The sequence below is a fragment of the Chiloscyllium plagiosum genome, unplaced genomic scaffold, assembly GCF_037043375.1.
Source record: "Chiloscyllium plagiosum isolate Xiang-an unplaced genomic scaffold, Cpla_swu_hap1 HiC_scaffold_22, whole genome shotgun sequence".
Lineage (NCBI taxonomy): Eukaryota > Metazoa > Chordata > Chondrichthyes > Orectolobiformes > Hemiscylliidae > Chiloscyllium > Chiloscyllium plagiosum.
The window spans coordinates 78,807,151-78,879,239 of record NW_028270160.1 but is presented as its reverse complement, the minus strand read 5'-3'; the positions used below and the strand labels follow the sequence as shown (position 1 = coordinate 78,879,239).

General features: G+C 45.4%; 1 long non-coding RNA gene and 1 pseudogene across 3 annotated transcripts; one reads left to right on the top strand and one right to left on the bottom strand.

The window, feature by feature from the left end:
* Positions 1-26,187: 26,187 nt before the first annotated feature.
* LOC148146068 (beta-1,3-galactosyl-O-glycosyl-glycoprotein beta-1,6-N-acetylglucosaminyltransferase 3-like) lies at positions 26,188-38,848 on the bottom strand (annotated as a pseudogene). The gene is made up of 2 exons (XR_015761033.1): positions 37,861-38,848; positions 26,188-28,508 (listed from the first exon to the last, which is right to left on the bottom strand). The product of XR_015761033.1 is annotated as a beta-1,3-galactosyl-O-glycosyl-glycoprotein beta-1,6-N-acetylglucosaminyltransferase 3-like (transcript).
* Positions 38,849-39,010: 162 nt separating this feature from the next.
* On the top strand, positions 39,011-56,350 carry LOC148146067 (uncharacterized). Of its 2 annotated transcripts, none has more exons than XR_015761031.1 (3): positions 39,011-39,444; positions 45,370-45,549; positions 53,183-56,350. It is a non-coding gene; the product is annotated as an uncharacterized LOC148146067 (long non-coding RNA). The 2 variants fall into 2 exon arrangements; XR_015761032.1 differs by having other exon boundaries at positions 39,011-39,482.
* The last annotated feature ends 15,739 nt before the right edge of the window (positions 56,351-72,089 follow it).

Below are 72,089 nucleotides of genomic sequence, written 5' to 3'. Positions count from 1 at the left end.
CAGAAACGTGAGCATAACTTCAGTACAACATGCACTAACTTCATGTCCAGAAGTTTGACTATCTGCGAACAATATTATGTCATTATTGGAGCATTAACACTTGCTTCAGTTCAAGTGGACAAGTAGAGGTCATTTTAACCTAGTTGCTGTGCTTAATTGGTTAAAGTAGTTTAATACTGAAGGGCTGTGCACTGATACTTTAATTTTGATTTCCAATTTCTTAAGCTTCGTTTTTAGCTAACCTGTGCTATTGCATTAGACAGTTTTGGGAATGTGGCCTGTGCCACCTCCACTGGAGGCCTAACCAACACCTTGGTTGGCCGGATTGGTGATAGCCCCTGCAGAGGTAAGCAATTCCTCTTGTTGCTTGCATGGTATTCCTAACTTATCTGCTTTAACACGCTCTATCCATGCAGTCACAGAGCAAGAGAAACCAACTTCCATTCACTGAGGGTGGAGCAAAAGGGAAGTTGGAGGGCTTGAGGGAGACTGGGGGGAGATGTGGAGGTCAAGGAACTATAGGAAGCAGGGGAAATGGAAGGATTGGTGAATGGGGGGAGAATAGGGAACGGGGCTGAATTCTGCCTGGGGAAAAGGTAAATGGAGATGGAGAAGAGGGACACTTGGAGGGAAGTCCCATGTGGAACCAAACCACCTTTGATCAACTATCATTCCTCCATCAAATACATCCACTGGCCATTCATCCTGCTGTCAGTGGAGCCTGTTTCTTTTTCTATAAATAGCTTCTATCAAATCTTCCCTTCACCTACTCTGCTGTAAGAAGAATATTCCTAGCTTCTCTTGGTTCCAACTATTCTTGCTATCATCCTTTATCCTCAATACCATTTCAGAGAATCCCCTTTTTGTGCGTTGCCATTCGTCCTATATTATGTTACCCAGTGTTGAGCAGAGTTCTCTGACTGGGACTTAACTAATGATTTTTCAAAATCGGGAGAAAATCTTTTGCTTTATTGTAATCTTTGCATCTATTTGCTCCTTCATAATGTCAGAAGTGAGAATATTTACTGATGACCGTCCAATGTTAAGCACCATGTGCAGCTCCTGTCCTTGCTGTACCCTGCAGCCACTTGTCAAGCTGTTGCTTCCAATTCTGGAATCTCCATCATTGAAAAAGACAAAGTTGACAGGTGCATTCACATTCGTGTCCTACCTTAATTTGGAACTAGATTGGTATTCCTGCATTGTCACTGAATCAAAGTCATGGAAGTCCCTGCCTAACATCAGTATAGATGCATCTTCACCAGATAGACCAGTTATTCAAGTTGGCAACTCACCAGCACTGTCTCAATGGAAGTGAATGACAAGCCTTGCTGGTGTTGGCCCTGTTGCTAAACTGTAAGTTAAAAACAAGATTGCTGGAAAATAACGTATCCATAACCTCTCAACACAAATGGAGCTCCATTTCAGGTGCATTGTTTGTAGATATGTTCCATGTTCAAAGTTATTGCACAGCTCTGGAGCAGGTGGGATTTGATCCCAGGCCTCCTTGACAAGAGACACGGATTTTACCATAAGAGACCTTCAAATTATGGATTTATGAGGTGCAATTTTGGATTGATTGTCTAATCTATATTATAACTCGGTCTGTAGATGCACTTTTTAGTTCCTGTAGAGGGAAGTAAATGTTTTGCCTTGGGAGCAGAGCATGATAATTGGAGCTGTTCTGGGAACGTCCTTAAAACAGGTAAACATCTTACAACTCCGACAACTTTTCATAAGCCACAACAGGTTTCAAAACTAAATTGGTTGGTCAGCTTGTCTGAAACATCCTACAAAAGCAATAAAAATCATACTAAATATGAAACCTTTCTGTCTTCTCCCCATGCTCAGTAATTGGACTGCATTTTGCAACTGAGGATGATGTAAAAATGCTGAAATTGTGTTGCTGGAAAAGCGCAGCATTCAAGGAGCAGGAGAATTGACGTTTCGGGCATGAGCCCTTCTTCATTCCACTGACTGCCTGATTTTACAATATCATCTCAAAGGTCTCTTCTGTTTTGAGCAATTGACTATGCAGTGATTGGGAAAAAAAAAATGATGTTTTGCAGTGCCCTTCCTGAATGACTTCTGGATTCTCACCAGAAGTGAAATTCATTTTGAGTATATTCTGTCTTCATTTAGATCTCCATCTAACCTGCATCTTTATGTCCAAGGCCTTTCCAAATGCTTGTTTCTTTTCAAAAAACTTTGAGCAAAGAGAGTTTTAACTACTTCAAGTTAAAGTAACAGTGGTGCAATATAGTTCGTATTTTGAAATACTTCCATTGGAAGCTTTGACGAAAGAAAGAGTAACAGTGGGCGGCACGGTGGCACAGTGGTTAGCACTGCAGCCTCACAGCGCCAGAGACCCGGGTTCAATTCCCGCCTCAGGCGACTGACTGTGTGGAGTTTGCACATTCTCCCCGTGACTGCGTGGGTTTCCTCCGGGTGCTCCGGTTTCCTCCCACAATCCAAAAATGTGCAGGTTAGGTGAATTGGCCACGCTAAATTGCCCGTAGTGTTAGGTAAGGGGTAAATGTAGGAGAATGGGTCTGGGTGGGTTACGTTTCGGTGGGTCGGTGTGGACTTGTTGGGCCGAAGGGCCTATTTCCACACTGTAGGTAATCTAATTCAAAACAGGGATTTTAAAGCTTGGCTTTTTTTTTTAAAGTGAAGACAATTCTTTGAGAAATCTAATCTTATCTCAAAATAAAGTGACAAAGCTGATTAATGAGGGAAGGGCTGAAGATGTCATACTCATGGACTTCAGTAAGGCATTTGATAAGGTTCGAGCTGAAAATATGTTGCTGGAAAAGCGCAGCAGGTCAGGCAGCATCCAAGGAGCAGGAGAATCGACGTTTCGGGCATGAGCCCTTCTTCAGGAATCTTCGGGCTCATGCCCGAAACGTCGATTCTCCCACTCTTTGGATGCTGCCTGACCGGCTGCGCTTTTCCAGCAACACATTTTCAGCTCTGATCTCCAGCATCTGCAGTCCTCACTTTTTCCCATTTGATAAGGTTCCCCATGGTAGGCCAATGGAGAAAGTGAAGTTGCTGGGGCTCCAGGGTGTATTAGCTAGATGGATGGAGATCTGGCTGGGCAACAGGACACAGAGAGTAGCAATGAAGGAAGTTCCTCAAAATGGAGAACTGTGACCAGTGGTGTTCCACAGGGATCCGTGTTGAGACCACTGTTGTTTGTTATATACATCAATGATCTGGAGTGATGTACAGGTGGTCTGATTTGCAGATGACACTGAGATTGGTGGGTTAGCAGATGATGAAGGGGACTGTCAGAGAATGCAGCAGAATATAAATAGATTGGAGAGTTGGGCAGAGAAATGGCAGATGTAGTTCAATCCGGGCAAATGTGAGATGATGCATTTTGGAAGATCCAATTCGAGAGCGAACTACACGGTAAATGGAAATGCCCTTGGGAAAATTGACGTACAGAGTGTTCAGGCCCTGAAGGTGGCAATGCAGGTCGATCGAGTGATCAAGGCGGCGTACGGCATGCTTTCCTTCATCGGACGGTGTTGAAGAAAATCTCAGATGCAGACCTTGAATTGAACAAGCTTATTACATCTCATAATATGTCATGGGTAGCAGCCAGTCCATAAAACAAATGGATCGCGACTGCATCGAAAAGCTCCAGTTCAGCGGGAATTTATAAATGGCCCAACGACAATTTGCTTAACTAGACTCACTACCACAATTAGCCACTAGATGGCCGACTTACACTTGCATGCAGCAGAGTTGAGACCTTGCCAAAAGTGGGTATTAATGGTGCATTGTGCTCAGGACTTGGGTCAATACTCTGTCGCTAATCAGCATTTGAAAACAGTCTCCAGATAAGGCAGTTCATGAGTCATGCGAGAAAGCATACTATCTCATAGGTGAGGCAAGTCTATTTCTAGAGCAAATTATACAATGATGGAAGAGAAAGTTAAAAATCAGACAACACCAGGTTATAGTCGAACAGGTTTATTTGGAAGCACTAGTTTTGGAGTGCTGCTCCTTCATCAGGTGGTTGTGGAGTATAAGATTATAAGACACAGGTCTTTTTCAATATATCATTTCAGTTACATCGCACTGTAAACTTTTGCTATAAATTCTGTGTCTTACGATCTTATATTCCACGATCATCGAAAGCGCTGCGAAGGCTAGTGCTTCTAAATAAACCTGTTGGACTATTACCTGATGTTGTGTGATTTTTAACTTTGAACCGAATGCAATAGTCTAAGTATGCTTAACCAACATAATATAAAGCTGCAACATGACATCCTGACTCTTGGACTCAATGTCCTGACCAATACTGAAAGTACAACACACACCTTCTTAACACCCTATCTACATGCGTGGCCACTTTCAGGGAGCTACAAACTTGAACCCTAATATCCCGCTATACATCGATATGTTCAGGGTTCTGCCCTTAACTATATACTTTGCCTTAACATTTGATCTCCTAAAGAGTAGCACCTCACACTTAGACAGATTAAACGCCATGTACCATTTCTCCGCCCATATCTGCAACTGATCTATATGCCGCTGCGTCCTCTCACAACCTTCTACAATATCCACAACTCTACTGATCTTTGCATCATCTACAAACTTACTAACCCACCCATCTACAACTCCATCCAAGTCATTTATATCTGTTAAAAAGCAGAGGTCCCAGTATGATTCCCTGTGGAACACCACTAGTCACCATTCTCCAGCCAGAAAAACACCCTTCCACAACTACTCTCTGCCTTCTATGGGCAAACCAATTCTGAATCCATGCGGCCAAGTTACTGTGGATCCCATGCATTATACTCTTCTGGATGAGCCTACCATGAGGGACCTTGTCAAAAGTCTTACTAAAATCCATGGAGACAATATCCACCCGCTCTACCCTCATCGATCACCTCCTCAAAAAATTCAACCAAGTTAGTACGACACAACCTGCCCTACACAAAGCCATGCTCACTGGCCCTAATTAGGCAGTGCTTTTCCGAATGTGCTTAAATCCGATCCTGGAGAATTCTGTCAATAGCTTCCCAATGACTGACAAAAGACTCACCAGTTTATAATTTCCTGGATTATCCCTACTTGCAGTCTTGAACAGAGGAACAACATTAGCTACTTGCCAGTCCTCCGGTACCTCTCCAGTGGCTAGTGAAGATACAAATGTCTTGGTCAAAGTCCCAGTAATCTCTCTTGCCTCACTCAAAAACCTGGCGTTGATAGCATCAAGCCCTTGCGACTTATCAACCTTAATGCTCTTCAAAAAACCCAATACCACTACTTTCTTAATCTCAAAATGCCCTTGCATATTAGCTTGCTCCACACAAATCTCACTATCCTCTAAATCCTTCTTCTGGGTCAATACTGACACAAAGTACTCATTTAGGATTTTGCAAGCCTCCAAGCACAAGTTCCTCCTTTATTCTCAAATGGTTCTACCTTCTCCCTCATTATCCTCTTGTTTTTATTTTTAATGTATGCCTGGAATACCTTGGAATTCTCTTTAAACCTATTTGTCAATTTCGTGGTCCCTTCTTGCTCTACTAATTCCCTGCTTGAATTCTTTCCTGCTTTCTTTATATTCTTTACAGTCCTTGTCCAATTTTAGCTTCCTAAACCTTCCATTTGTTTTTTTTCTTTTTGAGTTAATTCACAACCTCCTTCTTTATCCAAGGTTCCCTTACCTTGCTATCCTTATCCTTTCTCCTTACTGGAACATGCCGGTCCCAATATTGACCCGTTGGGAACTCCACTCCAAATCTTCCTCCAGCCAGAAAAATATACACTGACCATTGACTCTCTCTTTTCTATCACTCAGTTAATGTTGTATCCATGTTGCCCGTGCCTCTTGTACCATGACTTATAATCTTCCGCACAATTTGTTGTATGCTATCTTCTGGAAATTCATGTTAATCACATCAGTAACATTGCCCTCATTGACCCTTTCTGTTAAGTCATCAGAAAACTTCAGCAAGATAGTTTTACACAATTTCACCTTGACATTTTTTAACCAACCCACCTTTTTTGATGTGTGAGAAACAGAGCTCACAATATAATAAATTTCAGTCTGAGTCAAATTCTGAAGCAGCAAATTTTATTGAAACATTCTTGCAAGAAGGGGTGACTAGCAGATAGCCACCCCCATCCAAAAATTACTCCACAATTTATACAGTTTAATTCTCAGTACTTCCCCATTTACCTCATTGGCCTTCAAACCTATCAATATTCCTTATTGTGTTCTGCCCCTGCCCAGCTGTGCTCTGCCCTTGTTTACTCCCCTACTCCAAGCCGGGTGACCCTCCCCCACTATTTGCCTCAGTGCTGACATGAGGGAAGTTTGCTGAGCTCAGAATATCTTGATGTTCTTTTTCAACTTATCTATTTGTCTGTAACCTCTTCCAGTGTTTGCAGGCATGTTCCATTCTTGTATGCACATTTTAGCTTACTCAGCTCTTTGCTGAAACCATTATACACTGGTGTAGGTTAGTTCATTCACCTTGCATAAGCAATTAAGCTTGCAGAAGTAACACTACTTTACCAATATCCCACACACGTGATTATCAGTTTTATCACAATAGTTGTTTCCAGAAACTCTCCCAACACCAGTGTTAAACTGACAAGGCTGTCAATTCCAGGATTAACTTACAAGTCTTCACAGAACAAGGTCATAATGTTGATAACCCTCCAGTCTCCTGACACCTCCTCTCAGTCCAGAGGAGACTGTAATGTTGTGGCCAGTGCCCCTCTCACTTCAATCAGAATCCTTGGATGTATCTCATCCTGATCTGGTGTCCTGTTAACCCCGAGAGCCAACATCATTTGGACAGGTAATTGGATAGAAAAACTTTCCTCCTCAGTGTATCCGCACATTAACAGTTTACTGAGTAGTATCATAGATGTTTTCTCACCTTCACTGGAAACATTTGAAAATAAACTCTCCAAATTCCCAACCGCGAGCTCGCGCAGAGTCTTTTAAACGGCCGCGCCTCGAGACCCCGCGTGAGCCCTCAGGGCGGGCCTTTACTCTCATCCAGCTCTGATTGATCAGAACATCTGTCAATCCCGTGCTTATAGCCAATAGAAGTGCGGTCCCGCGTTGGGAACGTCATCTGGAAGTGAATGTGGATGAAAAGAGAAATCGCTGGAGAAACTCGGCAGGTTTGGCAGCTTCTGTGGAGTTAAAACAATGGTAACGTTTCAGATTCAGTGACCCTTCATCAGTCCTGAAAGTAGCTCGGGAAAAAGTGCAGTTAGTGGCTCTCACTCCTGCAATAGGTGGAGATGGAGCCCAGAAAGAGAGAGAAGAGACGCAGATAAAGGGGATGGATAATTGTGAGGCAGGGAGAAATAAAAGCTGATACAGGGGAAAATGTAGGAGCAGATTACTGCAGATACTGGAATCTATTGAAAACAAGTCACATTCCTGATGAAGGGCTTATTTCCGAAATGTGGACAGCACATCATTTCTGCATTTTTGGGGTTTCTCTTGAGGGAAGGAGAGGATTGATAAATCAATGGCTGAAAAGATGGTGCAATGTGCAGGGATTCAGTTTCTTGGATCGTTGGGATCTCTTCTGGGACATAAAAGATCTGTTCAAAAAGGATGGGTTTCACCTGAACTGGAAAGGGACCAATATCCGACTGGGGAGATTTGCTAGTTCTACTTTCGGATCCTGCCAACATTTTTAGAGTGGTGAGGTGTGAGCTTCTAAGTAACAGTGCATAGACAGAAATATGAGGATGGTTCTGAATCAGAAAAGAGCAAGTTAATTCGAAAAGACAGACATGAGCGGTCAGAGAATGATTTAACTTTCAGGTAAGGCTGATAAGCTCAGCGCATGTATGGGAATGTGGGTTTGGGATGTCAAAGCTACTACAGGAGCTTGGTTGAGGAATTGACAAGAGAGGCAGCTCAACATTCCAGGCTTTAGGTGTTATAGGAGGGATAGTAAGAGAGGAGAGGGAATGGCATATTTAATTAAGGAATACATTACTACTGCAATTAGAATAGATATTTCTGAGGGACTGTCATAGTGTTAAAGTTTTGGTTGGTGAAGAATTTGTTAAATGTGTTCAAGAAAATTTTCTTTATCAATATATAAATGTTCCTGTAGAGAATGAGCAAAACTTGAATATCTTTTGCAAAATAAGGCAGAGCAAGTGACTGGAACTAGTGATTGTAATGCTGTTAGTTTTAAAATAGCTATGGAAAAGGATAAATCTTCCAAAAAAGTTAAAGCTCTTAATTGGAATAAGGCAAATTTTAAGGGAATGATGCAATAACTTTCAAAAGTTGATTAGAGCAGACTGTTTACAGGTAAAAGTATGACTGACAAGTGGGAGTCTTTAAAAGTGTGATAATGAGAATTCAGAAGCATATGGTCCTGTTGCTGGAAGGGTATAAAGAGGGTAGAAACATGCTTAAAAAGGAAATCAGAAAGGCAAAAATGGAAAATTAGATAGCTTTGGCAAGTAAGATTTAAGATAACCCAAAAAAGATTCTATAAACACTTCAAGAGCAGGAGAGCAATGAGAGAGAGAGAGAGCGCGAGAGTAGGACCCTTTAAAGATCAACAATGTTGTCTTTGTGTTGAACCTCAGGAGGTGGGAGAGATGGTAACTGAATATTTCACATCAATTTTTACTGTTGAAAAGAAATGGGGGCTTGAGAACTCCGGGAAATAAATATTGATATTTTAAAAACAGTTCACATTACATAAGAGGAAGAACTGGAGGATGATGGCATAGGCATTGATTACCGTGTTTAGCCGGCTCATCTTCAGCCATATCTTTCCATTTTTTCTTATTCTTAAATTATTCAAAATAGTGCTGTGTCATTGTGACAAATGAAATGTTTTCACTTTTTTATTGTATTTTTTATGTAAAATGCACATGCCAATAAAATAATAATCAAAATCAAATCACACCAAAATTGGTGGTGTAGTGGACAGTACAGATGGTTATGTCAGAGTACAATGGAATAGTCATCATATGGGCCAATGTGCCAAGGAGTGGCAAATGGAGTTTAATTCAGATAAGTATGTGGTTTTGCATTTTGGTATGGCAAATCAGGAAAGGACCAATACACTTAATGGGAAGTGTTGTCAAATAAAGAGACCTTGGGGTGCAGGTTCATTGTTCCTTGAAAGTGAAGTCGCAGGTAGACAGGGTAGTGAAGTAGACTTTTGGTGTGCTTGCCTTTATTGTTCAGCGTGTTGAGTATGAGAGTTAGAAAGTAATGTTGCGGCTATACAGGACATTGGTTAGACCTTCTGGAATGCTGTGCGCAATTCTGGTCTCCCTGTAGTAGGAAAGATGTTGTTAAACTCAAAGTTTCAGGAAAGATTTACAAGGATGTTGCCAGGGTTGGAAGGTTTGAACTGTAGGGGGAAGTTGAATAGGATGAGGCTATTTTTCCTGGAGTATTGGAGGCTGAGGGGTGACCTTTATAGAGGTTATTAAAATCATGAGGGGCATGGATAGGCTGAATCACCAAGGTCTTTTTCCCAGGGGAGAGGAGTGCAAAACTAGAGGGTATAGGTTTAGGAGATGGAGTTGGATAATCAGAAGGACTTAGAGAAGGAATCGAGAAGTTTGGACAGTGCAGTGACACAGGATTGTTCCCAATTGTTAAACTTACTGTTGTTTCTGGCATTCTTACCTGCATTTCATTTCACTTAATTTTATGAAATCGGTCATTTCTTTCACGATCACAGCAGCTGGTAACATTTATATCACAACAGAACAGCTAACACTTTCATAGAGATTTTACAAAACGTGATTCACACCTGTCCAAGAAAGCAAATAAATTTTGAATACAGGTAAACAGGTGAGAATGTAAATTCGAGAATTTAGAGGACAACATGCTCCATTATAAAGATTAAATCACATACTTTTTTAAAATTTGTGTCTTTTGATTGCAAATGCATTTTCAGCAATACTTTACTTGGTCTGTTTCCATTCAGTTCATCCTGGCCTGATGCTGATGTCACCCACTTTTATCATGACAGATTAAATGAAGTTAATTTTGACCCATCAAGCATGCAGGTACAGCAGGCAGTGAAGAAAGCTAATAGCTTGCTGGCCTTCATAACAAGAGGAATTGAGTATAGAAGCAAAGAGGTTCTTCTGCAGCTGTGCAGGGCCCTGGTGAGACCGCACATGGAATATTGTGTACAGTTTTGGTCTCCAAATTTGAGGAAGGACATTCTGCCTATTGAGGGAGTGCAGCTTGGATTCACGAGGTCAATTCCCGGAATGGCGGGACTATCTTACTTGAAAGATTGGAGCGACTGGGCTTGTAAACCCTTGAGTTTAGAAGGCTGAGAGGGGATCTGATTGAGCCGTATAAGATTATTAAAGGATTGAACACTCTGGAGGCAGGAAGCATGTTTCCGCTGATGGGTGAGTCCCGAACCAGAGGACACAGTTTAAAAATAATGGGTAGCCCATTTAGAAAAGAGTTGAGGAGAACCGTCTTCATCCAGAGAGTGGTGAGTGTGTGGAATGCTCTGCCCCAGAAGGCTGTGGAGGCCAAGTCTCTGGATACTTTCAAGAAAGAGTTGGATAGAGCTCTTAAGGATAGTGGAATCAAGGGTTTTGGGGATAAGCAGGAACAGGATACTGATTGAGGATAATCAGCCATGATCATAATGAATGGTGGTGCTGGATCGACGGGCAGAATGGCCTACTCCTGCACCTATTGTCTATATTATGTCAGATGACAATAACTTATTAAAAGACATGAATTTTAAGGGGTATCTTAAACAGGAGAAGGACCTGTTTACTCGGAATTATGATACTGGGCCGAAGGAAAGTGCAGCCTCTCAACCTGCACTAGCCGTTACCTCATGGCTGTGGTGACAGCAGATCTATTTATTATAATCACATAGGTTATTCTGTGGCAGATTCAATGTATTAATTTCCCCTGTCTTTCCTGGATCTCACCACTATGTGTAGTGTTCACAATGCTCTGATTCATTCAGCCAAAAACTGTTCTGTCTGGTTGACAGTTACCTCCTCCTTTGATCGATGTAATTGTCATCTGTTTCTAGAACGTGGATACACAGTAATGCGCCAAGAAAAATGCAGCTGTCGTCCTCTGAATAACATGCATTCTGGTCTATTTTTAAAAACATCCCCTTCTACTATAGATACGAACTGACAGAGGTAATTGCCAATTGTTTCTGTTATCCAAAGCAGAATTATTTTTCTGTGCCCGTTGGGTGGGATTTGACTGTTTTGATTGGGTTTTAATGCCCTTGGTTCCATACACTTTAATTCTGTCGCTCAGTACTGACAGTGAGACATATTTTTGTGACAAGTCGGGCCCATCAGAGACTGAAGGGCCATAGCAAAGGAGAGAATCCCGGTGACCCAGAGGTGGAAAGCAGAAGAAAGTCTGTGATTTTACTTTTGTTGTTATCCGACATTTTCATCATTCTGTGGTTGGTGCAAGAATGATAGAATTCTTTTATTATAACATTCGGGGAACATACCTGAGACATTACAACAGTTCGGAATTTATATTTGCAATGGTTGGCGTTTCACTGGTGAATTTAAATTGCTGCATAAACACTCAGTTCAAGTTCAGACTGCAAGTCAAAGAAATGAAGTATCCTGTCATATTAATTATCCAATTAATAAATAAACAAAATATCGGAGAGTAGTCTAGAGAACCCAGTATATACATCGCATGAATGAAAAAAAACTCACGAAGGCTATTGCGAATAACTAGAACCCAAGCATTGAACCTTATACCCAGTGTCATTACCTTCCACTCCAAACAATATACGTTCTGTTTGCTATGAATTCTCAATTCAAGTCAGTGTATTATCCTGATCCCATTTGCTTTGATGTTGCAAACTAACTTTTCATGTGGGACTTTGTCAAAAGATTTCTGAAAATCTAAATACCCACGTCCACTAGATCTCCCTTATCTATTCTCTGAGATAATACCAACTTAACAAAATTATTTGAGGAAGTGACAAAGTTGATTGATGAGAGAAGGGCTGTAGATGTCATATACGTGGACTTCAATAAGGCGTTTGATAAGGTTCCCCAAGGCAGGCTGATGGAGAAAGTGAAGTTGCATGGGATCCAGGGTGTACTAGCTAGGTGGATAGAGAATTGGCTGGACAACAGGAGACTGTGAGTAATAGTGGAACGGAGTTTCTCAAAATGAAGAACTATGACCAGTGGTGGAGTAGCAGTTGGTGAAGGGGACTGTCAGAGAATGCAGCAGATTATGGATAGATTGGAGAGTTGGGCAGAGAAATGGCAGATGGAGTTCAGTTTAGGCAAATGCGAGGTGATGCATTTTGGAAGACCCAGTTCTCAAGCAAACTATACAGTAAATTAGAATCCCTACAGTGTAGAAACAGGCCATTTGGCCCAGCAAGTCCACACCAACCCAGTCCCCTACACCAATTAGTCTAGACTTCCCCTATCTAATGCACCTTGCTTACATATCTCCAAACACGATGTGTAATTTAGCAAGGTCAATTCACCTAACCTGCACATCTTTGGACTTAAGCCCTGAGGAAATTTACATACGGAGAGATCTGCATGTTCAGGCCCATATTTCCCTGAAGGTGGCAATGCAGGTCAATAGAGTGGTCAAGAAGGCATACAGCATGCTTTCCTACATCAAATGGGGTATTGAGTACAAGATTTGTCAGGTCATGTTATAGTTGTATAGGACTTTGGTTTGGCCACATTTGGAATACAGCATACAGTTTTGGTTGCTACATTACCAGAAGGATGTGGATGCTTTGGAGAGGGTGCAGAGGAGATTCACCAGGATGTTGCCTGGTATGGAGGGTGCTAGCTATTAAGAGAGGTTGAGTAGAATAAGATTATTTTCATTAAAAAGATGGAGTTTGAGGGGGGGGATCCTGACTGAAGTCGACAAAACCATGAGAGGTATAGACAGGGTGGATAGCAAGAAGCTTTTTTTTACCAGGGTGGGGGACTTAATTACTAGGGGTCACAAGTTCAAGGTGAGATGGGAAAGGGTTAAGGGAAATATGCGTGGAAAGTTCTTTACGCAGGGAGGAGGTAGAGATGGAAATGATAGCGTTGCTTAAGATGTATCTAGACAGCTACAGAATGGCCAGGGGACAGAGGGATACAGATAATTGGAAAATAGGTGACGGGTTTTAATTGAGGATCTGGATCAGCAGAAGCTTAGAGGGCTGAAAGGCCTGTTCCTGTGCTGTAATTTTCTTTGTTCTTTTTTGTTAGCGTGGTTTTGTCAGAGGGGCAAAATGCATCACAAGTGTGGTGAAATTTTTCAAGGAAGTGACCAGGTCTTTGGAGGAGAGTAGGGCAATTGATGTAGTTTGTATGGATCTTAGCAAAGCCTTTGACAAGATTATATTCAATTCCCTACAGTATAGAAACAGGCCATGCAGGCCAACAAGTCCACACTCACCCTCCAAAGGTTAACCCCCCAGACCCATTCCCCTACCTTTACCCCTGCCTAATGCACCTATCTCTATGGGCAATTTAGCATGGCCAATTCACCTAACCTGCACACCTTTGGACTGTGGGAGGAAAACAAGCACCCAGAGGAAACCCACACAGACACAGGGAGAATGTGTAAACTCCACACAGACAGTCACCCAAGTCTGGAATCGAACCCAGGGCCCTGGTGCTGTGAGGCAGCAGTGCTAAGCACTGAGTCACTGAACTGTCCCAAAGCCACACATAGGAGATTAACAACTAAAGTAAAAACACATGGAATTCAGAATAAATTAGCAAATTGACTCAGTCAGAGGAAGCAGTGGGATCAATTTTGGATCTTTTATTGTTTGTGATATTCATAAATGATAATAAAGAGTGTGTGTGTGTGTATGTCTGCATATGGGAGGAGAAAGTGAGGGCTGCAGATGCTGGAGATCAGAGCTGAAAATGTGTTGCTGGAAAAGCGCAGCAGGTCAGGCAGCATCCAAGGAACAGGAGAATCGACGTTTCGGGCATAAGCCCTTCTTCAGGATTCCTGAAGAAGGGCTTATGCCCGAAACGTCGATTCTCCTGCTCCTTGGATGCTGCCTGACCTGCTGCTCTTTTCCAGCAACACATTTTCAGTTATGTCTGCATATGTGTGTGTTCATGTATGTGGGTGAATGTGTGTGTTGTTGGGGGTGGGGGTGGGGGTGGTTGGGGATATTAAGTAAGTTTGTGATGACACAAATATTGACTGGGTGGTTGGCAGTGAGGAAAATATTCTAAGGCTACAAACAAAAATAGGTAGATTGGTCAAACAGGCAGATCAACGGCAGATAAAATTTAATCCTGATAAACCTGACGTGATACATTTTGCCAGAAGTTGCAAGACAAGGCAGTACTCAGTGAATGGGAGGACACCAGGCTGCATAAAGCAACTAAAAGATCTTAAGGTGCTTGTTAACAGATCTCTGAAGGTGGCAGGACTGGCTAATAGGGTAGTTAAGAAGGCGTAGAGGATATAGTCAAGATGTAGGTTATAAGAGCAGGGAAGTGCTGTTGGACTTTGTTTAGGCCATAGTTGGATTATTGTGTTTAGTTCTGGTCACCGCAGCATGGGAAGGATGTGTTTGCATTGGAGGGAGTGCAAAGGAGGTTCAGCAGAATGTTGCTTAGGCTGTAGCAATTTAGCTGTGAAGAGGGAGGCTGGATAAGCTCGGGTTGCTTCACTAAGAACAGAGATTGGAGTATCTATGAAGACCATAGACAAGGTGAATAGAAAGCAGTTGTTCCCCTTCTTCAAAGGGCCTATAACAGGGTGGTATAATTTTAAGCTGAAAGGCAGGAGGTTCAGAGGGGACATGAGGAAAATTCTTCCCACCTAGAGGTTGGTAAGGGACCTGAAATTGAAATCGGAAACCTCAGAAAAGTACTTGGAAGAGCACTTGAAATGACATAACATTCAAGGCTATGGGCCAAGTGGTAGAAAATGGGACTGATGTAGATTTAGTGTCATTTTGGTGGGACAAAAATGATGGTCCAAAAGGCCTCTCCTGTTCGATGTGATTCTGTTATTTGAGAATTCTGAGGATAAGGATCTGAATTTGTTCCTGTTTTTCTTTGTATTTGTTTTAGGAAAGTATTACCTAGTGTGAGTTCGAGCAGTTGTTGTAGTCAGCATCAGCTTTTGATTCTGTACCAGAGTGCGTATTCACAGATAGAATTTCCTAAATGGGTTGCAAAACTGAATTTAAAAATGTGTTGCTGGAAAAGCGCAGCAGGTCAGGCAGCATCAAAGGAGAAGGAGATTCGACGTTTCGGGCATAAGCCCTTCTTCTGGAATGAGGAGGGTGTACCAAGCAGGCTAAGATAAAAGGTAGGGAGGAGGGCCTTGGGGGAGGGGCATTGGGAATGCGATAGGTGGAAGGAGGCTAAAGTGAGGGTGATAGGTTGGAAAGGGGGTGGGGGCGGAGAGATCGGGAAGATGATTGCAGGTCAAGAAGGCGGTGCTGAGTCTGAGGGTTGGGACTGAGAAAAGGTGGGGGGAGGGGAAATGAGGAAGCTGGAGAAATCTGCATTCATCCCTTGTGGTTGGAGGGTTTCTCCAGCTTCCTCATTTCCCCTCCCCCTTTTCTCAGTCCCACCCCCTCTCCGGCCTATCACCCTCACCTTAACCTCCTTCCACCTATCGCATTCCCAACACCCCTCCCCCAAGTCCCTCCTCCCTGCCTTTTATCTTAGCCTGCCTGGCACACCCTCCTCATTTCTGAAGAAGGACTTATGCCCGAAACGTCGATTTTCCTTCTCCTTTGATGCTGCCTGACCTGCTGCGCTTTTCCAGCAACACATTTTTAAGCTCTGATCTCCAGCATCTGCAGTCCTCACTTCCTCCTAGTGCAAAACTGAATTAACAAGAAAAGCAGTGGGATAACCGTACTGAGTAAAACAGCTTTCAGGGTGGTTCTACAACATGACGTATTGATTGGCTGACTAGCCTCAGCAAAGTGAAGGTCATCGCTGAAAAGAATATTGAAAGATATTTCAATATTGATGGGACTGATAGTGGGTGAAATCTGCAAGTCTTATTGTTTGAATACAAGTTGGAATTAGCATGTGAGACCTAATAGGATCAGATTAATCCAGTCTTTGGATATCACATCATTAAAATAAACCTGCTGTCATTCAATGATTTTAAAAATAATGAGATACCACACAAGATAAAATAGTCTCTGAAACTGTCTCTTCTTCAATTTTGAGATAATTCTCCAATTCTGAGACATTGCCAGCAGCAGGAAGGGAGAGGTTATTTCACAAACAACAACATGTACTTTCGAAGGCTAGTTATCTTGAAAGTATGCTACATCATCCTTCACATTGTTAGTGTGCCTGGTAAATCTTGTAACAACTTAAGTTATATAAATCTCTACATTTCCACTGTACACCTGATATGCCAGATCACAGTATGCTCACTAACTGAGTTTAAAGTGAATAGTTTCAGATAGGAGGCTCCTCAGTAATATGCAGTATTGTGGGTTTCTCTATGCTGTACAGAATGTGTATACACTGAGGCCACATTGATGGAATTTGGCTGAGCACTGACCCTATCTGGTCAAGAAAGTGTTCAGCAAGATGGTCTTTCCCTGTAGTAGTTTAAAGCCTGCTATTTCTCAGATGGGTTTTGTAATGACCCACTTCTCAATGACACCTGGTGTTTCCCATTACTTGATGGAAAGAGATGTTGTTAGTGGATCTTGCTCAGGCAGCTTGCTCCAAATGGGAGCCCAGCTACAATATTAGCAAAAGGTGAGTTGAGCAGGTCATTATGGAGTGATAACTGATGGTGAGCATGGATGGCATTGACTATCTGCGTGTTTTCATCAATCAGTGGATGTGTGGGGACACAGTATTTGTGAGGACAGCTCACTGGGAGCGGTGTTAAGCACAGGGTTCCATTTATGATGTGTATTGTTGAATTATTTGTTTGTCAAAAAGACGTGTGAGTTATGCTATTTGTAGAAAGAGGCATAGTGCTGTGGTGCACAGTTTAACAGGACAAACACTGAGATCTGGAGTGTTGTGGTAGCAGCTGTCCCACAGAGGATCAAACAACTTTGTCAAACAGGATGTTTCCCATCTTGCCCTTTGTTGCTGTTATCCTTTGATGTTCCCCAAACGATAATGGTCTATGTGAAGATACTCCCATGTACATTTCCTTGGGATTGTTATTTCATTTTAGGCTATTAATTTGCATAAGTATTTATTATTGTTATTATTATTTTGTTGGTACTGATATTTTAGAGATAAATGCCCGGATATATTTTTCGACCAATTCACTGTGAGGCCATAGTGTTACACCTTGATGCAGTACTCCATCAACTTTGTGAAATCTCTGTTATTGGACCTGGTCCAGAGGCCTCACCACTGTGGAAATTGGTTGGTCCAAAAGGATTTTTCACAGGTGAAAGCCAAGTTGGTTTATGGTGACTGACGTGTGATTTCGGATATTTGATATTTTTGTGCTGCTCCAAGGCTCCAATTAGGATCAAGAACATTTGGCCCGACAGAGTGAAAGTCGGTGCTGCTAGTGTGTATTCCTGATGAAGAGCTTATGCTCAAAATGTTGATTCTCCTGCTCCTCGGATGCTGCCTGACCTGCTGTGCTTTTCCAGCACCACACTCTTTAATTTTAATCTCCAGCATCTGCAGTGCTTTCTCTCTGTTGTGCCCTCCAGTTGAACTGAAATTAAACATTGAGAGACTCGTGAGTTGGAAACTGTAAATGGATCACCAGTTAATTCATAGTCCATCAGTAGCACACTGCTAAAAGAATATGAATCATCTGTCAACCGTGATTTACAAGATGCTCTTTGCATCATGGTGTGGGACATCATTGCACCGATTGTCACATGGGATGTCTGTCCAAGCAGTGATGGTGATTCACACCACAGAGGCAGATTACTATAGATATATAAATTCCAACCATTATAATTGCTGTAGTACAAGTCAGTTCAAGATCTTGCTGGGCAATTTTAGCCAATCTGCTTCTTAGAATTTTTATTGCATCTTCCTTGTATTCTGGGTGATTGGAAAGGAGGTGAGTGGGAATGACTGCTCGCCTGTGTTCACTTTATGGGTAGTTGTTCATGACGAGACCCTTTGCTGGTTGGGGATGGCTATTCAGGGAACTGACCTCACATAGGGCAGTTTAGTATGTTCAGCTCCTGTTTGGATGACAGTTCTGAGGTAGGGCCACTTAAATTGAAACATCACCTCTGATTTCTCTCCACCAATGCTGCCAGACCTGCTGAGCTTTTCTAGCAACTTTTGTTTTTGTTTTTGATTTACAATATCCTCAGTTCTTTCAGTTTTTATTTGTCATTTTTCATGTTGTTTGAATCACTGTGTGAAAGTGAGGTGATTTATTGAAGATCACATTTAGGTGCTGAATAACCCCAGATTGCTTTGTGGTTATTGATGGTTGGAAAGTATATCAGGGTGGGAGTAAGGTAGTATTGAAAGGACTTGTTATTGCCAGCTAACAATTGAAAGTTTATAAATGTTTGCAGTAACAACAACACTGAGCTGAACATTCCCCCAGTACATTGTATATGTCAGGGCAGCTGCTGGCACAGCATGTTTTACATCAAGGGAGTAATGCAGTGGATCAGACTTTTTGATGGAATAACAACCTGTTACTTCAATTCCAAAAAAGTTCACTCGAAGAAAATGCTGTTGATGCTTGTGCAATGGCTTGGGGTGTTCAGCAGAGGGTATCATTTTAAACACAAGAGAAAGAGGGAATTAACCCCCAAAACAAAAGACACTCCATTGGACAGAGACACAGACACAGAGATTACTCACAAATATACAACACACTGATACATTCCCAAGCTGAAGCAAACCTCATGGGAGAGAGGGAATATGAGACACCATCAAGAGAGCTGGGACTAACTGGAATATGAGTATCACCACTTCAGTCTGTCCATGTCTTAACTTCTGTTTGTCCCTGTATGACTTTTCCTCTCTCTCTGTGTCCTTTTGTCTGCCTCCCTCTGTCTATCTCCCTCTCACTGTTCTTCTCTTTCTCTCTGTCTCCATCTTTCTATTTCTCTCTATCTTCCCTATCTCTCCCTCTGCCCTTCTCTCTCTCTCCCTCTCTGAGATTCTCTAGCTCTCTCTGTCTCTGTTCTTCGCTTGCTCTCCTCCCGCTCGATCTCTCTGTTCTCTCTCTGTTCCTGTTTCTTCATCCCCACTCTTCCTCTCTTCTCTCTGTCACTTATTCCCTCTGTCTCTTTTTCTCTCATTCTCTCTTTCACCCTGTCTTTTTCTCTTAGATCTGAAAGTGCCTACACAATATTGCATCCCCCTATTCTGTTCCCATTTTACTCCCCTCCCAAATGTTTGCCCTTCCACAATTATTTTGCCCTCCCAAATATATTCCTCATCAAATGTGTACCCTCACAAATATTTTGCTGTTCCCCCATATCATGCTGAGCCCCACTCCCTGGTGTAGAGATTAATGAGTTTGTCTGGACTAACTGGCCTGTAGCTGACTGCTTTCGTGCACAGCAAGATCGCAGTCCTAGAATTATGGAAGCTTCACATCACACAGATAATCCTTTCAGCCTATCATGCCTCCCTACCACCACAACCACCAACAACCCCCCATCCTCCCACCACACCCCCCATTAAATAATCCTGGTGCTGTCCAGCTACTCAGGCCTTGCCCCGAATGGCATTGTTACTCCCCTACCTGGGGAGACCGCTCTTCCGCCCTGTCTCATACTCTGCCTCTTTGTCCTCTCACCCCTCCATCTCTCTCTCTCCTACAACAGCCCCTTCCCCCCCCCTCAAGCCCCATCAAACACTCCCCCTCTCCCTGGTTCTCTCTCACCACCTCCTTGCTTCCCATTCCTCCGCTCAAGAACTCAGGGGCATGGCTACTCCGCCTCCCCTCACAGACTCACAACCCCTGGGCTGAAGAACATGGTGAGTATGTTCAGAGACTAACTGGTCTTTTGACTGACTGCTGTAATGCACAGCAAGATTCCAGTCTGCAGCCAACCGATCACACATTCAATGAGAAAGGTACTTTATGCCCCTTCCACTCATCCCTCCACCCCCTGGCCTGGTTTGGACAACAGTGAGGGTAAAACCTGGGAGAGACAGGGGAAATGTGTATCCTAGTGCATTAACTGCATTTGGGAAGTCCAAATCTTCCCAATCCCCCTTCCCTGCCACTGGGACAGAGCAGAGGGGCCAGGGAGAAAGAGGGAGAGAAAATGCATTGAGAGAAAAAGAGAAGAACCAACAGATAGAGAGAGGGAGAAAGAATGAGATAATGACAGTCAGAGGGAGGGAATGAGAGAAAGAGAGTTCAAGGGAGGAAGAGATCGCAAGTGAAAATCCCAAGGACAGAATCAAGATGTCAGGCTAATAAAAGCAAGTATATTATCTCCATTCTTTATCTATCTTCAGAGACTGGTGTACATTAACCACAAATCTCTCTAATTGTCAATGCTTCCTTGGGTCCTATTGTTCATCGTGTATTTCCTTGTCTTGTTTGTCCTGCTCATGTGCATTACATCACCTCACCTCATTACTGCTGTTTCCTCGACATGAAGGATTACATTCTGTTTAGAGATTTATTGTTAAGTTTCACCATTTTATCATGAAATTCAGTGGCACTGCTGTTACTGAGTCCCCTTTATCCATATTCTCTGAGAGTGAGGGACAATGGGGGGGTATATGGGCCAAACACATGCAAATGGGACTATTTAACAGTGAAAACTGAGTGGCATCATCAAATTGGGCCGAAAAGCCTGTTTCCATGCTGTAGACCTCTAGCACTCTATAAATCCTTTACAATCACAGCTCCATCTCCCTCTGCTTGACAGTGACTATCACCCACACCCCAACGCTCACCAGCTGCTACTGAAGTTTTCCACTGAATCTTGTTGAAACAAGGAAGACTCCACATCACTCCCATTTTATTTCAGAATTCCAGGAATTGCTTTTCTTGAGTCAATGTGATGTCTCATGTATTTTGCTTTATCCTTTATAGAGGTGAGAGAAATACACCACACTGTAATATCGAGTCCAAATAGTTGGCAACTTCTTGATCCTTTGATCACACAAATACTCAGACACCAGCCCTGCATTATCTCAGTGATCAGAGCTACTTCTTTCCATCTGAAATGAACTGATTATCCATAATCTAAGAATGAAATAAATGATTAATAACCAACCAATTAATAAAGTTAAAATTTCAGAATCATTTCTTTTTTTCCAACTGAAATGCACACATTTTGAGATCAAACTGTAGCAGCTTCACTGTAACAAATGGGTGGAAGTGGTGGGGGAGAGAGAATCAAATGAGCTGCTGCACACACAAACAGTACTGTAGGAAACTAAGGTGTTGATATTTGGGGAATAATTAAATTGTGATGTAGTTGGACTGGGGGAACCTCACTGGACTTGTAATGCAGTGACCCAGGATACAAATACCGCAATTGGCAGAATTTAATCTCAAATAATTAATCCATCTGGAATTGAAAGTTAGTTTCATAGTCCCATTGCAGAACCTAACACCAATTCTGTAAATACACATCTGCTTCACTCATGTCCTTCACCAAAGGGAATCTGGGAATCTTACCTGGTCTGGCCCAGAAGTGTTTTCAGAAGACATTAAATAGTTCTAACTGATATATAATGCATGGTTAAAGCTGTATGTTTCAGACATGAGTGAGCAATGAAAACAGGAATGCTATTCGGTTTCAGCTTCGACATTGAAATTGGCAACACACACAATGAACACAGTGAAGTACTTCTTCCTAACAACTGGTAGCAAGACAGACATGGTCTAGGTTGTTTTTGCTGATTATTACATCACTTCACTCCTAAATGTTGATTGTCCTTTAAACACCACCTCAAAGATGTGCTTCAAATGGCAAAGACGGAGAACAGATTCTGACTGGGGAGCATCAGATTCGCAGTAGCAACACTAGGGACCAAATTCGTCAATTTGTGAGGAGATGTCAACCAGACTAGACCTGAAACTCGCATGAAGGGAACCAGTAAGAGAGAACAACTTACTTGTGTCCCGCTCCTCCAATAGATGGAGCCTAGAAAGAGAGAGAGAAGAGCAGTCTGGCAGACAAAGGGATGAATAATTGTGAGGCAGGGAGAAAGACAAGCTGATCATGGAGCTACAGGTGAAAATGGAGTTGGCTGTGCCTGAAGCAGCCCGTGTCATGACCAGGACCTGGGTTGTGGAGGGTCGATACAAACTTGATGGGCGAAATGGTCTCTTTCTGCAGTGTAGGGATTCTATGATCTTTGATAAGTTGAGTGATGATCACAGATAAGTACCTAATGCAATTAATCATAAAAGCAAACATTAAAAGTTAGAGCTACATAAACCCTGTTAATTGAGCTAAACGTTGAACTGGGAACTGAACTGAACTGCATTGCCAAAGAATCATCAATCTTGGAGAGATGACACATGAAGATTACCAGGACGGTACCAGAGCTGGAGAACTTTATGTAAATTTGTTCACAAATGGGAACATCATTGGTTGGGCCGGCATTATTTTCCTTCCCCAGTTGCCTAGAGGGTAGTTAAAGGTCAAGCACATTGCTGTGGGTCTGGAGTCACATGTAAGCCAGACCAGGTCAAATGGCAAATTTCCTTACCTAAAGCACATGAGTGTATCAGACGGGTTTTCACAACAATGTTTTAATGGGGAAGACTCCTTCCTTTTCCACTGAAATTGAATTCAATTCCCACCATCTGCCACGATAGGATTCAAACTCATGTCCCCAGAATATTGACTCGATTTTTTTTCTGCCCTTGCCCAGTCCCTTCCCACTTCCACCTGTGATTCCTCTGATGCCTTACTTTGGTTCTGGATGCTGCCAGGTTTATAGTGTTGTCAATCACAGGGACCCTGTTTCCAAAACTCATTCAACTTTCACGACAGAATAATCATCTCAATCCTTGTGCTCCTCATGTTGTGGCTCAGACTGGGAACACTTCACAGTTCCCATCTTCATATCCCGCAGTTTGACCTACACAGCTGTCCCACAGCGACAAATCACCTTTGGGTGTAGAAGGTTGGACTGGGCAAGGAATGGGAATTTTAATCAGTCACTAAGTTAGCTTGGAAATATGTGCTGCACATTATATTCCATCTACTAATTCCTTCCTCACTCAATGAAGTTGCCCATATCTTTGGTCCACAGCTTTCTCTCCCACTCACTGTAGATCTTTTCAGTGAACCTGGAAACATTACATTTGTTCCCTTCAGCTACTCATTGCTATCAATTGTAAGTGCCTGTGCCTTTAGCAGTGACCCTTCAGGCACCCCCACTGGGTACTAACTCGAAGAAAGTGAGGACTGCAGATGCTGGAGACCAGAATTGAAAAGTGTGGTGCTGATAAAGCGCAGCAGGCCAGGCAGCATCTGTGGAGCAGAAGAATCGACCTTTCGGGCATAAGCCCTTCTTCAGGAATGAGGCTAGTGTGCCAAGTGGGCTGAGATAAAAGGTGGGGGGGGGAATTTGGGGGAGGGGCGCTGGGAATACATAGGTGGAAGGAGGTGAGGGCGAGGGTGATAGGCTGGAGAAGGGGTGGGGGCGGAGAGGTCGGGAAGAAGATTGCAGGTCAAGAGGGCGGTGCTGAATCCGGGGTTGGGACTGAGATAAGGTGCAGGGAGGGAAATGAGGAAGCTGGAGAAATCTACATTCATCCCATGTGGTTGGAGGGTTCCTAGGCGGAAGATGAGGCGCTCTTCCTCCAGGCGTCGTGTGGCCAAGGTCTGGCGATGGAGGAGGCCAAGGACCTGCATGTCCTTCGTGGAGTAGGAGGGGGAGTTAAAGTATTCAGTCACGGGGTGATTGGGTTGGTCGGTGCGGGTGTCCCAGAGGTGTTCCCTGAAACGTTCCGCCAGTAGGCGGCCTGTCTCCCCAATGTAGAGGAGACCACATCGGATGCAGCGGATACAGTAAATGGTGTGTGTGGAGGTGCAGGTGAATTTGCAATGGATATGGAAGGATCCATTGGGGCCTTGCAGGGAGGTGAGGGGGGAGGTGTGGGCGTAAGTTTTGCACTTTTTGTGGTTGCAGGGGAAGTGGAGTGGAGATTGGGCTCGTGGAGGGTGTGGACCTGACGAGGGAGTTGCGGAGGGAGTGGTCTCTCCGGAACGCTGATAGGGGTGGGGAGGGAAATATATCCCTGGTGGTGGGGTCTGTTTGGAGGTAGCGGAAATGACGGAGGATGGTACATGTATCTGGAGGTTGGTGGGGTGGAAGGTGAGGACCAGTGGGGTTCTGTCCTGGTGGTGATTGGAGGGGCAGGGTTCAAGGGCGGAGGTGCAGGAAGTGGAGGAGAGCATCGTCGACCACGTCGGAGGGGAAATTGCGGTCTTTGAAGAAGGAGGCCATTTGGGCTGTTCGGTAGTGGAATTGGTCCTCCTGGGAGCAGATGCGGCGGAGGCGAAGGAATTGGGAATATGGGAGGCGTTTTTACAGGGGGCATGGTGGGAGGAGGTGTAATCTAGGTAGCTGTGGGAGTCGGTCGGTTTGTAGTAAATGTCTGTGTTGAGTCGGTCACCCGAGATAGAAATGGAGAGGTCTAGGAAGGGGAGGGAGGAGTCTGAGACGGTCCAGGTAAATTTGAGGCTGGGGTGGTACTAGCTCATCAAGCTGGAAATGACCTTGTTTACTGCCCAGCTAGTCCTCCACCCTCCAGGGCACAGCAAACACTGTGACATTCATGGTACAGTCTCTTTTAACATCGCAATGGTGTCACGAACCCACAGAAAACCCACAGAAAGCAGAGATGAGGGAGGGAGGCAGAGAAGTGAAGGGCAAAGAGAGAGAGAGAGAGACACACACACAGGGAGAGAAATAGGGAGACAGAAGAGGAGAGACAGACACACTGTCTATGCCTATGAGGGAGAGAGAGCTGTGAGGGCTCACTGGGCTGAATACATCCCTAAATGATGAAACAAAATTCAGAGACAGATCTCTGGTCAATGACAGTGTGGGGATGGCATTTCAAACCCATGGCCAAAGGAACAATGATGGGAACAATGTCGAGGTGAGTACTTCCTCTGTACCTAACACCATTCTGTCCCTGTCCTGGGAGTGTTTGAATAGGATGGAGTGGAGGGAGATTTACTCTTCTCAATCCCAGGATTGTACCTGCCCTGGATGTATACAGTTGGCATTACATGTGGCATTACAGAAGCAACATTTCTCTTTGTATAGCTTCTGCTGTCATTGCCCTGTCAATTTTGGTGGGAGATGGATAAAATGGAGATGTCTGAGTCCTTGAAGTATGAAGCAAGCTCCATTAAACAATCCCTGGATGTTAGACTAACACGGGACATTCACACACATAGGTCAGCTTCCGTCATTTGTACAGAAACCACCCTGAACCCCTTGATTAGATTCCAGTCTGAAACTCACTCCCGCATATCTGGTATTCTTTATACAAACCACCCTGAGACCATCACTTAGATGTGGACATTATTGCAGTGTTCTGATTTCTGTTCATTAAACAGCCATAATCATTCTCACTCAGTCCCATTTAGTTCCCATTTCTACAAGTCTATTCTATCTCATTTGTTTTCTTTTTGACTGTTTTCATTTCTATCTGCATCCAAATGATATCCAATGTCACTATTTCCGGTGTTAGTGTCTATAGTTAAAACATCTGACATCGCAATGTCCAGCATTACACTGTCCAGTGTCACAGTCTGATCTCACAGTATCTAGTGACAGTGTCCAGAGTGACAGTGTTGTAACCAGGGTGACCGTGTCAAGCGTTGGAGTGTCCGGACTGACTGCCACTCCCTGTATGACAATGTCCAGAGTTATTGTGCTCGGAGGTATGGTGTCCGGAGTGACAGTGTCATACAGGGAGTGATAATGTCCAGAGTTATTGTGCCTGGAGGTACAGTGGCCGGAGTGACACAGGAAAATGAAGCTGAACCAAAACCAAACTCCCGATCACTGGATTTGCAACACAGTGACATTCAACCATTCAATGACCCTCAAAATCGTTCAATTGTTCCTTACCAGAATTTACAAATAACAGATCTTGGATATCAAGTTTATAACTTAATAAATTGTTAATTTCTGATTATGTCACTTTAGCAGAACACAGATTATCATGAACCCACGCACCCCTCCAATTCGCACACCAGCAGACAATTAAGAGATAAACTTGTTTAAAATTTTAATTTGCCAGTTGATAACAGTTTCAATGATAAATAGTAGGCCATCATGAAATCCTTTGATGCTGGGTTGTATTACAGGCACAAGAACTATACACCATGTTTGAACTTAAAGTCACCAGTCAATGCGAACAAATTCTGCAGACCTGTGGAGACTAATACTCATTCCCGAAGACTCACATTCTTATCTCAGACCTTTTAACAAGTTAACGACTGGGGAAATAACTAAACAAAGTCAAACCAAAAAGAAGACCAGACCAGTCCAGCAACTTCCAAAGAAGCACTTCCTCCAAGCCCAAAATCCAGTCAGAGCGAGGTCACTCATGGTTTTTGCTTTCTTTCTCACCATTCTCTGTGGTTACCTGCCCGGCAGCATTCCTCTTACTGACTGACCCATTCAATATCCATCCAGCTGTCAGTACCTGAGCAGAACTACATCTCGGTGCTGAAACGTCTGCTGTGTTCAGAGAACAGTAATTCACCTGCATTATCTTTCCTGGCCAGATCCTAACAGCAAACATCAGTCTTTTGTCTCTCCAGTTTTTTTTTTAAAGAAGAACTAGCCACTGTTCAAACTTCAATTCTCAATTTGGACTCACAGTTCCTAACCAAAATGAGAAAAATAAAAAAATAGTGATGGTCACAACACTGATCTTACAGTGTCCAGCTGTTCAGTGCCCACTCGTGCAGTGTTCCAGTAATGCAGTGTCCACTCGTGCAGTGTTCCAGTAATGCAGTGCTCACTCGTGCAGTGTTCCAGAAATGTAGTGCCCACTAGTGCAGTGTTCCAGTAATGCACTGTTCCAGTAATGCAGTGCCCACTAGTGCAGTGTTCCAGTAATGCAGTGTTCCAGTAATGCAGTGCCCACTAGTGCAGTGTTCCAGTAATGCAGTGTCCACTCGTGCAGTGTTCCAGTAATGCAGTGTCCACTCGTGCAGTGTTCCAGTAATGCAGTGCCCACTCGTGCAGTGTTGAGTATTATTGGTGGATGTGTCCCTGTGAGACTGGGCACAAATAACCCCATCGACCTGTGGCCAACCACTTCAACTCCCCCTCCCACTCCACAATGACACTTCCTGCACCACCAAATCCAAGCTATCTGATGACTGGAGGAAGAACACCTCATCTTCTGCCTTGGGACCCTCAACCACATGACATCAACATTGACATTACTAGTTTCCAAATCTCTCCTCTCCCCCCACATCATCCCAGATCCAACCCTCCAAGTCGGCTCTCCCCTCTTGACCTGACCATCTTCCTTCCTAACTATATGTTCGACCTTCCCCACCGACCAATCACAATCACCCCCCCAGCTGGATTTACCGAGCACCTTTTCAGCTACCTTCCCCAAAAGCCCCACCCTCACTCTATTTATCTCTCAACCCCCGTGGTCCTCCACATTCCTGATGAAGGGCTTATACCTGAAACATCGGTTCTCCTGCTCCTCGGATGCTGCCTGACCTGCCATGATTTTCCAGCACCACACATTTTGACTCTCACAGTAACTAATGTTACAGTGCTAAGTCTCACAGTGCCAAGTGTTACAGTGGATAGTATTAAGGTATCCAATCTCCACAGTGCCCAACACTATAGTGCCCAGCCTCACACTGTCTAGTGTTACAGTGGCCATGTTACAGCATGCAGTCTCACTGTGCCTGGCCTCCACAGCAGCCAGTGTTATAGTATACAGTCTCACAGTGCCCAGTTTCACAGTGCCCAGTCTCTCAGTGTTTCCGATATCTCACCCACCACCCCTACCACCATCACTGAGGTTTAATCTGTCCCAACCTCCAACCCAGCCCCAGTTTTACCAAGTGTCCTGTTTTGGAGATATTCCTCCATGCACTGTACTGCAGTGTTGTCCATGTTGGGGTCAAACTTATTTGCAAAAAAAATCTCTGACGGACCACCCACTGTAGATCTCCTGCCCCATACACACAAACCAAGTGGCGATACCTTCCCGTGCAGGGAGGGTATAGGGCACCCCTCGCAACGTCACCAGCCTCAAAGGACCACTTTACTGCCCGGCCAAGTGTCCTGGTGGCTCCTTGGGTGTATGGGATGGAGCCGGGTACATTGGGCATTCTGTGCAGGGTAGCCCACACATGCTCGTCCGGGCTGTAGGTGTCCTCTGACCACTTGAGGAAGGCCTGGATCTCGGCACTGTCAAACACATGGCCAACAAACTCTCTGGAGGCCATGAAGTAGGCGCTGCCCACGAAGATGGAGGTGCTGATGTTCGGCTGGTCTTTCAGTTGCGCCGTCCAGACGACTTGGTCGAGGGTATCATGGTGGTATTGCCAACGTTTCTAAAAGGCAAGCACAAGAGAGAGTGAGAGAGACGAGAAAGTAGAAATGATAGCTTTTCAACTTCGCCTATGGCTTTTTCCCTCCCCAACTCCTCTGCACTCTCCTCGCCCCCAGCTCCAGCAAGATCCATGCACACTCCTTCTCTCAGTTACTCACCTTACAGTGGAGAACAAGGCCATTCAGCCCCTCAGGCCTTTCTCACTCCTATTGCCTATTGCCAGTCACCTGCCTATTTCCCCATATCCCTGCCTCCTAAACCATCTCCCAATGCTCATTCGCTGAGCAAACATAAAACTCATCCTCAAACACTCCCAGTGCATCTGGCTCCAAAAATATGCTTCAAGCTGTGCCCTCTGGTCATAAAGGTTGAGAGCACCAGAAAAATAAATCCTTCAGCCCATCATGTCTGCGCTGGCAAAACAGGCTCCTTGCTACTCCAGTCTCATTTTTCCAGCACTGGGAACATTGTCTTTCATGCCTCACCAGTGCAATGGAGACACTTTCCTGTGGTCATCAACTCCTGGAATGGAACTTGAACACAGAGCTTTTGCCTTAGAGAGAAGAACATGGTGTGCAGGGATATAGTTCTTTTAAAGTTGCATTGCAGATAGACAGGGTGGCGAAGTAGGTATTTGATACCTTTACCTTCATTGGTCAGTGCATTGAGTATAGGAGTTGGGATGAAATGTTGCAGCTGTAACAGAGATGGATAGAGCTCTGAAAGATAGTGGAATCAAGGGTTATGGGGATAAGGCAGGAACAGGATACTGATTGTGGATGATTAGCCATGATCATAATGAATGGTGGTGCTGGCTCGAAGGGCCGAATGGCCTACTCCTGCACCTATTGTCTATAAGTAGGAGTATCTTTGACTATCTCTGATATGCCTTTGCCATTAACAAGTGTGATCTATTGTCTGTAGAGGACATTGGTGAGGCCACTTTTAAAATACTGCATACAATTCTGGTCGCCCTTCGAAAGAAAGGATGTTGTTAAACTTGAGAGGGTGCAGAAATGATTTACCAGGATGTAGCTGAGATTGGAGGGTTTGAGCTACAGTAAGAGGTTGAATAGACTGGGGCTATTTTCCCTGGAGTGTCGGATGCTGAGGGGTATCCTTACAGAAGTTCATAAAATCTGGAGGAGCATGGATAGATGTTGAAATGATCAGCCGGATGATAGTACACTTCACACAGCTTCCTTTATCACATACATGCAAGAAGACTCAACCAGCCGGGTCAAAGCTCACCCTTGCCTGGAGAGTCTGAAACAGGCAGTTGCAATCACACTTTTACACACAAATCAGCGTTCCCTTTTCACGAATTACATTTTGATTTCAAGCCTTAGCAACACAACTGATCAATCAGATCCTGATCTAGGTATATGACGTTTAGCATTAGATCATTGACCTTAGACTTCTACAACACCTGTTGAGTGTTGTTTCGGTCTTCCTGCCTTCTCACTTAACTGGAGCCAGTTTCAGTAAGCTAGCTAGCTTGCATACATGCTTGGCTGCACTTTTCTGTTGCTGCTCAGAATTGTTTAGCTGACCTCTTTTTCTGTTCTTGCCCCATTTTGATTCCTTCCACGTCGGCTGTATAGCCAAAGGTCTTTTCCCAAGGATGGGGGAGTCCAAAACTAGAAGCATAGGTTTAAGGTGAGAGGGGAAAGACCTGAGGGGTTACGTTTTCACGCAGTGGGTGATGTGTGCCTGGAATGAGCTACCAAGAGGTGGTGGAGGCGGCTGGTACAATGACAATATTTAAAGGGCGTTTAGATGTGAACATTAATAGGAATAGGTGAGAGAGATATGTGCCAAAGGCTGGAAAATGGGACTAGGTCAGATTGGGATGACTGGTCAGCACAGACAGGTTGAACTGAAGGGTCTGTTCCATACTGTATGATGCTATGACTCCATGCTCTCTGGTTATTGAGGTTTAGAGCACCAAAATAATAAGTTGCCCTTCAGCCCATCGTGTCTGCACTGGTCAAAAAGACAAGCTCCGAGCTATTCTCATCCTATTTTGCAGCACTTGGCCCATACTCTTGAGTGTCTCACAATAGCAATGAAGACATCTTCCTATGGCCATCAGTTCCTGGAGTAGGACTTGAATCCAAAGCTCCTCCCACAGAGTGAAGGACACCACACATTAGATTCTCTACAGTATGGAAACAGCCCATTTGGCCCAACAAGTCCACACCAATCCTCTGAAGAGCAACCCATCCACACCCATTACCCTACCCGATATTTACCCCTGACTAATGCACCCGAACACTATGGGCAATTTAGCACGACAAATCTACCTGGCCTGCACATCTTTGTGGATTGTGGCAGGAAAACAGAGCACCCGGAGGAAACCCACGCAGACATGGGGAGAATGTGCAAACTCCACACAGACAGTCACCCAAGTCTGGAATCGAACCCAGGTCTATGGCGCTGTGAGGCAACAGTGCTAACCACTGAGCCACCGTGCCACCCCTTCCACAAGACACAAAACACTTTATTTACATTGTATCAAAAGATATCTTTTATCCTCGGTCCTTGTGGCATCATGCATGGGAGATATGGATCCTTGAGGAGAAAGTGAGGACTGCAGATGCTGGAGATCAGAGCTGAAAATGTGTTGCTGGAAAAGCGCAGCAGGTCAGGCAGCATCCAAGGAACAGGAGAATCGACGTTTCGGGCATGAGCCCTTCTTCAGGAACGTCGAAACATTGATTCTCCTGTTCTTGGATGCTGCCTGACCTGCTGCGCTTTTCCAGCAACACATTTTCAGATATGGATCCTTGGTTACCAAGGAAAGGATAGATTATCGATGGTATGCAGGAATGTGGATGGTGGAACAGGATCAAACGGGCCAATGGTCTACTCTTGTTCCTTGTATGTATGGGAGCAGATCTTTTTTTTTCATTCAACTTACATCGGAACTTGCCATCATCTCATACAAATGTAGTTTAGGCTTCATTTGCGTTTCAATTCCTCAGATCTCCCTACCAGGCCTTTAACCCAAAATCTTACATCTGCATTCCATTGCACTTGTACAATCGGTGAACAGTGAAGTATATTTCCTTGTCTTCATTAGCGAGTGCTCACCCTGTACCCATTGAATAAACCTCACCCCAATCTCCTTTGTTCCAATGGGAGCATCGTTGACCTTTCCAACTGAGCCATCCAACTTAAACCCTGGCACCATTCTGCGAAATCTCCTCCCTGTCCTGAGGGCCCTCACATCGTTTTAGTCACCGGAAATGACCACAACAATCCAACTGGGGCTAAACCAATTCGACATGCAGCATAACTCAACCATTTGTTGGCATCAATGCCTCTATTTATGAAGCCTTCTGCTTTTCTACCCTCTTATGGCCTCCCCCATCTTCTAATGTTGATGAATGTTTATCGCCAGATCCCTCTAATCCTTCGCACTCTTTACGATTGTGCCATTACATTTCTATTACCTCTCCACATCCTTCTCCCAAAACATATCACCTTACACTCTTCTGTATTCCCCTCTGACTGGATGCTGTCTGTTCATTGTGGTGACTCTGGACAATTCACATCATCCTCACCATTTGCCAATCCTCCAGGTTTATCATTGCCCCGAATATGGGCATTTTGCCACATACTCCAAGATTGATATCACTGACATATTGAATAAAAGCAGTCGTCTATTTAGGGCTGAGATGCGGAAACATTTAACTTACAGGATAGTGAAGTTATGGAATTCTGTACCACAGAAAGCTGTGGAATTTGAGTCATTGAATATATCCAAGAATGCGATTAACAAATATTTAGGTTTCAAAAGCATCAAAGGCATGGGGAGAAAGTGGTAGTATGGCATTGAGATAGAGGGTTAGACAGGATCATATAGTATGGTGGGCCTCATGGAGGGCCAAATCATCTTCTCCTGCTCCGGGTCTTGATGTTTATATGTCCCAGCTGTGTGGATCATTCCCATCTACCAACCTACCAACGTCTCGTCCAAAACAAGATCCATGAATTAGAGCTTGTATTGTCAATTTTGTTGTCCAGCCATTTTTATCTAGTGCCTAGTGAAACACTTCATTGAATCCAGTTCAGACAACATTCTCTGCATTCAAATTCTCACATCAATGCATGATACGAGGTTGGAGACTTACTTTTTGAAAACCTGCACTGGCTTCGCTTCATTACTTTGATCTAAGGCAGGTTGGTGCGAATTGCAGCCATAATACCAGCATGAATGACAAGTGCATGATATAAAGTAAACTAGGATCCATGCGGTGTGAGTCTTGGAGACACAGGTTCAAGTCGCTTCTGCTCCAGAGTTGTGCGATAACGTCTTTGAACAGTTTCATCAGTAAATGTAAGACCACTAACAAGTCGGGACAGGAGTCGGCCATTTGGTCCCTCAAGCCAGCTTCACTAGGATCGTGGCTGATTCAACATTCCTCAAGTCTATGTTCTTGCCCTATCCCCGTAACGCTTAATTCCCCAACTGAACAAGAATCTATCCATCTGAGCCTTAAATATATACAAGACAGCTCTCTGTGGCAAGGAATTCCAAAGATTCACAACCTTCTGAGAGAAGAAATTCCACCTCATCTCAGTCCTAAACTGGTGCCCCTTTATTCTGAGACAATACCCCCCTGGTCCTGGACTCTCCCATGAGGAGAAACATCCTTTCAGCATTTACCCAGTCAAGCCCCTTAATCCTGTCCATTTCAATGAGGTTACCTCTCATTCTTCTAAACTCCAGTGAGTAGAATCCTGTTTAGCCCTTTGTTTTAAGACAATCCCTCCATAATGGGGGCAATCCCACTGAACATTTTCTCTTAACTTCCTCCAATGAAACAACATGTTTTCTTAAATAAGGTGACCAGAAGTGCTCACAGTACTCCGGATGTGCTCTCACAAGCACTTTGCACAGTTGCAGTAAGACCTCCTGACTTTTATACTCCAACCCCCCTTCAAATAAGGGCAAACATTCCACTTCAGTTCTGAAGAAAGGTCACCAGACTCAAAACATTGACTCTGTTTTCTCTCCACGAATGCTACCCGACCTGCTGAGTCTCTCCAGAAATTTCTGTTTTCGTCCAATATTCCATTAGTCTTCCCAATTACCTGCTGCCCCCGTGTGCAAGCTTTCCATATTTCATTCACTAGTTCCCCCAAGTCCCTTTGTGTTGCAGCTTTCTGAAGCTTTCTCCATTTAAATAATATTCTATTCTTTTGATTTCCCTTCCAAATGAACAACTTCACATTTTCCCACATTGCACTCCATTTGCCAACATTTTTGCCAACTTAACATATCAATATCTGTCTGTAAAGCACATAAGACAACATTTTTTACTGTAACTCGATTATACATGACAGTAATATATCAGCAAGGTTTGAGAAGGTTTGTAGCTCAGGTTGAGGTTCTAGATGTAGGTTTGCTCGCTGAGCTGGAAGGTTCACTGAAGATGTTGCCTAGTATGGTGACAACACATCTGAAAATGAACCTTCCAGCTCAACGAGCAAACCTACATCCAGAGTAATATTTCGAATCAACCTCAGAGTACAACGGGATCTTGATCAGATGGGCTAATAGGCCGAGGAGTGCCAGATGGAGTTTAATGTCGATAAATGTGAGGCCATTTTGGTTTGGCAAATCAGGGCAGGAATAATACACTTCATGGTAAAGTCTGGGGAGTGATGATGAAACAAGAGATCTTGGAATGCAGATTCATAGTTTCTTGAAAATGGAGTCGCAGATAGACAGGGTAGTGAAGAAGGCATTTGCTACGCTTGCCATTATTGGTCAGTGCATTGTGTGTAGGAGTTGGGAGGTCATGCTGTGGCGGAACAGAACATTGGTTTGGCAATTTCTGGAATACAGCATGCAATTCTGGTCTTCCTGCTATAGGAAGGATGTTGTGAAACTTGAAAAGGTTCAGAAAAGATTTACAAGGATGTTGCCAGAGTTGAGTGTGGAAATGCAGGAGATTGGTACGAGATGTGGAATAATTACAGACATGATGGGCTGAAGGGCATCCTTCCGCAAGAATTCTTTAATTCTGTGACTGACGCAGTGGGAGATTAACTTCAAGGTTCATGTTATCAGGAGGGACACCAAAGCCCTTTCCTTAGCTGAGAGGTCAGAAAACTCTCTACTCTTTACATGAACTAAGGCATAACCTGTCTCCACCAATATCATAGCAAAAGTCAGCCATTCGTCCCTTCAAGTCTGCTCCACCATTCAAGAAGATCACTGCTCTTCTGGTTGCAATTTCAATTCCACATTTCTAGCGGTTGCTCCGGGGTCCTTATCTTTTTTTAAAAAAAGGTCACCTTGCTCACCCTTTCATAACTTCATCAACTCAGCCTTCACAACTTCGTACAGAAGAGATTTACACAGTGCAACAGCCCTCTCAGGGGAAAATAATTCTGCAAGGCATTGGTGAGGTCACTTTTGGAGTACTGGGAAAATTTATGATCGCCCTGCTGTTGGAAGGGTGTTGTTAAACTGCAGAATAGATTTACAAAGATGTTGCCTGGACTGCAGGATTTTAGTTATAAGGAGAGGCTAGATAGGCTAGGACTTTTCTCACTGGAGTATTGGAGGGTGAAGGGTGACCATATAGAGGTTTATAAAATTGTGGGGGAAATCAATAAAAGTGAATAGCCCCAGGATGGGGGAGTCCAAACCCAGAGGGCATAGGTTTAAGGTGAGACCTGAGGGTGGTGCAAATACGGAGCAAGCTGCCAAAAAGAATTGTTGTAGTGGGTACAATCACAAGATTTAACAGACGACATAAATAGGACAAGTTTCGAGGGATATGGACCAAACACAGGATAATGGGACTAGTTCCAATTAGGATACCTGGTTGGCATGGATGAGTTGGACGAAAGGGTATGTTTCGGTGCTGTAGGACTCTGACGATATCTTATTCTACAAAACATCTTGTCAAACCTACAAGAGAAAGCAATGTCCCATCAACCACCTTATCATGTCCCCTCAGAGAAATTTATACATTTCAAAAAGATCTCTCAGATTTGCAAACTTAAATGTGTAAAAGCCAATTTGTTCAACCTTCCTTCATAAGATAAACCCTTCATTCCCAGATGAAACTTGCTGTCAATGTAATTATTTTAAATGAGAGAAAAATGTACAGACTGCTCTGCCCTCATCAATCCTCTTTGTTACTTCTTCAAAAAACTCAATCAAGTTTGTGAGACTATTTCACTATCAACCTAAGAACAATCCTTTACATGCTCTGAACGAAACTTACATTCTTCTGTTCACTCTTAACTTTTAAGGGGTATCCATGGGCACCCGCATGGGACCCAACTATGCCTGCCTCTACATCCATCGGCACCATTCTCCACCTTTTCCTCCACTACATTGATGACTGGATTGGCACTACCTCGTATATGCATGAGGTGGTTGAAAAGTTCATTAATTCTATCAACACCTTCCAACCTGACCTCAAATTTACCCGGACAATCTCGGACACTTCCTTCCCCTTCCTGGACCTCTCCATCTCTGGCAACCGACTAACCTCGGACATCTACTACAAATCCACCAACTCCCATAGCTACCTGAAATACACCTCCTCCCACCCTGCCCCTGTAAAAACACTATCCCTTATTCCCAATTTCTCTGCCTCTGCTGCATCTGTTCCCAGGAGGACCAATTCCACCACAGAACATCCCAGATGGCGTCCTACCTCAAAAACTACAATTTCCTCTCCCACATGGTTGACAATGACCTCCAGTGCATCTGCTCCATTTCCTGTACCTTCACCCTTGAACCACACCCCTCCCAACGCAACAGGGACAGAACCCCTTGGTCCTCACCTTCTACCCCACCAACATCCGGATACATTGCATTATCCTCCACCACTTCTGCCACTTACAAACAGACTGCACCATTAGGGACATATTTCCCTCTGCACTCCATCTGCATTTCAGAGACCATTCCCTCTGCAACTCCCTTGTCATATTCACACCCCCTAAAAACGCACCCTCCCCTCCTGGCACCTTCCCTGGCCTCTGAAAACCTGCACCCACACCTCCCACTCACCTCCGTCCAAGGCTCCAAAGGATCCTTCCACATCTGACAGAAATATACTTGTACCTCCACCAATGTCATCTACTGAATCTCCTGTTCCCTGGATGCTGCCTGACCTGCTGTGCTGTTCCAGCAATAAAGTTTCAACTTTGATCTCCAGCATCTGCAGACCTCACTTTCTCCTCATCTACTGCATCCATTGCACCCGATTGTGGTCTCCTCTACATCGGGGAGACAGAACTCTGACTTGTGGATTGTTTCAGAGAACATCTCTGGCACACCCACACCCACCAACCAACCCCACTGCCCCGTGGCTGAACACTATAACTCCCCCTCCCACCAAGGGCATGCAGATTCTGGGCCTCCTCAATCACCAAACCCTTACCAGCTGACACCTGGATATTCCACCTTGGAACCCTGCAACCAGGTGGATCAATGTCGATTTCAGTAGTTTCCTCATTTCCCCACCTCAACTTATCGCAGTCCCAAGCCTCCAACTCAGCACCACCCTCCTGACCAGTCCATCTTCCTTCCCACCTGTCCACTCCACCTTCCACAACCTCTTCCCCCCCCCCCCCCCCCCGCATACCTTCATCTATCTATCACATTCCCAGCTACCTTCCATCCCCAGCCACACACCCATCCCACTTATTTCTCAACCCCCTGGTCCACAAGCCTCATTCCTGATGAAGGGCTTATGTCCGAAACATTGATTCTTCTGCTCTTCAGATATTGCCTGACCCGCTGTGCTTTTCCAGTGCCACACTCTTGTCTCTGATCTCCAGCATCTGTAGTCCTCACTTTCTCCTACACTCTTAACCTAACTACATTCCTGTATATTCTCCTAATCAGTCTATATCCCTCCTTATCTCTATCCCAGGCCCAGCCCTCTCTTTCTACCCCATCCCTTTCACCTGACCATCTTCCTTTCCACCCATCTGCTCCACCCCACCCACTGTCCAATCACAGCCACCTCTCCCCTGCATCCACCAATCGCCATCCCACCCACCTTTCCCCAGCCCCACACCCCCATTTATTCTGCAGCCCCTTCCTCTCCCCGGGTTCTGATGAAAGTTCCGACCTGAAACGTCAATTGCTCTTCTACTCTGTTTTCAGCTCAACTCTCCAACTCCTCTATATTCCTTTGTACATTCTGAACCTCCCTCCATGCAATTGAACTGTTTTAACAACCCTGTCTCTCTTTGTACAGGCAGGAGTGAAGGACTGGGGGGAGAGAGAGAGAGAGATGATGGAGGGAGGGAGGGAGGATGGAAAACACTTAGATGAAGAGAGGTCCAGCAGACAGGAAGGCGGTTACCTTTTTGAACCCTGGTGCAGGATCCGACTCAATCACGTTGGAGCCGTTCAGAGCTCTGAGGCTGCGGACTAACTCCCGGTTGGTCTTCAGGGGGAAGTCTTGGCCACACACATTGATGAAGTACCTCCAGGGGACAGGGCTCTCCAGCAGCTCCTTCATGCAGTTGAGATCCGCCTGAACTCTGCTCCAGCCAGCATAGGTGAGCCACTCCAGCTTGGCTGCGACAAAGACATTGTGAAAACACGAAGCGATGGCCCGAACGGCCGCATGAAATTGACTCGGGGATTTGCGGTCCACGTGGATACAGTAGACATTCTGTGGGGCGTAAATGCTCCGCAGAAGCCTCTCGAACATCTCAATGCTCTGGTGGATGACCATGGAGTAAGCCAAGGGGAAGTGTTCCTCCTCAGGGCTCAGGGGGACAGTGATATACTTGCGGGCCCTCACAAACGATCTGCAATTTCGGGTCATGTTCAGATAATCTCCCTCAGTGACGGCTTGGTGCTTGAGGGAGACAGTAATGGAGTTGAGGAGGGCCCTTTCCACCTCCTGCCTGTCCCCATGGATGATCTGCCAGCAGGTGGAGTTCTCCTCGACCAGCAGAAGGTGTTCCTGCATTGGACTGGCGCCTGGTTTCACCAGCCTGAGGGTCAGCCGGCCCCCTCCTCTATGGACCAGCAGCCATTGGCACAACAAGACCACACTGAGCACACACAGCGCTGATCTGAGGCACAACCAGCGGGTACAACCCTGGCTCAGCTTGGGCATAGCACTTTCCAGAGGGCAGTGTCCTCAGCCTATAGGCGATAGGCAAATGCAGATTGGATGCTCTCTGTGCTGGGCAGCACTGCCTCCACCAGGCCGTGGGGAAGGAGTGACTGCAATTTGCTGGAGAGGTCGCAGCAGCCAGTCCCCTCTCCTTGTCTTTCCTTTTCCCAAGATTCAACGAATGACTCCGACTTTCACTCCCTCTCCCCCGGAACTGCTCTCCCTCTGGAATTCCTCTCTCACTTTAACACCTCTCCCTCTCTCTGTGACCTCTTTGTAACCCCTCTCCCTCTATAACCCCTCTCCTCCACTAACTCATCCCTCTCCCTCAGTAACTCCTCTCTCTCTTTCCTCCTCTCTCTGTCCCTCTGTAACTCCTCTCTCTCTCTCACTAACTCCTCTCTTTCTCTGTCCCTCAGTAACTCCTCTCCTCCCTCTCCCTCTGTAACTCTCTCTCTCTCTCTCTCGGTAACTCCTCTCTGTCTCTCTCGGTAACTCCTCCCGCCCTCCTCTGGTTGAAACCCAGCCAATGTTCCGTTGTTTCTCTGTCGGAGTCCGGGCTCCTCTCGCTCCTGTCTGCCTGCCTGACTACAGGCGTTTCCTTCCCCGGTCTCTGCTTCTCTCCGGCCGTTCCTGGACCGGTGTTGCCCGGGTGAAGTAAACGAGAGGATCGCGATGGTGTGCAGTCTGGATCGGAGAACCTACAACCATAGAGACACAGAGCCAGCCAAGTCCTATTGGACCCACGCCCCAGCCTGAGCTGGGATGCTCTTTCAGGAAGGAACCTGCCATCGAGCCCACAACAATGTGGGAGGGGTAATCCTTGGATGAAGAGAGGACCAGGAGACGGGAAGGTGGTTGCCTGTTTGTATTGTGACTCTTAACTGCCGTTGGGCTATTAGGGATGGCCAATAAACACTGGTCTGGCTAACGGTGCCCCCCACCCCATGAACTTATTTGAAAAAAAGTGGCAATAGTAAATCAAATTAAATCAAACTTCACCACCCGTCATCTGTCTCTCTCTCTGATGCGAAATTGGAATTATGGTGATTTGACCGTTCATAATAAAGCAGTGAACCTGAGCACAGCAAGTTGATATGAATCCAAAAAAAAATGCCCCTGGCTGAAAGTGGCTCAGAGGTTAGCATTGCTGGAACACAGTGCCAGGAACCAGAGTTTGATTCCAGCCTTGGGTGGCTGTGTGGAGTTTTGCATGTTGTCTGCTTGGGTACCCTTCGGGTGCTCTGATTTCAAAGATGTTCAAGTTAGGTGGATTGGCCATGCTGAATTGCCCATAATGTCCAGGCTAGGTGGGTTACCATATCCCCACACACACACATACACACACAGCAGAACACTCCTGCAGGTTTAGGCAATGCTCAATCTAATGCAACATCCTGGTGGATCTCCTTTGCCCCCCCCCTCCAGTACAATCACATCCTTCCTATAATGCGGTGACCAGAACTGCACACAGTATTCCAGCTGTGGTCTCACCAAAATCCTGTAAAGCTCCAACACTACACCTCCCTGCTCATGTATTCAGTGGCTTTGATCCTTCTTAATTCCCTTACCTGCCTATCCTGCTGGCTTCACGGATGGCTGGACACACAAACCAGGATCTGTCTAATCTTCTGTGCTTGCCAGGGTCCTCCTATTTAACGTGTACTCCCTTGCCATTTTAGTCCTCCGGAAATGCATGTCACAGAAATTTGGGCATTCAGTAGCACAGAATGGAGAAAAAAAATGACTGGCATCAAGACCTGGCATCTTTTAAGCATTGTAACTGTGCCCACATACATTCCATCACAAACCACTCTGGGGAAAAAAGAGTTGCTCCTCAATCTTTAATTTTTTTTCCTCTGACCTTACAAACATGGCCCTGAGTCTGAACTCCCCCACACTAGGGAAAAGACCCTTGTCATTCACTGTCATGATTTTATAAACCTCAACACGGTCACCCCTCAATTTCCTATGCTGCAGTGAAAAACACGTACAGTTCTGATGTGGATCCTTCAGAGAGGGGACAGAATATGTTTACCAGGACGTTGGCTGGAATGGGGGAATTTTACCTGTGAAGAAAGATTGGATAGACTGGGTTTGTTTCCACTAGAATGCAGGAGGTTGAGGGGTTTGTAAAATTGTGAATGGGCATGGATAGGGTGGAAAGTATGAGGCCTTTTCTCAGGGTGGAAGAGTCAGTTACTCGGGGACACAGGTTCAAGGTGCAGGGGTCAGGGGGGTGTTCAAAAGAGATATGTGAGGCATGTTTATCATGGAAAGGATGGTGAGTTCATGGAACACACTGCCAGAACAAACAATGGAAGCAGACACAATTGTAGCTTTCAAGAAGCATCCAGCAGCAGGCATGAATAGGAAGGGAACAAGGGAATACGGATCCTGTAAGTGAAGACAATTTTAATATGGAAGGCAAAATGTGTCAGTGCAGGCTTGGATGGTTGAAGGGCCTGTTCCTGTGCTGTAATGTTCTTTGTAAAATGTCCCCAGCCTCTCCAGTCTATTTTTATATCTCAAACCCTGCACTCCTGGCAACATCCTGGTGAATCTTTTCTGAACCGTCTCCAGTTTAATAATATCCTTCCTACAGCAGCGTGAGCAGAACAGGACACAGTCTTCCAGAATTGGCCTTACCAACTTCCTGTCTAACCTCAGCACACCATCCCAACTCCAATATTCAGAGAGCTGAACAATGAAGGTCATCACACTCCAGCAGGCATTGTTTCACCCTGACTCCCCTTGTAACTGTCCACATCTCGCTGGGACACTGATATGAAACATCTTGGCTCTTTGATTCGACCAAGTCTCATTTCCTACTGTTCCTGTGTATCCCTCAGAACACGAATGTAATGTGCATTCCCATGGCAACATCACAATGACATACTTGTTTGTGGATTCACATGAAGTGGGCATCACTGACTGGGACAGCCTTGTTATCCATCCCCCTAATCTCTATGGCATAAATGATAAGGAACTCTCCTCTTTAACTCCACTGTCCTTGTGTTTTAAGAACCCTGACCACAAATGCAAAGTCACATGGGGAGAGAGCTCCAGGATTCTGTCCCAGAAAAACTGAACGAAGGATGGTTAATTTCAAAGTTTGGATTAAGGGTGAAAGGGATAGTAACTGCAGAAGGAGTAGTGTCATATTGCTGGCCTTGTCTTCAAGGTGATATTCATGTTGGGTTTACAAGGTGCTGTTGAGGGACCCTTCCTGAATTACTCTAGTAAATCCATAGGTTTGTTTCCAGGAAAAATGGACAGGATTCATCAGAGAAGGGAAATGCAAATTGCTCAAAGTCTTATGAGATGATAACATGGAGGGCCCAAGCAGCTGAAGGCCGGTGGAGTGATGGAATTAGGGGATGGTCAAGAGGCTGGAATCGCAGGAGGGCTGACATCATGGAGTGATAATGAGCAATTGATGTTACAGCGAAGAGAGGGTTATTGGGACTGGAGGAGGTTTCAGAGATAGGGTGGGGTGTAGGGGGTGAAGGAGGTTCTGGAATTAGGGAAGGTGTCAGGGCTGGATGAGGTTACAGAGATAGGGAGGAGTGTACTGGGTGGAGGGGTTACAGAGTCATAGAGATGTACAATGCAGAAACAGTCCCATCAATCCAACTCATCCATGCCGACCAGTTCTCCTAACCTAATCTTGACTCAATTGCCCGCACTTGGCCCATATCCCTCTGCACCTTTCTCGTTATATATCAATCCAGATGCCTTTTAAATGCTGTAATTGTACCAGCCTCCACCACTTCCTCTGGCAGCTCATTCCATACACGCACCACTCCTGAGCCCATTGGCCCATCTCATCAAGATCCTGTTGTACTCTGAGGTAACCTTCTTTGCCATCCACTACACCTCTAGTTTTGGTGTCATCTGCAAACTTACTAACTGTATCCCCTATGTTCACATCCAAATCATTATATAAATGATGAAAAGCAGTGGACCCAGCACCGATCCTTGTGGCACACCACTGTCACAGGCCTCGAGTCTGAAAAGCAACTCTCCGCCATCGCCCTCTGTCTTTTACCTTCAAAGTCAGTTCTGTATCCAAATGGCTAGTTCTGCTTGTACTCCATGAGATCTAACCTTGCTAACCAGTCTACCATGGGGATCCTTGTCGAACACCTTACTGAAGTCCACATAGATTGCGTCTACCGCTCTGCCCTTATCAATCCTCTTTGTTACTTCTCTGAACAAACTCAGTCAAGTTAGTGAGACATGATTTCCCACACACAAAGCCATGTTGACTATTCCTAATCAGTCCTTGCCTTTCCAAATACATGTAAATCCTATCCGTCAGGATTCCCTCTAACAACTTGCCCGCCACCAATGTCAGGCTTCCCGGTCTATAGCTTCTCTCAGCTTTAAAGCATCACCTTTTCATTCTGAGGCTATGTCCTCTGGTTCTAGTCTCTCCTACTCGTGGAAACACCTTTCCACATCCAGCCTATCACGGGGTCTCAGTATTCTGTAAGTTTCAATCAGATCTCCCTCACTCTTCTGAACTCCATTGAGTCCAGACCCAGAGTCCTCAGCCACTCCTCATGTGACAAGCTTTTCATTCCTGGGATCATTCTTATAAAATGCCTCAGGAATGCTCTTAACTTACTATTGTGAGAGATGACATTACATTGAATTACATGTTTTGACTGCAGGCTATAAAACGACCGAACTTTAGCAGCAAGCTATGTTAGTGTCCCTTTCTCACTGACTGCTGCTATCTCCTCAACAGTTTGAAGGGTCTATGATGTGTAGATACTAGACAGTACAAACTGAGCGGACACATCTCTCTGTAATGAGAACAACCCATGGTCGACTCAGACTATGTGGACTTTACCTTTACCTTCACCAAGCATACATTAATATGATTAAGAAAACATTTACTCAGCAACAGGAATGTTGGATGATTACAAAAATAACTTGGTCCACATATATTTTGCCCGAACCATGGTTGCTACCATATAACCAAAAACAATTATACATGTGGAAGTCTAAACCCAGTTTATTCATCCTAGACGTGTGTTGCAATTCAGTTCTTTCTGTTTTCTTGTCTTTGACAGTGCATTACCCTACAATGTAGGTATGTCTGCTCTCATGTATGTTCACCCTGTTCAATGTCCTTGTCTTTGTCTTCATCTTCACTCTCAGAAGATTACTGCTGATCCCCTATTTCCTCTGCCGCCAGTCCACACCCTGTTTGTCAACTGCACTTGAGAAAGGCATAGTGCACCATTTCTGATCTATACTGCAATGCTCCACTGGAGCTTCCAACTCAGCTTGAAGTGGTTGAGTTATGATTGTTCAACTATGGCCCTTATGGAAACATGGGCAGTATTGTATCTTCATTTTGCCGTTGCCTCAGGGACGCACTAGCACCTTGATAACATTCATAGACCCTTATTTCAAGGAGGTTGGAGTGTAAGAGTAGGGAAGACTTGCTGCAACTGACAAAGGTACTGGTGAGACCACACAGAGTCATACAACATGGAAACAGACCGTCTGTTCCAACAAAGCCTTGCCGAACATTATCCCAAACTAAACACGTTCCACCTGCCCGCTCCTGGCCCATAGCCCTCCAACCCTTTCCCACTCATGTACTTATCCAAATGTCTTTTAAATCTTATAATTGTACCCACATCCTCCCTTTTCTCAGGAAGTTCATTCCACATGCGAACCACCCAATGCATAAAGAAAGTTCCTCATCTTTTTAAAATCTCTTTCCTCTCACTTTAAAAATGTGTCCCCCTAGTCTTGAAACACCCACCCTTGGGAAAAGACAAGTCGCATCAACTCTATCCATACCCATCATTCTTTTATAAACTTCTATCAATCTCGAGTAATGTGGGCAGTTTTGGTCCCTTTGTTTGGGGAAATTTCATTGGAGGCAGTTGAGAGAAGGTCTACTAGGCTAATCCCCAGAGAGCAGGCATTGTCTAAATAGCAAATGCTAAACAGGCTGGGACTCTACTCACTGGAACTTAGAAGATCTAACTGAAAAATATGGGATTCTTAAGGGGTCTTACAGGGAAAATGCTGAGAGGAGGTTTCTTGTCATGGGGGAGTCTAGGACCAGAAAGCATGGTCTCAGAATCAAGGGGTGCCAGTTTAAGACTGAAATGAGGAAGAATATCTTCCCTTTGTGTCTTTGAAAGTCCTTGTCACAGTGCCCCCTGTCAGGGCTGAGTCCTTGTGTATAGTTAAGGCTGAGATGGATAGATTCTTGATCAGTCAGGGAATCAAGGCTTCCAGGGAAGGTGAAAGTGAGGAATGTTGGATCAGTCACGATCCTATAGAATGGTGGACCAGGATCAAGAACTTAAGGGCCTACTCCTGTTCCTGTTTCTTATGGCATTATTGTCATGTGGTCATCCTGAGCACTAACCTACTGTTCTGGAAATCATGGTGTCGAATACTACCACAGTAATGGTGAAATATGAATTCAATAAAATCTGGATTTAAAAACTACCCTGTGATGACCATATAACCATTGTTGATTCTCAGATTACAGGTTTATTAGTGAAATTGCAGATCCATGGCAATTCCGTTGGCTCTTAACTGACATCTGAAATAGTCAAGTAAGACACTCAGTTCAAAGGTAATAATGGATGGAAAACAAATGGCAGCCTTACCAAAAAAGCCACAACCCAGGAAAGAATAACAAGAAAAGAAACATGTTATAAACCAAATTTAGAGAATTTTTCATTTAATTCCCTGCAGCTCTTCTTCTGTGGCCCAAGGTCTTTGGAAGGAGGCAGGATCTCGGGACTTGTCTTCTACATCAACATCATGGCAGCTCCAAGACGGTCTGAAACAATCCTTCAAACTCTGGCATCGATGGTTCCATATAAGTTAAACATTGTTGAAGTGACAAAACCTTTCCACTCTCCAGCTCTGCAGGTTGGTGATAGGGCAGTCTGAAAGCAATATGGGTACAGGCTACAGCTGAGGGAAGGTAGTGATGGCAGAGAATCCCACTGCCCAGGTTTCTTGGCTGTCCTTGTTATGGGTGAATGATGTAATCAAGTGTAATCTGGAGAAAGAGGCATCAGTGACAGCTTGAATGCATTTGCAGGTCTGAAAATGTGTTGCTGGAAAAGCGCAGCAGGTCAGGCAGCATCCAGGGAACAGGAGAATCGATGTTTCGGGCATAAGCCTTCCTGAAGAAGGGCTTATGCCCGAAACATCGATTCTCCTGTTCCCTGGATGCTGCCTGACCTGCTGCGCTTTTCCAGCAACACATTTTCAGCTCTGATCTCCAGCATCTGCAGACCTCACTTTCTCCTGCATTTGCAGGTCGCCTCAACTGGGAGATGCTACAAAAGACTCGATGTAAAATATATGTGTGTGTAAAATGTATGGGATTTTGAACTAATGACAAATATGTTTTGTCCTAATTACTTGAAAGCACTTAATAATTATCTAGGTATGTTTTTCTGGAACCATGACTTAAAGGTGGAATGTGCCTCCTGGAATAATGATGGTTATTTGTTATATTGTGTTAGTTTGTAAGAAAAATCATTGACAGATTTTGTTCTGAGCAAGGATCACTGGACCCAAAACATTAACTCCTGATTTCTCTCCACAGATGCTGCCAGACCTGCTGAGTTTTTTTTTGTTTTTGGAATGACTGCAGTTTTTGAATAGGAAATGGGACTTTACTTTGTGTTTTGAAATATTTTATAATACATTGCAAATAGAAAGGAAAACAAAGAACTGCAGATGGAACTGGAGATCTGAAAGAACCAAATTCAAAACATGCCTGAGAAATTCAGAGGCTCTGGTAACATCTGTGGCAAGAGAAACACAGTTAACGCTGAGTCTAGTGTGGCTGTTCCTCAGAACTCTGTTTCTCTTTCCATGGATGCTGTCAGACCTGCTGAGTTTCTCCAGCATTTTCGATGTTTGTTTTGATTTCCAACATGCACAGTTTTTGCCTTTCGTCAGATCTGAAGATAAAGCTGTTCATATCTGTGTCTTAGGGGACACTGTTTGCAAGTAATCCATGGCTGATACATGAAACAATAAAGACATTTGAGAGTGCAGGTGGGAGACAATTTAAAACAAGGAAAAAGAGTAAGTGCTGAGGGAATGCAGCAAGTTTGCAGCATCTGTGGAAAGAAAGACAGACAGAGTTAACATTTTGAGTTCAATGTTCAGATTTCATGACAATTTAAGGTCTCCTCTGAATGACAGAACCTCCCACTAGTTCTGTTCTGGTGGCTCAGGACTGATGTTCATGTTCAAGTTTTGTACAAGGGCCAGATCCTACTCAAATGGCTACAGTTTAAGCAGTTAAAGCCTGTGTAAATTTTGGGAATTAATATGAGGGTTTTGCAATTAAAGCCCAGCTACCAAGCCAAATCAAGCTACAATTGAAAATAATGCATTTCCATTGGCTCAGAACAAGGCAAACAAACAAAATAAATTAATTGCAAGAATGTTTCATCATTGAGTTTAGTCTGCCCTTCCCTCTGAACATAATAAAACTGCAATGAACAATGCACCTGTTTCTAGAATTTGATTTATTTCAACAATAAATACTTTGTACAGTGAGCAATAAAATCTGGCTGAGGACACAGGACAGTGAATATTTTCTCTGTGCTGACATTTGAAACACAGATGGAAGTGATATGGGATATTTTGGAACTATCATGGTCCCTGAATCACTAAAGATTAGCTATGTAAGTAAGATACATATGGAAATCCTGATGATATGACTTGCACGTTTCAAATTCCCATGACCTTCTGTCGACCCCTCTCCCTGACCATCAAGAACACCCAAGGCTTAACACCCAGCTCCCTGTGTACCAGCTCCCCAGCCTGTGATATCCTACCTTGGTTTATTTAGACATTTCAAAGCAATCCTCTGCCTTCTGCACGGAGTTTCAGTCACAGACATTGCAAAGTCCTCGTTAGTTTCCTGGCAGCTGTTTGCTAAATCTAGGCTTCAACCACCTATTGGGTAACTAAACTCCTGATAGCATCATCACACACACTGAATCCCCTTTCCCATCTATCATCTGTTCCTTTGTCCATGTGATTACTATCCAAACCCACACATTACCTTCTGAATACTCAGTGACCGAGTGAGTAAGCTAACCTCCAGATCCAGTCCCACAAACCTCCAGACCCTCTGAACCCTGTCAGCTGAAACTACAAACATACATCATGGATCATCTGATTTCAGCCCCACCCCTTACCCTCCCCTTATCTGACCTGTCAAACACTTTGACTGTTAGAACCATCCTCCAAACCAGAACTGACCAGAAAACACCACCACCCACACATTCTAATTACTCCCACCAACTGGACTCTGCAATTCAACCTCAACCATCCAGCTTTTGCCCCCAAACAGACACAATTACCCCCATTGAAATGCATTGACACAATAGAGTCAGGCCCGATTATACTGCCCCTTTTCCCAACTATCCGGATACACTCAAGGCAGAATGACCAGCTCATCCTTGTACCAGCTCAGCAATCTGCATTATCCAATCTTTGTTTATTTATCAAAGCCATCCTCTGAAATGTGAAGGAAGGATGTGACTCAGGAAACACATAGATTTGACAACAATCTTCTGTGAAGATTGCAGCTCTGTATCAGCTGAGCGACAGAATTCCATGATTATGTGCGATGAATCTGTCACAGTCACATTCCATCAAGTTGCTCTGGAGGGTTTCAGAGATCAGAACTCTGGGTCGGGGACAGAATTGTCACATTTGATGGATTTGCAACCAGAATTCTTGAGACCAAAGTTTGGTTTCTGGTCACTGGATTCAAAACGTTAACTCTGATTTCTCTTCACAGATGCTGCCAGACCTGCTGAGCTTTTCCAGCAATTTCTGTTTTTGTTTCTGATTTACAGTATCTGCAGTTCCTTCCATTTTATTTGGTTATCAAGGACCTGAATGCTCAGCAATTGTCCAATATAAAATGTTCAAATAGCCAATCACTACGAGACAGAGACTAACACTTAATAAGTCTGTTGTCCACCTGTAAACTTGTGAAATACTGACTCTCTTTGTTGCTGTGCTGCGTAACTGACTTACTCAAGGGCTAATGCAACAGGCCAGACAGACAGTAAGTCAGGTGGCATGTGAGACAGTATTGAATGCCCATTGAATGCTCATTGGCATTTGGTGCTAAAAGTTTGGATTATGACGCAGTCTGGATAAATTAGATATTGCAAACAGGAGATAATCAAATGGACAGTCACTATTTTCAATAATATAAAAGAAAGAACTGTGGATGTTGGAAATCTGAGACACAAATAGAAATTGCTGGATATTTCTCTCTGCATTCTCTCTACAAATGCTGCCAGACCCATGGAGTTAACATTTTGACCCTTTTGCAGAATTGGACTTGAAATGTTAACACTACTTTCTCTCCACTGGCTTCAATAAGCAGCTCTTCCACCCCCATTTTGGAGCAGATATTTTAATCTTCATTTGCTGAGTAACATCAACTCAGACAGCTCAGTTTCCAGATATGAAAGTTTGTGTTTTGGAAATGTGCATGCAATTTAAATCCCTCTCATTTGCCCTGTTGAAAAGACTTTGGCTTCTTTTGATGAGCAACATAAAGACAGACCGTTTTCCCAAGATACAAATATAAATGGTTTCTGTTCATATGAGCCTGTCCAATATGTTTGTATTTAAACAAATCAAAATAATAGCTCTGTATCTGAGCTTTTGTGTCAACTTAAACAAATCCATAGCACACATTGATGTAAATAAATACAGCATGAGGACAGTTAGGGGAAAGCAGCCACTCAAGGGGCTGATCGATAGGCCCCCTGATGTGAGACATGAAGAGATATTGGCTGCTTGTGACAGTGAGATGGCAATCATCATTGCTGACTTGAATCTACACAAAGACTGTGTAAATCAGGTTGGCAGCAGTAACGTGGATGAGAGGTTATTGATGACCTTCGAGAAAGTATCTTAAAGCTGCATGTTCTGAAGCAACCAGACAGAAGGTTATGTTATTATCATCTTATTGATACTGTGTAATGTGACAGGATTTATGAAACAATCTCAGTGTAAAGGCTCTCCTACGTAGCAGCCATCACAATATAATTCAATTTTACATCCAATTTGAATGGACGAAGATTGACTCTGAGGTAAGTATTTCAAAATTAAACAAGGTCCACTCTGCGGGCTTGTAAACGAAGCCAGCTGAAGTGAATGGCATAACTGGCTCAGAGAGAGATCAGTAGAGACAGTGATGGCAGAGATTTAAGAGGATACCTCAGAATATTCAAATGAAGTATATTCTGACTGAAACAAGAGACTTTAAAGGGAGGACTCGCTTTCTGTGGTTGCAAGGTGAATTTTGATGGAATCAGTCCGGCATGGTCAACTCTCAGCTGGGGGGATGGTGATCTCTCCGCCTGGCATGGTGATCTCCCAGCCTGGCATGGTGATCTCTCAGCCTGGCACGGTGATCTCTCGGCCTGACGTGGCAAACTCTTAACCCAGCGTGTTGATCTCTCAGCCCGGCTTGGGGATCTCTCAGCCCGGTGTGGTGATCTCTCGGCCCAGTGTGATGATCTCTCAGCTCGGTGTGGTGATCTCTCAGCTCGGTGTGGTGATCTCTCAGCTCGGTGTGGTGATCTCTCAGCCCGGTGCGGTGATCTCTCAGCTCGGTGTGGTGATCTCTCAGCCCGGTGTGGTGATCTCTCAGCTCGGTGTGGTGATCTCTCAGCTCAGTGTGATGATCTCTCAGCTCGGTGTGGTGATCTCTCAGCTCGGTGTGGTGATCTCTCAGCTCGGTGTGGTGATCTCTCAGTTCGGTGCGGTGATCTCTCAGCTCGGTGTGGTGATCTCCCGGCCCGGTGTGGTGATCTCCCAGCCTGGTGTGGTGATCTCTCAGCCCGGTGTGGTGATCTCTCAGCCCGCTGTGGTGATCTCTCGCACCGGTGTGGTGATCTCTCAGCTCGGTATGGTGATCTCTCAGCCCGCTGTGGTGATCTCTCGGCCCGGTGTGATGATCTCTCAGCTCGGTGTGGTGATCTCTCGGCCCAGTGTGATGATCTCCCAGCCCGGTGTGGGGGTCTCTCAGCCCGGTGTGGGGATCTCTCAGCCCGGTGTGGTGATCTCTCAGTTCGGTGTGGTGATCTCTCGGCCCAGTGTGATGATCTCTCAGCCCGGTGCGGTGATCTCTCGGCCCGGTGTGGGGGTCTCTCAGCCCGGTGTGGTGATCTCTCAGTTCGGTGTGGTGATCTCTCGGCCCAGTGTGATGATCTCTCAGCCCGGTGCGGTGATCTCTCGGCCCGGTGTGGGGGTCTCTCAGCCCGGTGTGGGGATCTCTCAGCCCGGTGTGGGGATCTCTCAGCCCGGTGCGGTGATCTCTCGGCCCGGTGTGGGGGTCTCTCAGACCGGTGTGGTGATCTCTCAGACCGGTGTGGTGATCTCCCAGCCCGGTGTGGTGATCTCTCAGCCCGGTGTGGTGATCTCTCAGTTCGGTGTGGTGATCTCTCAGTTCGGTGTGGTGATCTCTCAGCCCGGTGCGGTGATCTCTCAGCCCGGTGCGGTGATCTCTCAGCCCGGTGTGGTGATCTCTCGGCCCGGTGCGGTGATCTCTCAGCCCGGTGCGGTGATCTCTCAGCCCGGTGCGGTGATCTCTCAGCCCGGTGTGGTGATCTCTCAGCCCGGTGCGGTGATCTCTCGGCCCGGTGCGGTGATCTCTCAGCCCGGTGTGGTGATCTCTCAGCCCGGTGTGGTGATCTCTCGGCCCGGTGTGGTGATCTCTCAGCTCGGTGTGGTGATCTCCCAGCCCGGTGTGGTGATCTCTCGGCCCAGTGTGATGATCTCTCAGCTCGGTGTGGTGTTCTCCCAGCCCGGTGCGGAGATCTCTCGGCCCGGTGCGGTGATCGCTCAGCCCGGTGTGGGGATCTCTCAGCCCGGTGCGGTGATCTCTCAGCTCGGTGTGGTGATCTCCCAGCCTGGTGTGGTGATCTCTCGGCCCAGTGTGATGATCTCTCAGCTCGGTGTGGTGATCTCCCAGCCCGGTGCGGAGATCTCTCGGCCCGGTGCGGTGATCTCTCAGTTCGGTGTGGTGATCTCCCAGCCCGGTGTGGGGATCTCTCAGTTCGGTGTGGTGATCTCTCGGCTCAGCATGATGATCTCTTGGCTCAGCGTGATGATCTCCCAGCCTGGTGTGGTGATCTCTTGGCCCATCCTGATGATCTCTCAGCCCAGTCTGATGATCTCTCGGCCTGGTGTAGTGATCTCTCGGCCCAGCATATGCAGTCTCTTGGCCAGCTGTCGCCTTAGCACGGACCTCTGATCTCAAGGTGATTCTTTGAAGTGCGGTCCAAATGAGATTAAGCACTTAAGAAAGACTGTAATGTTTGAACCTGCGTCTTTATTCCTTTATTTTCCACTTAAAAGTAAGAATGTCTGCAACGTGTAACTTTTAAACTTACATCGTGTGTTTTATGCTATAGTATATTTACTTTAAAAATAAAAATTGTTGAATTTTTAACATTGTTCTTTCTTCATACTGTGGGCGGCACAGTGGCACAGTGGTTAGCACTGCTGCCTCACAGCGCCAGAGACTCGGGTTCAGTTCCCTCCTCAGGCGACTCTCTGTGTGGAGCTTGCGCATTCTCCCCGTGTCTGCGTGGGTTTCCTCCGGGTCCTCCGGTTTCCTCCCACAATCCAAAAATGTGCAGGTTAGGTGAATTGGCCATGCTAAATTGCCCGTAGTGTTAGGTGAAGGGGTAAATGTAGGAGTATGGGTCTGGGTCGTATATGCTTCGGCGGGTCGGTGTGGACTTGTTGGGCCGAAGGGCCTGTTTCCACCAGGTAAGTAATCTAATCTAATCTAATACCTTCTTCTTAAGATTCTGTGCCGAAGTATTTGTCCCGAAGATGGTGCATTATACACTTCTCACTGTATTCCTGGACCTTTGTACTGAATACATGTGACAATAAAATCAAAATCAAATTACAGACAAAAAAAAGAAGAGTTGGAATAACTATTGGAAAACTTAGCAGGATAATGGGTTATTTATCTCATAAACAGCAACTGCTCCAATAGAGTAACACATCCTTGGCGCAGGCAAATTCAGTAAAATAGATTGTCTCACATGCAATTCTGGACAAGGACTGTAATAGAGTTGTTCAAGATTACATTTACTTTCAGTGTTCTGGAAACAGTTCAATATTTATTTATCCCTTTAAATCTTTCCTATTCATGTCCCTGTCCAAATGTCTTCGAAATGTTGTAATTGTACCTGCCTGGACCACTTTCTCTGGCAGCTCATTCCATACACACACCCCCCCTGCATGAAAATGTTCCCCCTCAGGGAGGGAGTAGTGTAATAAAGGAGGGAGTCTTGTTACAACTGCACGGTCACTGTTTAGACCACATATTGCGCTCAGTTTTGGTTTCCTTTATGAAAATGATATACTTACATTGGAAGCAGTTCAGAGAAGTCTCAGTTCCTGGGAGGAAGGGATCCTTGTTTCAAAACTCCAATTAACCTGGATTAGAAACAGTAACTCTCTTATCCCTCCACAGATGCTGCCAGACCTGCTGCGGTTCTCCAGTGATTTCTTTTTGGTGTGCTCCAAGAGGTTTATATCTAGAATAATCAATACCCCGGAGTGAGTTACGGACTGGAATCTAATCAAGGGATTCGAAGTAGTGATCTGACTGGAAAGACACTGGAATTCTGAAAATGTGATTGCACTGAAATTTTTGTCTCAATAGTATCCAGCTGAGGTGTCTTTTTAAAAGTAAAACTCAATATTCAAACTTCCATGTGCACTAGTCTGGCAAAGCCACATCTGGGACTGTATCCTCCAAGGTCAGTCTGTATCTCAGCGACCTAGAGTTGTTTCATAGCATCCCTGTTGCAGTGTTTTAAATGCAGGAAGAGCTCACTGAACAGAGAAGAACAAAGAACAATGCAGCACAGGAACAGGCCCTTCGGCCCTCCAAGCCTGCGCTGCCTGCGCTTACCCTGTTACGGTGGCCCAGTGGTTAGCACTGCTGCCTCACAGCGCCAGAGACCCGGGTTCAATTCCCGCCTCAGGCGACTAACTGTGTGGAGTTTGCACGTTCTCCCTGTGTCAGTGTGGGTTTCCTCCGGGTGCTCCGGTTTCCTCCCACAGTCCAAAAGATGTGCAGGTCAGGTAAATTGGCCATGCTAAATTGCCCGTAGTGTTAGGTAAGGGGTAAATGCAGGGGTATGGGTGGGTTGCGCTTCGGCGGGGTGGTGTGGACTTGTTGGGCCGAAGGGCCTGTTTCCACACTGTAAGTAATCTAATCTAATCTAATCTAATCTAACCCTTCCATACTAAAACTGTCTTCATTTCCAGGATCCGTATCCCTCTATTCCCTTCCTATTTGTGTATTTGTCCAGGTATTCCCTTGAATGCTGCTAATGTGTCTGCTTCTATCACTTCCTCTGGCAGTACATTCCAGGCACTCACCACCCTTTGTGTGAAAAACGGGCCTTCTACATCTCTTTTAAACTTCCCTCCTTGTGGTTTGAACCTGTGCCCCTCGTAATTGATGCCCCAACCTGTGGAAAAGCCTCATATTTCCACTTCATCCAATGCCATTCACAATCTTATAAACTTCTACATTCCAATGTAAACAAATCCAGTCTATCCAAACTTTCTTCATAGCTAAAACCACTCATACTAAGGCAACACCCTAGCAAACCTTTTCTGTATCCTGTCTAAAGCATCAACGTCCTTCTAGTAGTGTGGTGACCAGAACTAGACACAATATTCCAAGTGCAGCCAAACTAAAGTTCTACAAAGCTGAAGCATAACTTTCCTATCATAGAAACCATAGAATCCTTACAGTGTGGAAACAGGCCATTTGGCCCAACAAGTCCACACCGACCCTCTGAAGATATCCCACGCAGATCCATTCCCCTCCCCTATTATTCCACATTTCCCCTGAATAATGCGCCTACCTTACACATCCCTGAACGCTATGGGCAATCTAGCTTGGCCAATTCACCTAACCCACACATCTTTGGACTACTGTTATACTCAATGCCCATTCCAATGAAGGCAAGCATGCCATAGGCCTTTTTACTCCCTTATCCACCAGCAAGAAAGGAAGCACATGTCAGGTAAAAACAGGAGAGATCGAGTGAATCCTTAGAAGAGTATACGTAAGAGAGAAATCAGGAGGGCAAAAAGGGGACATGAGATAGCTTTGGCAAATAGAGTTAAGGAGAATCCAAAGGACAAATAAATTAAGGACAAAAGGGTAACTGGGGAGAGAATAGGGCCCCTCAAAGATCAGCAAGGTGGCCTTTGTGTGGAGCTGCAGGAGATTAAACGAGTATTTTGCATCAGTATTTACTATGGAAAAGGACATGGAAGATATAGAATGTAGGGAAATAAATGGTGACATCTTGAAAAATTACAGAGGAGGAAGTGCTGGATGTCTTGAAATGCATAAAAGTGGATAAATCCCCGGGACCTGATCAGGTGTACCTGGGAAATCTGTGGGAAGTGATTGCTGGACCTCCTACTGAGATATTTGTATCAGCGATAGTCACAGGTGAGGTGCTGGAAGACTGGAGGTTGGCTAACATGGTGCCACTGTTTAAGAAGGGTAGTAAGGACAAGCCAGGGAACTATAGACCAGTGAGCCTGATGTCGGTGGGTGGGCATGTTGTTGGAGGGAATTCTGAGGGACAGGATGTACATGTGTTTGGAAAAGCAAGGACTGATTAAGGATAGTCAATATGGCTTTGTGCGTGGGAAATCATGTCTTACAAACTTGATTGACATTTTTGAAGAAGTAACAGAGGATTGATGAGGGCAGAGCAGTAGATGTGATCTATATGTACTTCAGTAAGCTTTCGACAGAGCAAGGTTAGATCACATGGAATGCAGGGAGAACTAGCCATTTGGATATAGAACTGGCTCAAAGGTAGAAGACAGGATGGTGGAGGAGGGTTGTTTTTCAGACTGGAGGCCTGTGACCAGTGGAGTGACACAAGGATCGGTGCTGGGTCCACTACTTTTCAACATTTATATAAATGATTTGGATGTGAGCATGTTAGTAAATTTGCTGAAGACATCAAAATTGGAGGTGTAGTGGACAGTGAAGATTACAATGGGATCTTGATCAGATAGGCTAATGGCCCAAGGAGTCGCAGATGGAGTTTAATTTAGATAAATGTGAGGTGCTGCATTTTGGGAAAACAAATCTTAGCAGGATAGACACATTCATGGTAAGGTCCTAGGGAGTGTTGCTGAACAAAGAGACCTTGGAGTGCAGGTTCATAGTTCTATGAAAGCGTAGTGTCAAGTAGATAGGTTAGTGAAGAAGGCATTTGTTATGCTTTCCTTTATTGGTCAGAGTATTGAGTATAGGAGTTGGGAGGTCATGATGTGGCAGTACAGGACATTGGTTAAGGCACTGCTGGAATATTGTGTGCAATTCCAGTCTCCTTTCTATTGGAACGATATTGTGAAACTTGAAAGGGTTTAGTAAAGATTTGAAGGGATGTTGCCAGGGTTGGAGAATTTGAACTATAGGGAGAGGTTGAATAGGCTGGGACTTCTTTCCCTGGAGTGTCGAAGGCTGAGGGGTGGAGGTTTATAAAATCATGAGATAAATAAACAAAGTCTTTTCCCTGGGGTGTGGGAGTACAGAACTAGAGGGCATAGGTTTCGGGTGAGAGGGGAAAGATATAAAAGAGACCTAGGGGGCAACTTTTTCATTCAGAGGGTTTTACGTGAATGGAATGAGCTGCCAGAGGAAGTGGTGGTGGCTAGTACAATTGCAACATTGAAAAGGCATCTGGATGGGTATGTGAATAGGAAGGGTTTGGAGGGATATATGCCAGGTGCTGGCAGGTGGGACGAGATTGTTTTGGGATGGCATGGATGAGTTGGATGAAAGGGTCTGTTTCCATGCTGCATATCTCTATGACTCTATGACACTGTGACACTGCCACCTTTAGTGATCTGTGGATGTGTCCACCCAGATCCCTCTGCATGTTAATGCTCCGAAGGGTTCTGCCATTCACTATATAATTGCCAGCTGTAGTTGACCTTTCAAAATGCATCACCTCACATTTGTTGAGATTAAACTCCATCTGCCATTTTTCTGCCCATGCCTCCAACTGATCTATGTTCTGTTGTATCCTCTGACAATTGTCCTCATTATCCGCAAGTCCACCAATCTTTGTATGGTCCCAATCTTTGTATCTTCCACAAACGTACTAATTAGACTCGTCACATTTTCCTCCAAATTATTTTTAAAGGCCATGAACAGTAGAGGTTCCAGCTCTGATCCCTGTGAACACCTCTAGTCATAGCCCTCCATTCTGAAAAGCATCCTCCATCATCCCCTCTGTCTCCTATGATTGAGTCAGTTCTAAATAGGAAAATCCATCTTGCCAGCTCACCCCCGATACCATGTGACTTCACCTTTTGTACCAGTCTGCCATGAGGGACCTTGTCAAAGGTTTTACTGAAGTCCATGGAGACAACATCGACTGGTTTTCCCTCATCAATCATCTTCATCATCTCCTCAAAAAACGTGGTCAAGTTAGGAAGGCACGACCTCTCCCTCACACAACCATGCTGTCTGTCACTAATAAATCCATTTTCTTCTAAATGCAAATAGATCTTGTCCGTGTGAATATTTTCCAATCATTTCCCTACACTGACACAAGGCTCACAGTTCTGTAATTCCCGGGATTATCCCTGCTACCCTTCTTCAACAATGGGACAACATCAGCTATTCTCCAGTCCTCTGGGACCTCACCTGTGGCCAGAGAGAATACAAAGATGTCTGTCAATGCTGCAGCAATTTGTTCTCTTGTCTCCCTCAATATTCTGGGATCGATCCCATCAGGACCCAGGGACTTATTTACCTTAATACTTATGAAGACACACAGAATGTTTCTGTGTCCATGTTAACCTGATGTCATGAGGCTTCATGGGGTCTGGCATTAATGCTGAGCACTTCCAGAGCACAGCCCTCTTGACTGTATCCCACGGAGCTGTTCCCTCTGCTGGCTCTGTCCTGCCAGTGGGACAGGACCTGCCCTGAGATGGTCATTGTGTTGTCTGGGACATTGTCTGTAAAGTGGGATTCTGTGAGTGTGACCATGTTCGATTGTTGCTCGATTAGTTTGTGAGGAATATACTGCAGGTCAGTTTTAAGTGTTATACAAGAAAGAGTTAACACCTCTTGATTTCTTTCAATTTTAAAATCAAGCGGAACTAAATTTAGTTCTCGTTTGCTTCAATAATCAGAGTACACACCCGATTATTTCTCAATTCAGTAACTAAAGTAACCAGCTGAGTCACCTTCCCAACACACTGCCCGACCAAATACATTGAAAACGGCTTCGGGAAAGGCCTGAATTCAAATATAGTGCTGCTGCACCTCACTGTCCCTCCAGTAAAGAGTGATTCAATGATGGGATCTGAAATCTGTCCAGAGAGCTTCCAAACTGGATCCAGGCAGTTATTCAAATATCCCCTCACTACAGACAATTCAGAACTATCTCAGAGAGGGTGCAGAATATTCCCAAAGGGGAGAGGGACCAGCAGGATGTTGCTGTACACATTGGAACCCATGATACAGGATGGGAAAAGGACGAGGTTCTGAGGAGAGAAAATAGGAATTTAGGCAGGAACTTAAAAGTCGATCCCGGAGGGTAGTTGTTGGAGGGGGATGAGGGTGTGAGTCCTTTTAGGATAGAGAGTACGGGAAAGAATATCAGGCTTATATGATTTAACCAAATCAGAAATTATAGATGTACTTAATAAAAGCAGAGGGTTTAGTAAACGGATTCCCGCGGCTGGGTTTTGAGATTTCACTCCCTATTGCCGGTCTCCTCCCTCATTCATTCCATTTCACTGAGGCGCTATTTGACAGTAACTTTCTTAAAGGGGACAGGGACCCCATTCAATCTGTATCTAACAGGTCCGTGCTGATGGAGCAACTTGTTTGATGTCCTGCAAGCTGTTCAAGTCCCGGTAGATGGTTCTGAGGGGGATTAGTATTCTCATCTTTTCATAGTTTCGGGTGAGATAGTGCGCTGGGGAGTGGGGAGACCACAGTTTGATGAATGACTGAATGAAATGCGGAAGGAGTAAATACCGAGCGATTGTGAGTGGGTTGGCAAATAAAGAGCCTTAATATAAAAATAAAGAAACATATAGTACAATATCTCACACAACCATAGAATAAGATGTTTGAAGGTGATTGACTCTCTGCATCAGTAAAGACACGCCAGCTCGCCCACGGAGACATTGGGAATGATTAACTGATATGGGTGAGCAGGGCAGAACCTCAGCAGATCACAGGATATTCAGGGACAAAGGTTACAAGATAAACAAGTGACCACATCAGCGAACAGGCACCGTGTGTTTGAATCTGACCGGTAGATATGTAACAGACAGTGACCTGATGTAATCAAAATGCCGAGTTAATTGGATTGTAAATTTGATGTAATTAATTTACAGACCTGATGGAATTAACTTCCTCGTCAACTGATTTACAGACCTGATGTAATCATCGCCCAGTTGGTTGACTTGTGGACTTGATATGGTCAACTGCACACGAACAGTTAGTTTGTAGACTGACATCACTTTGATGTCAGAAAGTGTAAGAATGGTATTGTGCGGGTGTTTGACAGAGAGAGCTGGATTGTCCTGTGTGATGGTCTGGAGTTCCTCTCCTGGCTGTAATCGATTCCCGCTGGAATAAACTGCTGTTCCTGCTGAATTGCCCAGGCCTTCAGAGTCTTCTTGCCTCAGAGACAGCGGTCACTCCTACAGCAGTGATATCTGGATTACTCCCAGTGCCGTGTCCCAGTGGGAGTAGGAACAGGAGGGTAGAGCAGATGAATGTGTAGCTGAGGAGCTGGTGGAGGGGAAAAGGATTCACATTTTTGAATCATTGGAATCTCTTCTGGGGTAGAAGAGACCTGTATAAGAAGGAACAGTTGCACCTGAATTGCAAGGGGACTGATATACTGATTGGGAGATTTGCTCGAGCTGCTTGGGTTGGGGGCGGAGGGATTTGGAATTGATACCCAGGGAGATAGTGGGGAAAGAGATCAGTCTGAGACTGGTATAGTTGGGAAGACGAGCTTGTCAATTACACCAGGGCAGGCAGGAACAGAGCAGAGAACGAGGTACGACTGAGAAATTAAACTGCATTTATTTCAATGCAAGTGGCATTACAAATCAGGGCATTGTTAGGTACATGGGACTGGGATATCATTGCAATTCCAGAGACGTGGCTCAGGGATGGACAGGACTGGCAGCCTTAATGTTCCAGGGTAATATATGCGAGAGGAAGGATTGAAAGGGGGCAAGAGAGGAGAAAGAGTGGCGTTTTTTTTGATTAGGGATAATATTACGGCTGTACTTAAGGTGATTATCCCTTTCTTATTTCTCGGTTCCACCCAAATTGCTTCTTTTTTATTCATTTATGGGACAATGGGTGTCTCTGGCTGGCCAGCACTGATAGCCCATCCCTATTTGTCCTTGAGAAGGTGGTGGTGAGCTGCCTTCCTGAATCACTGCAGTCCACTTGCTGTGGGTTGACCCACAATGCCGGGAGGGAGGGAATAATTTCCCTGGATGTACTCACAGGAATAATCACCTTATTAGGATTTTACTGTCGACGCCCAAAAGTCAGTGGAAAATAGAGAAGCAAACTTGTAAGGAGATCTCAGTTATCTGTAAGAATAATAGGGTGGTAATGGTAGGGGATTTTTAACTTTCCAAAGCTTAGACTGGGACTGCCATAGTGTTAAGGACTCGGTTGGAGAGGAATTTGTTAAGTGTGTACAAGATTTTTTTCTGATTCAGTATGTGGATGTACTTACTGAAAGAAGAGCAAAACTTGACCGACTCTTGGGAAATAAAGCAGGGCAGGTGACTGAGGTATCAGTGGGGGAGCACTTTGGGGCCAGGGACCATAATTCAATTAGTTTTAAAATAAAGTTAAAAATCACATAACACCAGGTTATAGTCCAACAGGTTTATTTGGAAGCACTAGCTTTCAGAGCAGCATTCCTTCATCAGGTGGTTATACCTAATAAAAGAGTGGTGCTCCGAAAGCTAGTGCTTCCAAATAAACCTGTTGGACTATAACCTGATGTTGTGTGATTTTTAACTTTGTCCACTCCAGTATAATACCAGCACCTCCAAATCAGGCAGTTTTAAAATATTGATGGAAAAAGACAGACCGGATCTAAAAGTTAAAGTTCTAAATTTAGAAGAAGGCCAATTTTGATGACATTAGGCAAGAACTTTCAAAAGTTGATTGGAGGTGGGTATTCACAGGTAAAGGACGGCTGGAAAGTTGGAAGCCTTCAACAATGAGATAATGAGAATCCAGAGACAGTATGTTCCTGTTAGGGTGAAGGGCAAGGCTGGTAGGTGTATGGAATGCTGGATGACCAGAGAAAATGAGGTTTTGTTCAAGAATAAGGTTTTGTTCAAGCGTATGTCAGATATAGACAGCAGGGATCGAGAGAATCTCTAAAAGAATATAGAAGTATACATGAGGGAACTCAGGGAAATAAAAATGGGACATGAGATAGCTTTGGCAAATAGGGTGAGGGTGAATTCAATGGGATTTCTTTTTCTTTCTCCGCCCCCCCCACACTACCACCCAATCGTGGTCGTGCTTATTTTTCCCCAGCACCCCTGCGTGCAGGTGTCAGAACCTGTGTCGCACAACAATTGCTTCAATCTTTATTTATAATCCACCATCAGGAAGAAAGGAAACACTGAGTGACCAGTGACAAGCAGTGCCCTTCTCATCAAAGGGCAATGCTGCGTGATCAAACAGTGAAGGGGAGGGTAAGGATTAAATCAAAATAGAGTTGGAGGGGGAAATAATACACTCCACTCCCTGTGGTGCCCACCTCTCCCTGAAAATCTCGAGGGTGTTGGTGGACACCGTGTGCTCCTTCTCCAGGGACACCCGGGCTCTAACATACCCGAGGAAGAGGAGCAGGCAATCGGCCCTAACGCCCCCCTCCACGGCCCACTGCCTGGACCTACTTATGGCCAGGCCCAGGAGCAGACCCATGAGGAGGTCCTCTGACCCACCCTCCCCCCTCCACACCGGGTGCCCGAAGATCAGAAGTGTGGGGCTGAAGTGCAACCAGAAACAGAGGAGAAGGTTTTTAAGAAAATCAAAAAGGAAGTCCAAATGCCCACACCCCATATATACATGGTCTCTGGACTCTCTAGCACCACAGAACAAGTAGTTGGGCTGGGAGTCCATGAGCCACCGTAATGCGGTTGTAGGGGACAGCTGCGTGCAGCACCCTCCACTCCAGATCCCCGAGAGAAAGGGGGAGGACTCTCACCTCGAGAGCTCTCCATTGAGGATCCCCACCACCGAGTGGCAAAGGGGCACACCAAGGAGTGTCCGGGCGGTGAATGAGGGAACAGAGGTGGATGGTGTGCAGCAGCAGTCGGTACAGGGCCCACCATTCTATGTCCCTAAAAGGGGCAAAACTAAAACTCTGGAGGTGGCTCAGGTTGTGGGGCACAGGCTCCTGCAGGAAGTGCAGGACCTTGGGGACATTGTGAAATTCTGTCCGGGCAGGGTTTTTGCGATCTTTCTGGACAATCCAATATACGGATAATCAAATGTCGATTGTTGAACCGGACAACGATCAACCTACAGGAGTATTCCCTCCCAGTCGGAGAACACTTCAGCATTCCGGACCTTTGGATGACCATCCTCCAAGGCGGACTTCGGGACAGACAACAACGCAAAGTGGCTGAGCTGAGGCTGATAGCCAAGTTCGGTTCCCACAGGGCTGGCCTCAACCAGGATCTTGGGTTCATGTTACACCACAGGTGACCCCACTGCACTATACACACACACACACACACACACACACACAGACACACACACACACACAGACACACACACACACACACAAACACACAGACACAGACACACACACATACTCACATACACATACACACACACGCATACATATACACACACATAGTTAGACACACACACATATATATAGACACACACATGCCTACAGACCCATACATCATGCAGACCCTCTCTCATACGCTCACATGTACACTCCCATACTCACATGCGCCCTCTCACAGACCTATACCCCTTTACACTCACACTCACACATATACACACACTCTCTCACATACCCCCACCGCAGACACACACACCCACCTAGGCACGTACACATATAATTTTGTGGGGAGAATTTGTACTTTCATAATTACATTTTATTTTGCTCAAACACTGCACGAATCCATGTAAGATTCTGTCAATCTCATTTTTAGATTAGAATCATCTGAACATAGGGGCATAGACAGCAACACACAGGGCACTTCACACCTTCAGTGTATTACCTGGGCCAACATGACACCGATTGTTAAAGCTCACTTGAGAATGTAACTTTAAGGAAGTTCTGGGATTTACATATGAAAGAACTGAAAAACATGCCCATTCTAAAAGATGAGAGAATTAACAAACAATCCAGGTCTTTTTCAATATATAATTTCAGTTACATCACACTAAACTTTTGCTATAAATTGTGTCCTACGATCTTATACTCTAGAACCACAACTACCTGATGAAGGAGCAGTGCTCCAAAAGCTGGTGCTTCCAAATAAACCTGTTGGACTCTCACCTGGTGTGGTGTGATTTTTAACCTGAAACAGATAAAGGTTGATAAACCTCCAGGACCTGTGCAGGTGTACCCTAGAATTCTGTGAGAAGTGTGGGAAATGATTACTGGGCCCCATGCTGAGATATTTGTATCATCGATAGTCACAGGTAAGGTGCCAGAAGGCTGGAAGTTGGCGAACGTGATTCCATTGTTCAAGAAATGTGGGAAGGAGAAGCCAGGGAACTCTAGATCAATGAGCCTGGCATTGGTGCTGGGCAACATGTTGAAGGGGGATCCTGAGGACACGTTTTGCATATATTTGGAAAGGTTCAGCATAAATTAGGTCCACATGGTGGGAAATTATTTTCCACTAACTTAATTGAGTTATTTTAAGATGTAATGAAGAGGATTGATGAAGAATGAATGGTGAACATGATCTATATGTACTTCAGTTCAGTTTTCAACAAAGATCTGGATGGTATATTGGTTAGGCACATTAGGTCATGTGGAATATAAGGAGAATTAGCCGTTTGGGTACTGGAAGGTTGCTTTCCAGACTGAAGACCTGTGGCCAGTGGTGTGACACATTGATTGGTGCTGGATCCACCACTTTTGTCATTTATATAAACAATTTGAATGTGAACACTGGAGGTATAGTTAGTAATTTTGACACCAAAATTGGAGATGTCGTGGACAACGGAGAAGATTCCCCCAGAGTACAATGGGACCTTGATCAGATGGATTACTGGGCTGAGAAGTGGCAGATGGGGTTTAATTCAGATAAATGTGAGGTGCTGCATTATGGAAAGGCAAGTCAGGGTTGGACATATGCACTTAATGGTAAAGGGCCTGGGGATAGTATCTGAACAAAGAGACCTTGAAGTGCTGGTTCATAGATGTTTGAAAGTGGAGTCAGGGATAGACAGGGGAGTGAAGAAGGTGTTTGGTATTTAGATATAGACTTAAACTTTATTGTCACGTGTGCACAAGTACAAACATTGTGCATCTCAGGTACAAAGGTACCTCAGCACAAAACGCAGGTACACATAGTAACGCAAAATCTAAGTTAGAAGGAAGGAATTACTGTGTAGAAAAATAAAGTTAAATGTTAACATTACAGTCTACATCCACACCCCAGATGGCCATTCGACATGTTATTCAATTTGGTGCTATAGGTTACTCTTGAGAGATTAACACAGTCCTTTTCAATTTTATTGTCAATGTGACTTGGAGATTGGGATTTGTTTCCAGACCAGTTTGGAGAGAAATATAAATCATTTCTTTATCTCTTGCTCTGTTTGAGTGTTAGAATAAAAACATATCACTGGAAGGTGGGATCAGAGTGGGACTGAACACTGTCTCTGTCTGAGCCTGTGGGATTGATGACCCTTCTGTGTCTCTGTATCTCTGTCAGTGATAATGTGAGTGTGTGTGAGAGGGAACTGCCTGCATTGTTACTTGTGTCTCAGCTGGAAGGTGGGAAGAAGAGCAGAAGGGAAAGGCTGTGATGGGCTGGAGGGCAGGAGAGGCTGAAATGACAGAGTAACAATATTGACCAAAATGGTGCAAGGAACAGGGTGGAGGCGAGGCAGGAGAATGGGAGAAGAGAAGAAACAAAAGATTGGGGTGTAATTGATCCTCACTAACTGTCATCTAAAAACAAACGAAGCGAAAGAAAATGGTGACAGAGATAAGAAGGTGAGGTACTCTGTCATGTCCCCCTTCACTGTTTACAGGATGCACATTTACTCTCAGATTCTGAATGAATGTGTGTTCTCATCATTAACTCTCGCATTGCCAGTTACTCTCAGTTTTAAAGGATCTTGTTTCAGCAAGTGGACCTGGAGTCAAGCAACCAATTCATTGGATTTACAGAAATTCTGTTCCAGCCCAGTTTCAGTGAGAAGACACAGGGAAATGTCCTCTGGCTGTTGATGTGATGGACCCTTCCTCTCAGATCCTGAGAACTTCACATGAAACAAAGAGTCTGTCACTGACGAGCAATCTTTGTGCACGTGACGTGTCTCCTACATGTGCACTGGACATGACAGATAGTTTGTGGTAAAGAGCCTGGAGGATAGAGAGAGAGGGAGGGGTGGAGGTATAGGAGGAGATTACAGAGATAAAGAAGGGGGGCAGGGTCTGCAGGTAGTTACAATGATAGGGTGGTGTTTCGGGGCAGGGTAATGTCACAGAAACTTGGAGGAGTGCAGGTCCTGGAGAAGGTTATATAGATAGGGAAGCATGTTATTATCTCTGATTATCCATCACTCCCTACACTTACAATCCTTGTCCTTCACCCTAACAGGAAATACTGTCCCTGAACTCTCTTGATCTCATTTTCAAAGGCTTCCCATTTTCCAACCATTCCCTTTACCTGTGAACATCTGCCCCAATCAACTTTTGAAATGTCTTTTCTAATACTATCAAAATTGGCCTTACTCCAATTTAGAACCTCAAACTGAGCTACAAGTCTTCTCAAAATTTGATATATCCCTGGTGGTGGGGTCTGTTTGTCGATGGCAGAAATGGCAGAGGATGAGGATGTTGTATCCGAGGATGGTGGAGTACAAGGTGAGGACCGAGGGGTTCTCTCCTTGTTGCGTTTGGAGACATGGAGTTCAAGGGCTGGGGTGTGGGAAGTGCAGGAGATGCACTGGAGGGCACCATCGAGCACGTGGGAGGGGAAACTGTGGTTCTTAAAGAAGGAGGCCATCTGAGATGTTCAATGGTGGAATTGGTCCTCCTGGGAGCGGATGCGGCTGAGGCGGAGGAAGTGGGAATCAGGGAAGGTGTTTTTATAGAAGTGGGGTGGGAGGAGGTGTAGTCCAGGTAGCTGTGGGAGTCACTGGGTTTGAGGTAGATGTCCGTGTTGAGTCTGTTGCCGGAAATGGAGATGGAGAGGCCCAGGAAGGAGAAAGGGGAAAGATCCCTTCCTAACATGGTGCCATTATTTAAGAAGGTGGTAGGGAAAAGCCAGGGAACTATAGACTGGTGAACCTGTTGTCAGTGGTGGGTGAGTTTTGTGGAAAAAAAACTCAGTTAGAAAAGTAGATGAAGAAGGACCGATTGTTTATACACGGAGCTTGTGGAGAGGCCCGAATAGGGACGGCTCGGGAGAGGTTTTTGTATCCGGACAGTGAAAGCTGAATGTTGGATTATTTGAGGAGGAATTGTTTTTTTCATTTGTTCAGTTAAGTTTTCGATTTCTTTTTAATATTTATGTTTTTAATTTTTCTTTGCATGCTTCATATTAAATAAAGAAGGAAAAATAGTATAATTTAATATATAAGGTGCTATTGAGAGCTTCTTCATTTTATAATAAATGTTACTGATGACCTGTAAGAGATAGTGAGTGTGATGATCCGTACGTATAGTGAAGTGATTACACAGCAGGATCATTCAGATCGATAACTGTCCATCAGGAAGGGTATAGAACATAGAACATAGAACAATACAGCGCAGTACAGGCCCTTTGGCCCTCGATGTTGCGCCGATCCAAGCCCACCTAACCTATACTAACCCACTATCCTCCATATACCTATCCAATGCCCGCTTAAATGCCCATAAAGAGGGAGAGTCCACCACTGCTGCTGGCAGGGCATTCCATGAACTTACGACTCGCTGAGTGAAGAACCTACCCCTAACATCAGTCCTATATCAACCCCCCCTTAATTTAAAGCGATGCCCCCTTGTAATACCCGACTCCATACGCGGGAAAAGGTTCACACTGTCAACCCTATCTAACCCCCTAATCATCTTGTACACCTCAATCAAGTCACCCCTAAACCTTCTTTTCTCTAATGAAAATAGCCCCAAGTGTCTCAGTCTATCCTCATACGATCTTCCTTCCATACCAGGCAACATCCTGGTAAACCTCCTCTGCACCCGTTCCAGTGCCTCCACATCCTTCCTATAGTATGGCGACCAAAACTGCACACAATATTCCAGATGCGGCCGCACCAGAGTTTTATACAACTGCATCATGACCTCAGGACTCCGGAACTCAATTCCTCTACCAATAAAAGCCAGTACGCCATATGCCTTCCTCACCGCACTATTTACCTGGGTGGCAACTTTCAGAGATCTGTGTACATGGACACCAAGATCCCTCTGCTCATCCACACTACTAAGTATCCGACCATTAGCCCAGTACCCCATCTTTTTGTTATTCTTCCCAAAGTGAATCACCTCACATTTAGCTACATTGAATTCCATTTGCCACCTTTCTGCCCAGCTCTGCAGCTTCTCTATATCCTGCTGTAACCTGCCACATCCTTCCTCACTGTCAACAACTCCTCCGACTTTCGTATCATCCGCAAACTTGCTCACCCAACCTTCTAACCCCTCTTCCAGGTCATTTATAAAAATGACAAACAGCAATGGTCCCAAAACAGATCCTTGCGGAACACCGCTAGTGACGGCACTCCATGAAGAAACTTTGCCATTAACTACTACCCTCTGTCTTCTTCCATCCAGCCAATTCCTAATCCAAACCTCCAACTCACCCTCAATGCCATATCTCCGTATTTTCTGCAGTAGCCTACCATGGGGAACCTTATCAAACGCCTTACTAAAATCCATATATACCACATCTACCGCTTTCCCCTCATCAACCTCCTTCGTCACCTTCCATCGACTGCTTCCATCTAGAAGGACAAGGGCAGCAAGTACCTGGGAACATCACCGGCAAGTTCCCCTCCAAGCCACTCACCATCCTGACTTGGAAATACACCGCTGTTCCTTCACAGTCGTTGGGTTAGAATCCTGGAATTCCCTCTCTACGAGCATTGTGGGTCAATCCACAGCAAGTGGACTGCAGTGAGTCAAGAAGACAGCTCACCACCATCTTCTCAAGGACAAATAGGGTTGGGCTATCAATGCTGGCCAGCCAGTGATGCTCAAGTCCCACAAAACGAATTTTTAAAAAATGAAGTGAGGTTAAAAGCTATATGTTGCAGACCTTCTTAGTTTGAAATGGAAAATGAACAAATAAAATGCAAGCTCAAACATTTCAGTCTTTGTTATGTGCTTTGCCTCAGTGAGACCAGAGGTCTTCACTAAAGCCATGGCTGGCCGAGACACTGCACATGCCAGGCCGAGAGATCACCACACCGGGCTGACAGATCATCGTGCCAGGCCGAGAGATCACCACTGACATGACATCTATTGGTAAAGTTCATTTGAGAATGTAACTTTAAAAAAAAAGTTCTGGGATTTTCATATGAAACAACTGAAAACAACATGGCCATTCTAAAAGATGAGAAACATAACAAACAATCCAGGTCTTTTTCAATATATAATTTCAGTTGCAGCACACTGTAAACTTTTGCAATAAATTCTGTGTCTTATGATCTTATCCTCCACAACCACCTGATGAAGGAGCAGTGCTCCAAAAGCTAGTGCTTCCAAATAAACCTGTTGGACTATCACCTGGTGCTGTGTGATTTTAAACTTTGTTCACCCCAGTCCAACACCGGCACCTCCAAATCAGGATTGATGAAGACAGTGAGGTGCAAGTGATCGATATGTACTTCAGTAAGGCGTTCAACAAAGTTCTACATGATAGATTGGTGAGCAAGATGAGGTCACATGGAACACAAGGAGAACAAGCCATTTGGAGATAGAAGGAAGGAGGCAGAGGGTGATGGAGGTTACTTTCCAGACTGGAGACCTGTGACCAACGGTGGGACACAGTGATCGATGCGGGGTCATCGCTTTTTGTCATTTTCTCAACAATTTGAATGTGAACATTGGAGGTAAAGTCAGTAATTTTGCAAATGACACTAAAATTGGATATGTAGTGGACAGCAAAAATTCCCACAGAGTACCTCGGGACCTTGATCAGATGGGTTACTGGGCTGAGGAGTGGGAGATGGAGTTTAATTTAGATAAACATGAGGTGCTGTATTTTGGAAAGGCAACTCAGGGTGGGACATATACACTTAATGGTAAAGGTCCTGGGGAGTGTTACTAAACAAAGAGACCTTGGAGTGCTGGTTCATAGATGTTTGAAAGTGGAGTCACAGGTAGATGGGGACTGAAGAAGGTGTTTGGTATTCAGATTCAGATGTAAACTTTATTGTTATGTGTTCTCAAGTACAGGGGTACAGGAGTGCAGTGAAATGTGCAAAATGTCATCAAACACTGGACGCATAGTAACACAAAAATTAAGTTAGAGGAAAGCATTACTGTGTTTTTTAGTATAAGTAGAAAAATCAAGAAATAAAGTAAAATGTTAACACTATAGTCCTTCATAGTGTTAAGTGGAACAATAAAGGAATAACAGTAAAAGTTGCCCAGTGTTTCTGAAGTGCACGCCCTGTGAAGGCTCAATCCCCTTTGCTTGGGCCCGCTGTTTGGGAAACCTCCATCTCCCTGCTCTCGATGCTGCAGATGCTGGGGATAGGGGTGGGGGGCTATCTCCCCCATCGACACTTTTGGACACTTTTGGCTTGCTCTGACCATGTTAGGCTCAGGCCCACAGCCACATCCACGCCCCAGATGGCCATCCGACAGCACTCAGGACCCACGGCCGCTGGCACACTTCCCACAATGCATCACCACTGCTGCCTCTCGACAGAGCCCCAGAAAGGAAGAAAAATATATACTACAAGGAGAGAGAGGGAAAGGAAATATGGCCAGCCTGGAGCAGACAGGCCAAAGACACCTGTTCCACAATCTTGGATAACTTGCTCACTCTCTCCCTCACACTGCCCGCTCCCACTGTCTCACTCCCTCACAATGCCCGCTCCCACTCTCTCTCTCCCTCACTCTGCCGGGTCCGACTCTCTCTCCCTCACACTGCCCGCTCCCACTCTCTCTCCCTCACACTGCCCGCTCCCACTCTCTCTCCCTCACACTGCCCGCTCCCACTCTCTCTCTCCCTCACACTGCCCGCTCCCACTCTCTCTCTCCCTCACACTGCCCGCTCCCACTCTCTCTCCCTCACACTGCCCGCTCCCACTCTCTCTCTCCCTCACACTGCCCGCTCCCACTCTCTCTCCCTCACACTGCCCGCTCCCACTCTCTCTCTCCCTCACACTGCCCGCTCCCACTCTCTCTCTCCCTCACACTGCCCGCTCCCACTCTCTCTCTCCCTCACACTGCCCGCTCCCACTCTCTCTCTCCCTCACACTGCCCGCTCCCACTCTCTCTCTCCCTCACACTGCCCGCTCCCACTCTCTCTCTCCCTCACTCTGCCGGGTCCGACTCTCTCTCCCTCACACTGCCCGCTCCCACTCTCTCTCCCTCACACTGCCCGCTCCCACTCTCTCTCCCTCACACTGCCCGCTCCCACTCTCTCTCCCTCACACTGCCCGCTCCCACTCTCTCTCCCTCACACTGCCCGCTCCCACTCTCTCTCCCTCACACTGCCCGCTCCCACTCTCTCTCCCTCACACTGCCCGCTCCCACTCTCTCTCCCTCACACTGCCCGCTCCCACTCTCTCTCCCTCACACTGCCCGCTCCCACTCTCTCTCTCCCTCACACTGCCCGCTCCCACTCTCTCTCCCTCACACTGCCCGCTCCCACTCTCTCTCCCTCACACTGCCCGCTCCCACTGTCTCTCTCCCTCACACTGCCCGCTCCCACTCTCTCTCTCCCTCACACTGCCGCTCCCACTCTCTCTCTCCCTCACACTGCCCGCTCCCACTCTCTCTCCCTCACACTGCCCGCTCCCACTGTCTCTCTCCCTCACACTGCCCGCTCCCACTCTCTCTCTCCCTCACACTGCCCGCTCCCACTCTCTCTCTCTCTCCCTCACACTGCCCGCTCCCACTCTCTCTCCCTCACACTGCCGGCTCCCACTCTCTCTCCCTCACACTGCCCGCTCCCACTCTCTCTCTCCCTCACACTGCCCGCTCCCACTCTCTCTCCCTCACACTGCCCGCTCCCACTCTCTCTCCCTCACACTGCCCGCTCCCACTCTCTCTCCCTCACACTGCCCGCTCCCTCTCTCTCTCTCCCTCTCACTGCCTGCTCCCACTCTCTCTCTCTCCCTCACACTGCCCGCTCCTACTCTCTCTCTCCCCCTCACACTGCCGGGTCCCACCCTCTCTCTCCCTCACACTGCCGGCTCCCACTCTCTCTCCCTCACACTGCCCGCTGCCACTCTCTCTCTCCCTCACACTGCCCACTCCCTGTCTCTCACTCGCCCTCACACTGCCCCTCCCACTCTCCCTCACACAGCCCGCTCCAACTCACTCTCTCTTTCACACTGCCAGGTTCCACTCTCTCTCCCTCACACTACCCGCTCCCAATCTCTCTCTCCCTCACACTGCCGGGTCCACTCTCTCTCTCCTTCACACACCCACTCCCTGTCTCTCTCTCTCCCTTACAATCCCAGTTCCGACTCTCCCTCATACTGCTGGGTCACACTCACTCTCTCTCCTTCACACTGCCAGGTCCCGCTCTCTCCCTCACACTGCCGGCTCCCTCTCTCTTTCTCTTCCTCACACTGCCTGCTCCCTGTCTCTTCTCCCTCCCTCACACTGCCAGGTCCCACTCTCCCTCACACTGCCCACTCCAACTCACTCTCTCCCTCACACTGCACGGTCCCTCTCTCTCTCTCCTTCATACTGCCAGGTTCCACTCTCTCTCCTTCACACTGCCGGCTCCCACCCTCTCTCTCCCTCACACTACCCGCTCCCAATCTCTCTCTCTCACACACTGCCCGCAGCCACTCTCACTCTCCCTCACACTGCCCGCTCCCACTCTCTCTCTCCCTTACACTGCCCGCTCCCACTCTCTCTCCCTCACACTACCCGCTCCCACTCTCTCTCCCTTACACTGCCCGC